Genomic DNA, 72,089 nt, shown 5'->3' on the forward strand with positions numbered 1-72,089 from the left:
ATAGTCATTCTTTCAAAATGTGCTCATGAGACCGAGTTAAAGTGTTTCTGATTAGGAGTGGATATAACTAATGAATTTCATCAAGCTGGTTCCCGCTGTTGAAATATGTTTTTTAGGACAAGATTCTGCACAAAATATATCAAATTCAGTATAATCCAGCGACAAGTTCAAAAGATATAGCCATTCGATCAATAAGTGCTTATCTCACAGAGTTGAAGCGTTTTTGATTCGGAGTGGAAATAACTAATGAATTTCATCAAGCTGGTTTCTGCTCTTGAAATTTGTTGTTTAGGACATGATTCTGGACTGGATATGTCAAATTCAGTGTAATCCCTTCACATGTTCAAAAGATATAGCCATTCGTTCAAAAAGTACTTATCTCACCGAGTTGAAGCATTTTTGATTAGGAGTGGAAATAACTTTTGAATTTAATCACGCTGGTTTCTGCTGTTGAAATATGTTGTTTAGGACATGATTCTGCACAATATATGTCAAATTCTTGTGAGCCCATTACAGGTTCAAAGGATATAGCCATCCGTTCAAAAAGGACTTATCTCACCGAGTTGAAGCGTTTTTGATTCGGAGTGGAAATAACCAATGAATTTCATCAAGCTGGTTTCTGCTGTTGAAATATGTTTTTTAGGATATGATTCTGCACAATATATGTCAAATTTAGTGTAATCACATCACAGGATCAAAAGATATAGTCATTCGTTCAAAATCTGCTTATGTTATCGGGTTGAAGCGTTTTTGATTAGGAGTGGAAATATCTGATGGATTTCATCAAGCTGGTTACTGCTGTTTAAATATGTTGTTTAGGACATGATTCTGCAAAACACATGTCAAATTCAGTGTAATCCAGCTACAAGTTCAAAAGATATAGCTATTCGATCAAAAAGTGCTTATCTCACCGAGTTGAAGCGTTTTTGATTCGGACTGGAAATAACTAATGAATTTCATCAAGCTGGTTTCTGCTGTTGAAATATGTGGTTTAGGACATGATTCTGCACAATATATATCAAATTCTTGTGAGCCCATTACAGGTTCAAAGGATATAGACATTCTTTCAAAATGTGCTCATGAGACCGAGTTAAAGTGTTTCTGATTAGGAGTGGATATAACTAATGAATTTCATCAAGCTGGTTCCCGCTGTTGAAATATGTTGTTTAGGACAAGATTCTGCACAATATATGTCAAATTCAGTGAATTCCCATCACATGTTCAAAAGATATAGCCATTCGTTCAAAAATTGCTTATCTCACCAAGTTGAAGAGGTTTTGATTAAGAGCGGAAATAACTATTGAATTTCATCAAGCTGGTTTCTGCTGTTGAAATATGTTGTTTAGGACATGATTCTGCACAATATATGTCAAATTCTTGTGAGCCCATTACAGGTTCAAAGGATATAGCCATTCGTTCAAAACATGCTTATGAGACCGATTTGAAGCGTTTTTGATTAGGAGTGGATATAACTAATGAATTTCATCAAGCTGGTTCCTGCTGTTGAAATATGTTGTTTAGGACATGATTTTGCACAAAATATGTCAAATTCAGTATAATCCAGCGACAAGTTCAAAAGATATTGCCATTCGATCAAAAAGTGCTTATCTCACCGAGTTGAGCGTTTTTGATTCGGAGTAGAAATAACTAATGAATTTCATCAAGCTGGTTTCTGCTGTTGAAATATGTTGTTTAGGATATGATTCTGCAGAAAAAATTTCAAATTCAGTGTAATCCAGCAACAAGATCAAACATATAGCCATTCTTGCAAATAATGCTTATCTCACCGAGTTGAAGCGTTTTTGTTTAGGAGTGGAAATAACTAATGAATTTCATCAAGCTGGTTTCTGCTGTTGAAATATGTTTTTTGGGATATGATTCTGCACAATATATGTCAAATTCAGTGTGATCCCATTAAAGGTTCAAAGGATATAGCCATTCTTTCAAAAAGGACTTATCTCACCGAGTTGAAGTGTTTTTGATTAGGAGTGGAAATAACTAATGGATATCATCAAGCTGGTTTCTGCTGTTGAAATATGTTGTTTATGACATAATTCTGCACAATATATGTCAAATTAAGTGTAATCCCTTCACAAGTTCAAAAGATATAGCCATTCGTTCAAAAAGTACTTATATCACCGAGTTGAAGCGTTTTTGATTAGGAGTGGAAATAACTTTTGAATTTCATCAAGCTGGTTTCTGCTGTTGAAATATGTTGTTTAGGACATGATTCTGCACAATATATGTCAAATTCAGTGTAATCCCTTCATAGGTTCAAAAGATATCGCCATTCGTTCATAAAGTACTTATCTCACCGAGTTGATGCGTTTTTGGATTCGGAGTGGAAATAATCAATGAATTTCATCAAGCTGGTTTCTGCTCTTGAAATATGTTTTTTAGGATATGATTCTGCACAATATATGTCAAATTTAGTGTAATCACATTACAGGTTCAAAAGACATAGCCATTCGTTCAAAAACTGCTTATCTTATCGGGTTGAAGCGTTTTTGATTGAAAGTGGAAATAACTAATGCATTTAATCAAGCTGGTTTCTGCTGTTGAAATATGTTGTTTAGGACATGATTCTGCAGAACACATGTCAAATTCAGTGTAATCCAGCGACAAGATCAAAAGATATAGCCATAAGGTCAAAAAGTGCTTATCTCACCGAGTTGAAGCGTTCATTATTTGCAGTGGAAATAACTAATGAATTTCATCAAGCTGGTTTCTGACTTTTAAATATGTTGTTTAGGACATGATTTTGCACAATATATGTCCCATTCAGTGAAATCCCATCAAAAGTTCAAAAGATATAGCCTTTCGTTCAAAAAGTGCTTATCTCACCAAATTCAAGCGTTTTTGATTCGGAGTGGAAATAACCAGTGAATGTCATCAAGCTGGTTTCCGCTGTTGAAATAAGTTGTTTAGGACATGATTCTGCACAATATATGTCAAATTCAGTGTAATCCCATCACCAGTTCAAAAGATATAGCCATTCGTTCAAAAAAGGCTTATCTAACCGAGTTGAAGCGTTTTTGATTAGGAGTGGAAATAACTAATGAATTTCATCAAGCTGGTTTCTGCTGTTGAAATATGTTGTTTCGGACATGATTTTGCACAATATTTATCAAATTTAGTGTAATCCAGACACAAGTTCAAAAGTTATAGCCATTCGATCAAAAAGTGCTTATCTCACCGAGTCTAATCGTTTTTGATTCGGAGTGGAAAAAACTAATGAATTTCATCAAGCTGGTTTCTGACTTTTAAATATGTTGTTTAGGACATGATTTTGCACAATATATGTCCCATTCAGTGAAATCCAATCAAAAGTTCAAAAGATATAGCCTTTCGTTCAAAAAGTGCTTATCTCACCAAATTCAAGCGTTTTTGATTCGGAGTGGAAAAAACCAGTGAATTTCATCAAGCTGGTTTCCGCTGTTGAAATAAGTAATTTAGGACATGATTCTGCACAATATATGTCAAATTCAGTGTAATCCCATCACAAGTTCAAAAGATATAGCCATGCATTCAAAAAGTGCTTATCTCACCGAGTTGAAGCGTTTTTGATTAAGAGAGGAAATAACTATTAAATTTCACCAAGCCTGTTTCTGCTGTTGATAGATGTTGTATAGGACATGATTCATCACAATAGATGTCAACTTCAGTGTAATCCAGCTATAAATTCAAAAGATATAGCCATAAGGTCAAAAAGTGCTTATCTCACTGAGTTGAAGCATTTTTGATTTTGAGTGGAAATGACTAATGAATTTCATCAAGGTGGTTTCTGCTGTTGAAATATGTTGTTTAGGACATGATTCTGCACAATTAATGTCAAATTCAGTGTAATCCAGCTACAAGTTCAAAAGATATAGCCAAAAGGTCAAAAACTGCTTATCTTACCGAGTTAAATCGTTTTTGAGTTGGAGTGGAAATAACTCATGAATTTCATCAAGCTGGTTTTTGATGGTGATATATGTTGTTTAGAACATAATTCTGCACAATATATGTCAAATTCAGTGTAATCACATCATAGGTTCAAAAGATATAGCCATTCGTTCAAAAAGTGATTACCTTATTGGGTTGAAGTGTTTTTGATTAAGAGTGGAAATAACTAATGAATTTCACCAATCTGGTTTCTGCTTTTCAAATATGTTGTTAAGTGCATGATTCTGCACAATATATATCAAATTCAGTGTAATCAAGCAACAAGTTCAAAAGATATAGCCATTTGTTCAAAAAGTGCTTATCTCACCGAATTGAAGCGTTTTTGATTAGGAGTGGAAATAACTAATGGATTTCATCAAGCTGGTTTTTGCCATTGAACTATGTTGTTTAGGACTTGATTCTGCACAATATATTTCAAATTCAGTGTAATCCCAACAGTGGTTCAAAAGATAGAGCCATTCGTTCAAAGAATGCTTATTGCACCGAGTTGAAGCGTTTTTGATTAGGAGAGGAAATAACTATTGAATTTCACCAACCCTGTTTCTGCTGTTGATAGATGTTGGATAGGACATGATTCTGTACAATATATGTCAAATTCAGTGTAATCCTGCGACAAGATCATAAAATATAGCCATTCGTGCAAAAACTGCTTATATCACCGATTTGAAGCGTTTTTGAGTTGGAGTGGAAATAACTAATGAATTTCAACATGCTGGTTTTTGCTGTTGATATATGTTGTATAGGACATGATTCTGCACAATATATGTCAAATTCAGTGTAATCCAACTATAAATTCAAAAGATATAGCCATAAGGTCAAAAAGTTCTTATCTCAATGAGTTGATGCGTTTTTGATTTTGAGTGGAAATGACTAATGAATTTCATCAAGCTGGTTTCTGCTGTTGAAATATGTTGTTTAGGACATGATTCTGCACAATTAATGTCAAATTCAGTGTAATCCAGCTACAAGTTCAAAAGATATAGCCAAAAGGTCAAAAACTGCTTATCTTACCGAGTTAAATCGTTTTTGAGTTGGAGTGGAAATAACTCATGAATTTCATCAAGCTGGTTTTTGATGGTGATATATGTTGTTTAGAACATAATTCTGCACAATATATGTCAAATTCAGTGTAATCACATCATAGGTTCAAAAGATACAGCCATTCGTTCAAAAAGTGATTACCTTATTGGGTTGAAGTGTTTTTGATTAAGAGTGGAAATAACTAATGAATTTCACCAATCTGGTTTCTGCTTTTCAAATATGTTGTTAAGTGCATGATTCTGCACAATATATATCAAATTCAGTGTAATCAAGCTACAAGTTCAAAAGATACAGCCATTTGTTCAAAAAGTGCTTATCTCACCGAATTGAAGCATTTTTGATTAAGAGAGGAAATAACTATTGAAATTCACAAAGCCTATTTCTGCTGTTGATAGATGTTGTATAGAACATGATTCTGTCTAATATATGTCAAATTCACTGTAATCCAGCGACAAGATCAAAAGATATAGCCATTTGTTCAAAAAGTGCTTATCTCACCGAATTGAAGCGTTTTTGATTAGGAGTGGAAATAACTAATGGATTTCATCAAGCTGGTTTTTGCCATTGAACTATGTTGTTTAGGACTTGATTCTGCACAATATATTTCAAATTCAGTGTAATCCCAACAGTGGTTCAAAAGATAGAGCCATTCGTTCAAAGAATGCTTATTGCACCGAGTTGAAGCGTTTTTGATTAGGAGAGGAAATAACTATTGAATTTCACCAACCCTGTTTCTGCTGTTGATAGATGTTGGATAGGACATGATTCTGTACAATATATGTCAAATTCAGTGTAATCCTGCGACAAGATCATAAAATATAGCCATTCGTGCAAAAACTGCTTATATCACCGAGTTGAAGCGTTTTTGAGTTGGAGTGGAAATAACTAATTAATTTCAACATGCTGGTTTTTGCTGTTGATATATGTTGTATAGGACATGATTCTGCACAATATATGTCAAATTCAGTGTAATCCAACTATAAGTTCAAAAGATATAGCCATAAGGTCAAAAAGTTCTTATCTCACTGAGTTGATGCGTTTTTGATTTTGAGTGGAAATGACTAATGAATTTCATCAAGCTGGTTTCTGCTGTTTAAATATGTTGTTTAGGACATGATTCTGCAAAATATATGTCAAATTCAGTGCAATCCCATCACATGTTCAAAAGATATAGCCATGCATTCAAAAAGTGCTTATCTCACCGAGTTGAAGCGTTTTTGATTAAGAGAGGAAATAACTATTGAAATTCACCAAGCCTATTTCTGCTGTTGATAGATGTTGTATAGGACATGATTCTGCACAATATATGTCAAATTCAGTGTATTCCAGCTACAAGTTCAAAAGATATAGCCATAAGGTCAAAAAGTGCTAATCTTACCGAGTTAAATCGTTTTTTAGTTGGAGTGGAAATAACTCATGAATTTCATCAAGCTGGTTTCTGATGGTGATATATGTTGTTTAGAACATGATTCTGCACAATATATGTCAAATTCAGTGTAATCACATCACAGGTTCAAAAGATATAGCCATTCGTTCAAAAAGTGCTTCCCTCACCGAGTTGAAGCGTTTTCGATTAGGAGTGGAAATAACGAATGTATTTCATCAAGCTGGTTACTGCCGTTAAAATATGTTTTATAGAACATGATTCTGCACAATTAATGTCAAATTCAGTGTAATCCAGCTACAAGTTCAAAAGATATAGCCAAAAGGTCAAAAACTGCTTATCTTATCGAGTTAAATCCATTTTGAGTTGGAGTGGAAATAACTCATGTATTTCATCATGCTGGTTTCTGCTGTTGAAATATGTTGTTTCGGAAATGACTCTGCACAATGTATGTGAAATTCAGTGTAATCCCATCAGTGGTTCAAAGGATATAGCCATTCGTTCAAAAAGTGCTTATCGCACCGGGTTGAAGCGTTTTTGATTAAGAGAGGAAATAACTATTGAATTTCACCAAGCCTGTTTCTGCTGTTGATAGATGTTGTATAGGACATGATTTCTTACAATATATGTCAAATTCAGTTAAACCCAGCTACAGGATCAAAATATATAGCCATTCGTTCAAAAAGTGCTTTTTTCACCGAGTTGAAGGATTTTTGATTAGGAGTGGAAATAACTAATGGATTTCATCAGTCTGGTTTTTTGCCGTTGAAATTTGTTGTTTAGGAAATGATTCTGCACAATATATGTCAAATTCAGTGTAATCCAGCTACAAGTTCATAAGATATAGCCTTAAGGTCAAAAAGTGCTTATCTTATCGAATTAAATCGTTGTTGAGTTGGAGTGGAAATAACTCATATATTTCATCAAGCTGGTTTCTGCTGTTGATATATGTTGTTTAGGACATGATTAAGCACGATATATGTCAAATTTAGTGTAATCACATCACAGGTTCAAAAGATATAGCCATTCGTTCAAAAAGTGCTTATCTTATCGGGTTGAAGCGTTTTAGATTAAGAGTGGAAATAACTAGTGAATTTCATTAACCTGGTTTCTGCTCTTGATATACGTTGTTTAGGACATGATTCTGCACAATATATGTCAAATTCAGTGTATCCAGCTACAAGTTCAAAAGATATAGCCATCAGGTCAAAAACTGCTTATCTTATCGAGTTAAATCGTTTTTGAGGTGGAGTGGAAATAACTAATGAATTTCATCATGCTGGTTTCTGCTGTTGATATATGTTGTTTAGGATATGATTCTGCACAATATATGTCAAATTTAGTGTAATCCAGCGAAGAGATCAAAAGATATAGCCATTTGTTCAAAAAGTGCTTCTCTCACCGAGTTGAAGCATTTTTGATTAGGAGTGGAAATAACTAATGGATTTCATCAAGCTGGTTTTTTCCGTTGAATTATGTTGTTCAGAACATGATTTTGCACAAAATATGTCAAATTCATTGTAATCCAGCGACAAGATCAAAAGATATAGCCATTTGTGCAAAAAGTACTTATCTCACTGAGTTGAAGCGTTTTTGATTAGGAGTAGAAATAACTTATGGATTTCATCAAGTTGGTTTCTACTCTTGAAATATGTTGTTTGGGACATGATTTTGCACAATATTTTTCAAATTTAGTGTAATCACATCATAGGTTCAAAAGATATAGCCATTCGTTCAAAAAGTGCTTATCTTATCGGGTTAAAGCATTTTTGAATAAGAGTGGAAAAATCTAATGAATTTCACTAACCTGGTTTCTGCTGTTGATATATGTTGTTTAGGACATGATTTTGCACAATATATGTCAAATTCAGTGTAATCCCATCACAGGTTCAAATGATATAGCCATTCGTTCAAAAAGTGCTTATCTCACCGAGGTTAAGCGTTTTTGATTAAGAGAGGATATAACTAATGAATTTCATCAAGCCTGTTTCTGCTGTTGATAGATGTTGTATAGGACATGATTCTGCACAATATATATCAAATTCAGTGTAATCCAGCGACTAGATCAAAAGATATAGCCATTCGTTCAAAAACTGCTTATCTCACAGAGTTGAAGCGTTTTTGAGTTGGACTGGAAATGACTGATGAATTTCATCAAGCTGCTCTTTGCTGTTGAAATTTGTTGTTTTGGACATGATTCTGCACAATATATGTCAAATTCAGTGTAATCCAGCGACAAGTTCAAAAGATATAGCCATAAGATCAAAAACTGCTTATCTTATCGAATTAAATCGTTTTTGAGTTGGAGTGGAAATAACTAATGGATTTCATCAAGCTGTTTTTTTCCGTTGAATTATGTTGTTTAGAACATGATTTTGCACAAAATATGTCAAATTCAGTGTAATCCAGCGACAAGATCAAAAGATATAGCCATTCGTGCAAAAAGTGCTTATCTCACCGAGTTGAAGCGTTTTTGATTAGGAGTGGAAATAACTCATGGATTTCATCAAGTTGGTTTCTACTCTTGAAATATGTTGTTTAGGACATGATTCTGCACAATATTTTTCAAATTTAGTGTAATCACATCATAGGTTCAAAAGATATAGCCATTCGTTCAAAAAGTGCTTATCTTATCGGGTTGAAGAGTTTTCGATTAAGAGTGGAAATAACTAATGAATTTCACCAAGTTGGTTTTTGCTGTTGATATATGTTGTTTAGGACATGATTCTGCACAATATATGTCAAATTCAGTGTAATCCAGCGACAAGTTCAAAAGATATAGCCATAATATCAAAAACTGCTTATCTTATCGAATTAAATCGTTTTTGAGTTGGAGTGGAAATAACTCATGAATTTCATCATGCTGGTTTCTGCTGTTGATATATGTTGTTTAGGACATGATTCTGCACAATATATGTCAAATTCAGTGTAATCAGGATACAAGTTCAAAAGATATAACCATAAGATCAAAAACTGCTTATCTTATCGAATTAAATCGTTTTTGAGTTGGAGTGGAAATAACTCATGAATTTCATCATGCTGGTTTCTGCTGTTGATATATGTTGTTTAGGACATGATTCTGCACAATATATGTCAAATTCAGTGTAATCCAGATACAAGTTCAAAAGATATAGCCATAAAGTCAAAAAGTGCTTATCTTACCCAGGTTAAATCTTTTTAGAGATAGAGTGGAAATAACTAATGAATTGCATCATACTGGTTTCTGCTGTTGATATATGTTGTTTAGGACATGATTCTGCAAAATATATGTCAAATTTAGTGTAATCACATGACCGGTTTAAAAGATATCGCCATTCGTTCAAAAAGTGCTTATCTTATCGGGTTAAAGCATTTTTGAATAAGAGTGGAAAAAACTAATGAATTTCACTAACCTGGTTTCTGCTGTTGATATATGTTGTTTAGGACATGATTTTGCACAATATATGTCAAATTCAGTGTAATCCCATCACAGGTTCAAATTATATAGCCATTCGTTCAAAAAGTGCTTATCTCACCGAGGTTAAGCGTTTTTGATTAAGAGAGGAAATAACTGATGGATTTCATCAAGCTGGATTTTGCCGTTGAATTATGTTGTTTAGAACATGATTTTGCACAATATATGTCAAATTCAGTGTAATCCAGCGACAAGATCAAAAGATATAGCCATTCGTGCAAACAGTGCTTATCTCACCGATGTTGAAGCGTTTTTGATTAGGAGTGGAAATAACTAATGGATTTCATCAAGTTGGTTTCTACTCTTGAAATATGTTGTTTAGGACATGATTCTGCACAATATTTTTCAAATTTAGTGTAATCAAATCATAGGTTCAGAAGATATTGCCATACGTTCAAAAAGTGCTTATCTTATCGGGTTGAAGCGTTTTCGATTAAGAATGGAAATAACTAATGAATTTCACCAAGTTGGTTTTTGCTGTTGATATATGTAGTTCAGGACATGATTCTGCACAATATATGTCAAATTCAGTGTAATCCAGCTACAAGTTCAAAAGATATAGCCATAAGATCAAAAACTGCTTATCTTATCGAATTAAATCGTTTTTGAGTTGGAGTGGAAATAACTCATGAATTTCATCCAGCTGGTTTCTGCTGTTGATATATGTTGTTTAGGACATGATTCTGCACAATATATGTCAAATTCAGTGTAATCCAGATACAAGTTCAAAAGATAGAGCCATAAGGTCAAAAAGTGCTTATCTTACCTAGGTTAAATCTTTTTAGAGTTAGAGTGGAAATAACTAATGAATTTTGTCATTCTGGTTTCTGCTGTTGATATATGTTGTATAGGACATGATTCTGCAAAATATATGTCAAATTTAGTGTAATCACATAACCGGTTTAAAAGATATAGCCATTTGTTCAAAAAGTGCTTATCTTATCGATTAAAGCATTTTTGAATAAGAGTGGAAAAAAACAATGAATTTCACGCAACCTGGTTTCTGCTGTTGATATATGTTGTTTAGGACATGCTTTTGCACAAATATATGTCAAATTCAGTGTAATCCAGCTACAAGTTCAAAAGATGTAGCCATTCGTTCAAAAAGTGCTTATTTTATCGAGTCAAATCGTTTTTGAGTTTGAGTGGAAATAAGTAATGAATATCTTCATGCTGGTTTCTGCTGTTGAAATATGTTTTTTAGGACATGATTCTGAACAATAATTTCAAATTCAGTGTAATCCAGCTACAAGTTCAAAAGATATAGCCATAAGGTTAAAAAGTGCTTATCTTACCGAGGTTTAATCTTTTTTGAGTTGCGGTGGAAATGACTAATGAATTTAGTCATGCTGGTTTCCTCTGTTGATATATGTTGTTCAGGACATGATTCTGCACAATATATGTCAAATTCAGTGTAATCCAGATACAAGTTCAAAAGATATAGCCATAAGGTCAAAAAGTGCTTATCTTACCTAGGTTAAATCTTTTTAGAGTTAGAGTGGAAATAAATAATGAATTTCGTCATTCTGGTTTCTGCTGTTGATATATGTTGTATAGGACATGATTCTGCAAAATATATGTCAAATTTAGTGTAATCACAACACCGGTTTAAAAGATATAGCCATTTGTTCAAAAAGTGCTTATCTTATCGGGTTAAAGCATTTTTGAATAAGAGTGGAAAAAACTAATGAATTTCACTAACCTGGTTTCTGCTGTTGATATATGTTGTTTAGGACATGATTTTGCATAAATATATGTCAAATTCAGTGTCATCCAGGTACAAGTTCAAAAGATATAGCCATTTGTTCAAAAAGTGCTTCTCTCACCTAGTTGAAGCGTTTTTGATTAGGAGTGGAAATACCTAATGGATTTCATCAAGCTGGTTTTTGCCGTTGAATTATGTTGTTTAGAACATGATTTTGCACAAAATATGTCAAATTCAGTGTAATCCAGCGACTAGATCAAAAGATATAGCCATTCGTTCAAAAACTGCCTATCTCACAGAGTTGAAGCGTTTTTGATTAGGAGTGGAAATAACTAATGAATTTCATCAAGTTTGTTTCTACTCTTGAAATATGTTGTTTAGGACATGATTCTGCACAATATATGTCAAATTTAATGTAATCACATCATAGGTTCAAAAGATATAGCCATTCGTTCAAATAGTGCTTATCTGATCGGGTTGAAGCGTTTTCGATTAAGAATGGAAATAGCTAATGAATTTCACCAAGTTGGTTTTTGCTGTTGATAGATGTTGTTCAGGACATGATTCTGCACAATACATGTCAAATTCAGTGTAATCCAGCTACAAGTTCAAAAGATATAGCCATAAGATCAAAAACTGCTTATCTTATCGAATTAAATCGTTTTTGAGTTGGAGTGGAAATAACTCATGAATTTCATCATGCTGGTTTCTGCTGTTGATATATGTTGTTTAGGACATGATTCTGCACAATATATGTCAAATTCAGTGTAATCCAGATACGAGTTCAAAAGATATAGCCAAAAGGTCAAAGAGTGCTTATCTTACCGAGGTTAAATCTTTTTTGAGTTGGAATGGAAATAACTAATGAATTTCATCATTCTGGTTTCTGCTGTTTATATATGTTTTTTAGGACAATATTTTGTACAATAAATGTCAAATTCAGTGTAATCCTGCTACAAGTTCAAAAAATATAGCCATTCGTTCAAAAAGTGCTTATCTTATCGAGTTAAATCGTTTTTGAGTTTGAGTGGAAATAACTAATGAATTTCATCATGCTGGTTTCTGCTGTTGAAATATGTTGTTTAGGACATGATTCTGCACAATATATGTCAAATTCAGTGTAATCCAGCTACAAGTTCAAAAGTTATAGCCATAAGGTTAAAAAGGGCTTATCTTACCGAGGTTAAATCTTTTTTGAGTAGGAGTGGAAATGACGAATGAATTTAGTCATGCTGGTTTTTGCTGTTGATATATGTTGTTCAGGACATGATTCTGCACAATATATGTCAAATTCAGTGTAATCCAGCTACAAGTTCAAAAGATATAGCCATAAGGTCAAAGAGTGCTTATCTTACCGAGGTTAAATCTTTTTTGAGTTGGAATGGAAATAACTAATGAATTTCATCATTCTGGTTTCTGCTGTTTATATATGTTGTTTAGGACATGATTAAGCACAATATATGTAAAATTCGTGTTAGCCCATTACAAGTTGAAAGGATATAGCCATTCGTTCAAAACGTTCTTATGAGACTGAGTTGAAGCGTTTTTGATTAGGAGTGCAAATAGCTAATGAATTTCATCAAGCTGATTCCTGCTGTTGAAATATGTTGTTTAGGACATGATTTTGCACAAAATATGTCAAATTCAGTATAATCCAGCAACAAGTTCAAAAGATATTGCCATTCGATCAAAAAGTGCTTATCTCACCGAGTTGAAGCATTTTTGATTCGGAGTGGAAATAACTTTTGAATTTCATCACGCTGGTTTTTGCTGTTGAAATATGTTGTTTAGGACATGATTCTGCACAATATATGTCAAATTCAGTGTAATCCCTTCATACGTTAAAAAGATATCGCCATTCGTTCAAAAAGTACTTATCTCACCGAGTTGAAGCTTTTTTGATTAGGAGTGGAAATAACTTTTGAATTTCATCACGCTGGTTTCTGCTGTTGAAATATGCTGTTTAGGACATGATTCTGCACAATATATGTCAAATTCAGTATAATCCCTTCATAGGTTCAAAAGATATCGCCATTCGTTCAAAAAGTACTTATATCACCGAGTTGAAGCGTTTTTGGATTCAGAGTGGAAATAATCAATGAATTTCATCAAGCTGGTTTCTGCTGTTGAAATATGTTTCTTAGGATATGATTCTGCACAATATATGTCAAATTCAGTATGATCACATCACAGGTTCAAAAGATATCGCCATTCGTTCAAAAACTGCTTATCTAATCGGGTTGAAGCGTTTTAATTAGGAGTGGAAATAACTAATGGATCTAATCATGCTGGTTTCTGCTATTGAAATATGTTGTTTAGGACATGATTCTGCACAACACATGTCAAATTCAGTGTAATCCAGCGACAAGATCAAAAGATATGGCCATTCGTGCAAAAAGTACTTATCTCACCGAGTTGAAGCAATTTTGATTAGGAGTGGCAATAACTAATGAATTTCATCAAGTAGATTTCTACTGTTGAAATATGTTGTTTAGGACATGATTCTGCACAATATATGTCAAATTCAGTGTAATCCCTTCACAAGTTCAAAAGATATAGCCATTCGTTCAAAAAGTGCTTATCTCACTAAGTTGAAGCGTTTTTGATTAGGAGTGGAAATAACCAATGAATTTCATCAAGCTGGTTTCTGCTGTTGAAATATGTTTTTTAGGATATGATTCTGCACAATATATGTCAATGTTAGTGTAATCACATCACAGGATCAAAAGATATAGCCATTCGTTCAAAATCTGCTTATCTTATCGGGTTGAAGCGTTTTTGATTAGGAGTGGAAATATCTGTTGGATTTCATCAAGCTGGTTACTGCTGTTGAAATATGTTGTTTAGGACATGATTCTGCAAAACACATGTCAAATTCAGTGTAATCCAGCTACAAGTTGAAAAGATATAGCTATTCGATCAAAAAGTGCTTATCTCACCGAGTTGAAGCGTTTTTGATTCGGAGTGGAAATAACTAATGAATTTCATCAAGATGGTTTCTGCTGTTGAAATATGTTGTTTAGGACATGATTCTGCACAATATATGTCAAATTCTTGTGAGCCCATTACAGGTTCAAAGGATATAGCCATTCGTTCAAAACATGCTTATGAGACCGATTTGAAGCGTTTTTGATTAGGAGTGGATATAACTAATGAATTTCATCAAGCTGGTTCCTACTGTTGAAATATGTTGTTTAGGACAAGATTTTGCACAAAATATGTCAAATTCAGTATAATCCAGCGACAAGTTCAAAAGATATTGCCATTCGATCAAAAAGTGCTTATCTCACCGAGTTGAGCGTTTTTGATTCGGAGTAGAAATAACTAATGAATTTCATCAAGCTGGTTTCTGCTGTTGAAATATGTTGTTTAGGACATGATTCTGCAGAAAATATTTCAAATTCAGTGTTATCCAGCAAAAAGATCAAAAGATATAGCCATTCTTGCAAATAATGCTTATCTCACCGAGTTGAAGCGTTTTTGTTTAGGAGTGGAAATAACTAATGAATTTCATCAAGCTGGTTTCTGCTGTCGAAATATGTTTTTTGGGATATGATTCTGCACAATATATGTCAAATTCAGTGTGATCCCATTAAAGGTTCAAAGGATATAGCCATTGTTTCAAAAAGGACTTATCTCACCGAGTTGAAGCGTTTTTGATTAGGAGTGGAAATAACTAATGGATATCATCAAGCTGGTTTCTGCTGTTGAAATATGTTGTTTATGACATAATTCTGCACAATATATGTCAAATTAAGTGTAATCCCTTCACAAGTTCAAAAGATATAGCCATTCGTTCAAAAAGTACTTATCTCACCGAGTTGAAGCATTTTTGATTAGGAGTGGAAATAACTTTTGAATTTCATCACGCTGGTTTCTGCTGTTGAAATATGTTGTTTAGGACATGAATCTGCACAATATATGTCAAATTCTTGTGAGCCCATTACAGGTTCAAAGGATATAGCCATCCGTTCAAAAAGGACTTATCTCACCGAGTTGAAGCGTTTTTGATTCGGAGTGGAAATAACCAATGAATTTCATCAAGCTGGTTTCTGCTGTTGAAATATGTTGTTTAGGATATGATTCTGCACAATACATGTCCAATTTAGTGTAATCACATCAAAGGTTCAAAAGATATAGCCATTCGTTCAAAAACTGCCTATCTTCTCGGGTTGAAGCGTTTTTGATTAGGAGTGGAAATAACTGATGGATTTCGTCAAGCTGGTTTCTGCTGTTGAAATATGTTTTTTTAGGACATGATTCTGCAAAACACATGCCAAATTAAGTTTAATCCAGCGATAAGATCGAAAGATATAGCCATTCGTGAAAAAAGTGCTTATCTCGCCGAGTTGAGACGTTTCTGATTAGGAGTGGAAATAACTAATGAATTTCATCAAGCTGGTTTCTGCTCTTGAAATTTGTTGTTTAGGACATGATTCTGGACAATATATTTCAAATTCAGTGTAATCCCATCACAGGTTCAAAAAATATAGCCATTCGTTCAAAAATTGCTTATCTCACCAAGTTGAAGAGTTTTTGATTAGTATTGGAAATAACTTTTGAATTTCATCACGCTGGTTTCTGCTCTTGAAATTTGTTGTTCAGGACATGATTCTGGACAATATATTTCAAATTCAGTGTAATCCCTTCACAAGTTCAAAAGATATAGCCATTTGTTCAAAAAGTGCTTATCTCACCGAGTTGAAGCGTTTTTGATTAGGAGTGGAAATAACTTTTGAATTTCATCAATCTGGTTTCTGCTGTTGAAATATTTTGTTTAGAACATGTTTCTGCACAATATATGTCAAATTCAGTGTAATCCCTTCATAGGTTCAAAAGATATCGCCAGTCGTTCCAAAAGAACTTATCTCCCCGAGTTGAGGCGTTTTTGATTCGGAGTGGAAATAACCAATGAATTTCATCAAGCTGGTTTCTGCTGTTGAAATATGTTTTTTAGGATATGATTCTGCACAATATATGTCAAATTTTGTGTAATCACATCACAGGATCAAAAGATATAGCCATTCGTTCAAAATCTGCTTATCTTATCGGGTTGAAGCGTTTTTGATTAGGAGTGGAAATATCTGATGGATTTCATCAAGCTGGTTACTGCTGTTGAAATATGTTGTTTAGGACATGATTCTGCAAAACACGTGTCAAATTCAGTGTAATCCAGCTAGAAGTTCAAAAGATATAGCTATTCGATCAAAAGGTGCTTATCTCACCGAGTTGAAGCGTTTTTGATTCGTAGTGGAAATAACTAATGAATTTCATCAAGCTGGTTGCTGCTGTTGAAATATGTTGTTTAGGACATGATTCTGCACAATATATGTCAAATTCTTGTGAGCCCATTACAGGTTCAAAGGATATAGTCATTCTTTCAAAATGTGCTCATGAGACCGAGTTAAAGTGTTTCTGATTAGGAGTGGATATAACTAATGAATTTCATCAAGCTGGTTCCCGCTGTTGAAATATGTTTTTTAGGACAAGATTCTGCACAAAATATATCAAATTCAGTATAATCCAGCGACAAGTTCAAAAGATATAGCCATTCGATCAATAAGTGCTTATCTCACAGAGTTGAAGCGTTTTTGATTCGGAGTGGAAATAACTAATGAATTTCATCAAGCTGGTTTCTGCTCTTGAAATTTGTTGTTTAGGACATGATTCTGGACTGGATATGTCAAATTCAGTGTAATCCCTTCACATGTTCAAAAGATATAGCCATTCGTTCAAAAAGTACTTATCTCACCGAGTTGAAGCATTTTTGATTAGGAGTGGAAATAACTTTTGAATTTAATCACGCTGGTTTCTGCTGTTGAAATATGTTGTTTAGGACATGATTCTGCACAATATATGTCAAATTCTTGTGAGCCCATTACAGGTTCAAAGGATATAGCCATCCGTTCAAAAAGGACTTATCTCACCGAGTTGAAGCGTTTTTGATTCGGAGTGGAAATAACCAATGAATTTCATCAAGCTGGTTTCTGCTGTTGAAATATGTTTTTTAGGATATGATTCTGCACAATATATGTCAAATTTAGTGTAATCACATCACAGGATCAAAAGATATAGTCATTCGTTCAAAATCTGCTTATCTTATCGGGTTGAAGCGTTTTTGATTAGGAGTGGAAATATCTGATGGATTTCATCAAGCTGGTTACTGCTGTTTAAATATGTTGTTTAGGACATGATTCTGCAAAACACATGTCAAATTCAGTGTAATCCAGCTACAAGTTCAAAAGATATAGCTATTCGATCAAAAAGTGCTTATCTCACCGAGTTGAAGCGTTTTTGATTCGGACTGGAAATAACTAATGAATTTCATCAAGCTGGTTTCTGCTGTTGAAATATGTGGTTTAGGACATGATTCTGCACAATATATATCAAATTCTTGTGAGCCCATTACAGGTTCAAAGGATATAGACATTCTTTCAAAATGTGCTCATGAGACCGAGTTAAAGTGTTTCTGATTAGGAGTGGATATAACTAATGAATTTCATCAAGCTGGTTCCCGCTGTTGAAATATGTTGTTTAGGACAAGATTCTGCACAATATATATCAAATTCAGTGAATTCCCATCACATGTTCAAAAGATATAGCCATTCGTTCAAAAATTGCTTATCTCACCAAGTTGAAGAGGTTTTGATTAAGAGCGGAAATAACTATTGAATTTCATCAAGCTGGTTTCTGCTGTTGAAATATGTTGTTTAGGACATGATTCTGCACAATATATGTCAAATTCTTGTGAGCCCATTACAGGTTCAAAGGATATAGCCATTCGTTCAAAACATGCTTATGAGACCGATTTGAAGCGTTTTTGATTAGGAGTGGATATAACTAATGAATTTCATCAAGCTGGTTCCTGCTGTTGAAATATGTTGTTTAGGACATGATTTTGCACAAAATATGTCAAATTCGGTATAATCCAGCGACAAGTTCAAAAGATATTGCCATTCGATCAAAAAGTGCTTATCTCACCGAGTTGAGCGTTTTTGATTCGGAGTAGAAATAACTAATGAATTTCATCAAGCTGGTTTCTGCTGTTGAAATATGTTGTTTAGGATATGATTCTGCAGAAAAAATTTCAAATTCAGTGTAATCCAGCAACAAGATCAAACATATAGCCATTCTTGCAAATAATGCTTATCTCACCGAGTTGAAGCGTTTTTGTTTAGGAGTGGAAATAACTAATGAATTTCATCAAGCTGGTTTCTGCTGTTGAAATATGTTTTTTGGGATATGATTCTGCACAATATATGTCAAATTCAGTGTGATCCCATTAAAGGTTCAAAGGATATAGCCATTCTTTCAAAAAGGACTTATCTCACCGAGTTGAAGTGTTTTTGATTAGGAGTGGAAATAACTAATGGATATCATCAAGCTGGTTTCTGCTGTTGAAATATGTTGTTTATGACATAATTCTGCACAATATATGTCAAATTAAGTGTAATCCCTTCACAAGTTCAAAAGATATAGCCATTCGTTCAAAAAGTACTTATATCACCGAGTTGAAGCGTTTTTGATTAGGAGTGGAAATAACTTTTGAATTTCATCAAGCTGGTTTCTGCTGTTGAAATATGTTGTTTAGGACATGATTCTGCACAATATATGTCAAATTCAGTGTAATCCCTTCATAGGTTCAAAAGATATCGCCATTCGTTCAAAAAGTACTTATCTCACCGAGTTGATGCGTTTTTGGATTCGGAGTGGAAATAATCAATGAATTTCATCAAGCTGGTTTCTGCTCTTGAAATATGTTTTTTAGGATATGATTCTGCACAATATATGTCAAATTTAGTGTAATCACATTACAGGTTCAAAAGACATAGCCATTCGTTCAAAAACTGCTTATCTTATCGGGTTGAAGCGTTTTTGATTGAAAGTGGAAATAACTAATGCATTTAATCAAGCTGGTTTCTGCTGTTGAAATATGTTGTTTAGGACATGATTCTGCAGAACACATGTCAAATTCAGTGTAATCCAGCGACAAGATCAAAAGATATAGCCATAAGGTCAAAAAGTGCTTATCTCACCGAGTTGAAGCGTTCATTATTTGCAGTGGAAATAACTAATGAATTTCATCAAGCTGGTTTCTGACTTTTAAATATGTTGTTTAGGACATGATTTTGCACAATATATGTCCCATTCAGTGAAATCCCATCAAAAGTTCAAAAGATATAGCCTTTCGTTCAAAAAGTGCTTATCTCACCAAATTCAAGCGTTTTTGATTCGGAGTGGAAATAACCAGTGAATGTCATCAAGCTGGTTTCCGCTGTTGAAATAAGTTGTTTAGGACATGATTCTGCACAATATATGTCAAATTCAGTGTAATCCCATCACCAGTTCAAAAGATATAGCCATTCGTTCAAAAAAGGCTTATCTAACCGAGTTGAAGCGTTTTTGATTAGGAGTGGAAATAACTAATGAATTTCATCAAGCTGGTTTCTGCTGTTGAAATATGTTGTTTCGGACATGATTTTGCACAATATTTATCAAATTTAGTGTAATCCAGACACAAGTTCAAAAGTTATAGCCATTCGATCAAAAAGTGCTTATCTCACCGAGTCTAATCGTTTTTGATTCGGAGTGGAAAAAACTAATGAATTTCATCAAGCTGGTTTCTGACTTTTAAATATGTTGTTTAGGACATGATTTTGCACAATATATGTCCCATTCAGTGAAATCCAATCAAAAGTTCAAAAGATATAGCCTTTCGTTCAAAAAGTGCTTATCTCACCAAATTCAAGCGTTTTTGATTCGGAGTGGAAAAAACCAGTGAATTTCATCAAGCTGGTTTCCGCTGTTGAAATAAGTAATTTAGGACATGATTCTGCACAATATATGTCAAATTCAGTGTAATCCCATCACAAGTTCAAAAGATATAGCCATGCATTCAAAAAGTGCTTATCTCACCGAGTTGAAGCGTTTTTGATTAAGAGAGGAAATAACTATTAAATTTCACCAAGCCTGTTTCTGCTGTTGATAGATGTTGTATAGGACATGATTCATCACAATAGATGTCAACTTCAGTGTAATCCAGCTATAAATTCAAAAGATATAGCCATAAGGTCAAAAAGTGCTTATCTCACTGAGTTGAAGCATTTTTGATTTTGAGTGGAAATGACTAATGAATTTCATCAAGGTGGTTTCTGCTGTTGAAATATGTTGTTTAGGACATGATTCTGCACAATTAATGTCAAATTCAGTGTAATCCAGCTACAAGTTCAAAAGATATAGCCAAAAGGTCAAAAACTGCTTATCTTACCGAGTTAAATCGTTTTTGAGTTGGAGTGGAAATAACTCATGAATTTCATCAAGCTGGTTTTTGATGGTGATATATGTTGTTTAGAACATAATTCTGCACAATATATGTCAAATTCAGTGTAATCACATCATAGGTTCAAAAGATATAGCCATTCGTTCAAAAAGTGATTACCTTATTGGGTTGAAGTGTTTTTGATTAAGAGTGGAAATAACTAATGAATTTCACCAATCTGGTTTCTGCTTTTCAAATATGTTGTTAAGTGCATGATTCTGCACAATATATATCAAATTCAGTGTAATCAAGCAACAAGTTCAAAAGATATAGCCATTTGTTCAAAAAGTGCTTATCTCACCGAATTGAAGCGTTTTTGATTAGGAGTGGAAATAACTAATGGATTTCATCAAGCTGGTTTTTGCCATTGAACTATGTTGTTTAGGACTTGATTCTGCACAATATATTTCAAATTCAGTGTAATCCCAACAGTGGTTCAAAAGATAGAGCCATTCGTTCAAAGAATGCTTATTGCACCGAGTTGAAGCGTTTTTGATTAGGAGAGGAAATAACTATTGAATTTCACCAACCCTGTTTCTGCTGTTGATAGATGTTGGATAGGACATGATTCTGTACAATATATGTCAAATTCAGTGTAATCCTGCGACAAGATCATAAAATATAGCCATTCGTGCAAAAACTGCTTATATCACCGATTTGAAGCGTTTTTGAGTTGGAGTGGAAATAACTAATGAATTTCAACATGCTGGTTTTTGCTGTTGATATATGTTGTATAGGACATGATTCTGCACAATATATGTCAAATTCAGTGTAATCCAACTATAAATTCAAAAGATATAGCCATAAGGTCAAAAAGTTCTTATCTCAATGAGTTGATGCGTTTTTGATTTTGAGTGGAAATGACTAATGAATTTCATCAAGCTGGTTTCTGCTGTTGAAATATGTTGTTTAGGACATGATTCTGCACAATTAATGTCAAATTCAGTGTAATCCAGCTACAAGTTCAAAAGATATAGCCAAAAGGTCAAAAACTGCTTATCTTACCGAGTTAAATCGTTTTTGAGTTGGAGTGGAAATAACTCATGAATTTCATCAAGCTGGTTTTTGATGGTGATATATGTTGTTTAGAACATAATTCTGCACAATATATGTCAAATTCAGTGTAATCACATCATAGGTTCAAAAGATACAGCCATTCGTTCAAAAAGTGATTACCTTATTGGGTTGAAGTGTTTTTGATTAAGAGTGGAAATAACTAATGAATTTCACCAATCTGGTTTCTGCTTTTCAAATATGTTGTTAAGTGCATGATTCTGCACAATATATATCAAATTCAGTGTAATCAAGCTACAAGTTCAAAAGATATAGCCATTTGTTCAAAAAGTGCTTATCTCACCGAATTGAAGCATTTTTGATTAAGAGAGGAAATAACTATTGAAATTCACCAAGCCTATTTCTGCTGTTGATAGATGTTGTATAGAACATGATTCTGTCTAATATATGTCAAATTCACTGTAATCCAGCGACAAGATCAAAAGATATAGCCATTTGTTCAAAAAGTGCTTATCTCACCGAATTGAAGCGTTTTTGATTAGGAGTGGAAATAACTAATGGATTTCATCAAGCTGGTTTTTGCCATTGAACTATGTTGTTTAGGACTTGATTCTGCACAATATATTTCAAATTCAGTGTAATCCCAACAGTGGTTCAAAAGATAGAGCCATTCGTTCAAAGAATGCTTATTGCACCGAGTTGAAGCGTTTTTGATTAGGAGAGGAAATAACTATTGAATTTCACCAACCCTGTTTCTGCTGTTGATAGATGTTGGATAGGACATGATTCTGTACAATATATGTCAAATTCAGTGTAATCCTGCGACAAGATCATAAAATATAGCCATTCGTGCAAAAACTGCTTATATCACCGAGTTGAAGCGTTTTTGAGTTGGAGTGGAAATAACTAATTAATTTCAACATGCTGGTTTTTGCTGTTGATATATGTTGTATTGGACATGATTCTGCACAATATATGTCAAATTCAGTGTAATCCAACTATAAGTTCAAAAGATATAGCCATAAGGTCAAAAAGTTCTTATCTCACTGAGTTGATGCGTTTTTGATTTTGAGTGGAAATGACTAATGAATTTCATCAAGCTGGTTTCTGCTGTTTAAATATGTTGTTTAGGACATGATTCTGCAAAATATATGTCAAATTCAGTGCAATCCCATCACATGTTCAAAAGATATAGCCATGCATTCAAAAAGTGCTTATCTCACCGAGTTGAAGCGTTTTTGATTAAGAGAGGAAATAACTATTGAAATTCACCAAGCCTATTTCTGCTGTTGATAGATGTTGTATAGGACATGATTCTGCACAATATATGTCAAATTCAGTGTATTCCAGCTACAAGTTCAAAAGATATAGCCATAAGGTCAAAAAGTGCTAATCTTACCGAGTTAAATCGTTTTTTAGTTGGAGTGGAAATAACTCATGAATTTCATCAAGCTGGTTTCTGATGGTGATATATGTTGTTTAGAACATGATTCTGCACAATATATGTCAAATTCAGTGTAATCACATCACAGGTTCAAAAGATATAGCCATTCGTTCAAAAAGTGCTTCCCTCACCGAGTTGAAGCGTTTTTGATTAGGAGTGGAAATAACGAATGTATTTCATCAAGCTGGTTACTGCCGTTAAAATATGTTTTATAGAACATGATTCTGCACAATTAATGTCAAATTCAGTGTAATCCAGCTACAAGTTCAAAAGATATAGCCAAAAGGTCAAAAACTGCTTATCTTATCGAGTTAAATCCATTTTGAGTTGGAGTGGAAATAACTCATGTATTTCATCATGCTGGTTTCTGCTGTTGAAATATGTTGTTTCGGAAATGACTCTGCACAATGTATGTGAAATTCAGTGTAATCCCATCAGTGGTTCAAAGGATATAGCCATTCGTTCAAAAAGTGCTTATCGCACCGGGTTGAAGCGTTTTTGATTAAGAGAGGAAATAACTATTGAATTTCACCAAGCCTGTTTCTGCTGTTGATAGATGTTGTATAGGACATGATTTCTTACAATATATGTCAAATTCAGTTAAACCCAGCTACAGGATCAAAATATATAGCCATTCGTTCAAAAAGTGCTTTTTTCACCGAGTTGAAGGATTTTTGATTAGGAGTGGAAATAACTAATGGATTTCATCAGTCTGGTTTTTTGCCGTTGAAATTTGTTGTTTAGGAAATGATTCTGCACAATATATGTCAAATTCAGTGTAATCCAGCTACAAGTTCATAAGATATAGCCTTAAGGTCAAAAAGTGCTTATCTTATCGAATTAAATCGTTGTTGAGTTGGAGTGGAAATAACTCATATATTTCATCAAGCTGGTTTCTGCTGTTGATATATGTTGTTTAGGACATGATTAAGCACGATATATGTCAAATTTAGTGTAATCACATCACAGGTTCAAAAGATATAGCCATTCGTTCAAAAAGTGCTTATCTTATCGGGTTGAAGCGTTTTAGATTAAGAGTGGAAATAACTAGTGAATTTCATTAACCTGGTTTCTGCTCTTGATATACGTTGTTTAGGACATGATTCTGCACAATATATGTCAAATTCAGTGTATCCAGCTACAAGTTCAAAAGATATAGCCATCAGGTCAAAAACTGCTTATCTTATCGAGTTAAATCGTTTTTGAGGTGGAGTGGAAATAACTAATGAATTTCATCATGCTGGTTTCTGCTGTTGATATATGTTGTTTAGGATATGATTCTGCACAATATATGTCAAATTTAGTGTAATCCAGCGAAGAGATCAAAAGATATAGCCATTTGTTCAAAAAGTGCTTCTCTCACCGAGTTGAAGCATTTTTGATTAGGAGTGGAAATAACTAATGGATTTCATCAAGCTGGTTTTTTCCGTTGAATTATGTTGTTCAGAACATGATTTTGCACAAAATATGTCAAATTCATTGTAATCCAGCGACAAGATCAAAAGATATAGCCATTTGTGCAAAAAGTACTTATCTCACTGAGTTGAAGCGTTTTTGATTAGGAGTAGAAATAACTTATGGATTTCATCAAGTTGGTTTCTACTCTTGAAATATGTTGTTTGGGACATGATTTTGCACAATATTTTTCAAATTTAGTGTAATCACATCATAGGTTCAAAAGATATAGCCATTCGTTCAAAAAGTGCTTATCTTATCGGGTTAAAGCATTTTTGAATAAGAGTGGAAAAATCTAATGAATTTCACTAACCTGGTTTCTGCTGTTGATATATGTTGTTTAGGACATGATTTTGCACAATATATGTCAAATTCAGTGTAATCCCATCACAGGTTCAAATGATATAGCCATTCGTTCAAAAAGTGCTTATCTCACCGAGGTTAAGCGTTTTTGATTAAGAGAGGATATAACTAATGAATTTCATCAAGCCTGTTTCTGCTGTTGATAGATGTTGTATAGGACATGATTCTGCACAATATATATCAAATTCAGTGTAATCCAGCGACTAGATCAAAAGATATAGCCCTTCGTTCAAAAACTGCTTATCTCACAGAGTTGAAGCGTTTTTGAGTTGGACTGGAAATGACTGATGAATTTCATCAAGCTGCTCTTTGCTGTTGAAATTTGTTGTTTTGGACATGATTCTGCACAATATATGTCAAATTCAGTGTAATCCAGCGACAAGTTCAAAAGATATAGCCATAAGATCAAAAACTGCTTATCTTATCGAATTAAATCGTTTTTGAGTTGGAGTGGAAATAACTAATGGATTTCATCAAGCTGTTTTTTTCCGTTGAATTATGTTGTTTAGAACATGATTTTGCACAAAATATGTCAAATTCAGTGTAATCCAGCGACAAGATCAAAAGATATAGCCATTCGTGCAAAAAGTGCTTATCTCACCGAGTTGAAGCGTTTTTGATTAGGAGTGGAAATAACTTATGGATTTCATCAAGTTGGTTTCTACTCTTGAAATATGTTGTTTAGGACATGATTCTGCACAATATTTTTCAAATTTAGTGTAATCACATCATAGGTTCAAAAGATATAGCCATTCGTTCAAAAAGTGCTTATCTTATCGGGTTGAAGAGTTTTCGATTAAGAGTGGAAATAACTAATGAATTTCACCAAGTTGGTTTTTGCTGTTGATATATGTTGTTTAGGACATGATTCTGCACAATATATGTCAAATTCAGTGTAATCCAGCGACAAGTTCAAAAGATATAGCCATAATATCAAAAACTGCTTATCTTATCGAATTAAATCGTTTTTGAGTTGGAGTGGAAATAACTCATGAATTTCATCATGCTGGTTTCTGCTGTTGATATATGTTGTTTAGGACATGATTCTGCACAATATATGTCAAATTCAGTGTAATCAGGATACAAGTTCAAAAGATATAACCATAAGATCAAAAACTGCTTATCTTATCGAATTAAATCGTTTTTGAGTTGGAGTGGAAATAACTCATGAATTTCATCATGCTGGTTTCTGCTGTTGATATATGTTGTTTAGGACATGATTCTGCACAATATATGTCAAATTCAGTGTAATCCAAATACAAGTTCAAAAGATATAGCCATAAAGTCAAAAAGTGCTTATCTTACCCAGGTTAAATCTTTTTGGAGATAGAGTGGAAATAACTAATGAATTGCATCATACTGGTTTCTGCTGTTGATATATGTTGTTTAGGACATGATTCTGCAAAATATATGTCAAATTTAGTGTAATCACATGACCGGTTTAAAAGATATCACCATTCGTTCAAAAAGTGCTTATCTTATCGGGTTAAAGCATTTTTGAATAAGAGTGGAAAAAACTAATGAATTTCACTAACCTGGTTTCTGCTGTTGATATATGTTGTTTAGGACATGATTTTGCACAATATATGTCAAATTCAGTGTAATCCCATCACAGGTTCAAATTATATAGCCATTCGTTCAAAAAGTGCTTATCTCACCGAGGTTAAGCGTTTTTGATTAAGAGAGGAAATAACTGATGGATTTCATCAAGCTGGATTTTGCCGTTGAATTATGTTGTTTAGAACATGATTTTGCACAATATATGTCAAATTCAGTGTAATCCAGCGACAAGATCAAAAGATATAGCCATTCGTGCAAACAGTGCTTATCTCACCGATGTTGAAGCGTTTTTGATTAGGAGTGGAAATAACTAATGGATTTCATCAAGTTGGTTTCTACTCTTGAAATATGTTGTTTAGGACATGATTCTGCACAATATTTTTCAAATTTAGTGTAATCAAATCATAGGTTCAGAAGATATTGCCATACGTTCAAAAAGTGCTTATCTTATCGGGTTGAAGCGTTTTCGATTAAGAATGGAAATAACTAATGAATTTCACCAAGTTGGTTTTTGCTGTTGATATATGTTGTTCAGGACATGATTCTGCACAATATATGTCAAATTCAGTGTAATCCAGCTACAAGTTCAAAAGATATAGCCATAAGATCAAAAACTGCTTATCTTATCGAATTAAATCGTTTTTGAGTTGGAGTGGAAATAACTCATGAATTTCATCCAGCTGGTTTCTGCTGTTGATATATGTTGTTTAGGACATGATTCTGCACAATATATGTCAAATTCAGTGTAATCCAGATACAAGTTCAAAAGATAGAGCCATAAGGTCAAAAAGTGCTTATCTTACCTAGGTTAAATCTTTTTAGAGTTAGAGTGGAAATAACTAATGAATTTTGTCATTCTGGTTTCTGCTGTTGATATATGTTGTATAGGACATGATTCTGCAAAATATATGTCAAATTTAGTGTAATCACATAACCGGTTTAAAAGATATAGCCATTTGTTCAAAAAGTGCTTATCTTATCGATTAAAGCATTTTTGAATAAGAGTGGAAAAAAACAATGAATTTCACGCAACCTGGTTTCTGCTGTTGATATATGTTGTTTAGGACATGCTTTTGCACAAATATATGTCAAATTCAGTGTAATCCAGCTACAAGTTCAAAAGATGTAGCCATTCGTTCAAAAAGTGCTTATTTTATCGAGTCAAATCGTTTTTGAGTTTGAGTGGAAATAAGTAATGAATATCTTCATGCTGGTTTCTGCTGTTGAAATATGTTTTTTAGGACATGATTCTGAACAATAATTTCAAATTCAGTGTAATCCAGCTACAAGTTCAAAAGATATAGCCATAAGGTTAAAAAGTGCTTATCTTACCGAGGTTTAATCTTTTTTGAGTTGCGGTGGAAATGACTAATGAATTTAGTCATGCTGGTTTCCTCTGTTGATATATGTTGTTCAGGACATGATTCTGCACAATATATGTCAAATTCAGTGTAATCCAGATACAAGTTCAAAAGATATAGCCATAAGGTCAAAAAGTGCTTATCTTACCTAGGTTAAATCTTTTTAGAGTTAGAGTGGAAATAACTAATGAATTTCACTAACCTGGTTTCTGCTGTTGATATATGTTGTTTAGGACATGATTTTGCATAAATATATGTCAAATTCAGTGTCATCCAGGTACAAGTTCAAAAGATATAGCCATTTGTTCAAAAAGTGCTTCTCTCACCTAGTTGAAGCGTTTTTGATTAGGAGTGGAAATACCTAATGGATTTCATCAAGCTGGTTTTTGCCGTTGAATTATGTTGTTTAGAACATGATTTTGCACAAAATATGTCAAATTCAGTGTAATCCAGCGACTAGATCAAAAGATATAGCCATTCGTTCAAAAACTGCTTATCTCACAGAGTTGAAGCGTTTTTGATTAGGAGTGGAAATAACTAATGAATTTCATCAAGTTTGTTTCTACTCTTGAAATATGTTGTTTAGGACATGATTCTGCACAATATATGTCAAATTTAATGTAATCACATCATAGGTTCAAAAGATATAGCCATTCGTTCAAATAGTGCGTATCTGATCGGGTTGAAGCGTTTTCGATTAAGAATGGAAATAGCTAATGAATTTCACCAAGTTGGTTTTTGCTGTTGATAGATGTTGTTCAGGACATGATTCTGCACAATACATGTCAAATTCAGTGTAATCCAGCTACAAGTTCAAAAGATATAGCCATAAGATCAAAAACTGCTTATCTTATCGAATTAAATCGTTTTTGAGTTGGAGTGGAAATAACTCATGAATTTCATCATGCTGGTTTCTGCTGTTGATATATGTTGTTTAGGACATGATTCTGCACAATATATGTCAAATTCAGTGTAATCCAGATACGAGTTCAAAAGATATAGCCAAAAGGTCAAAGAGTGCTTATCTTACCGAGGTTAAATCTTTTTTGAGTTGGAATGGAAATAACTAATGAATTTCATCATTCTGGTTTCTGCTGTTTATATATGTTTTTTAGGACAAGATTTTGTACAATAAATGTCAAATTCAGTGTAATCCTGCTACAAGTTCAAAAAATATAGCCATTCGTTCAAAAAGTGCTTATCTTATCGAGTTAAATCGTTTTTGAGTTTGAGTGGAAATAACTAATGAATTTCATCATGCTGGTTTCTGCTGTTGAAATATGTTGTTTAGGACATGATTCTGCACAATATATGTCAAATTCAGTGTAATCCAGCTACAAGTTCAAAAGTTATAGCCATAAGGTTAAAAAGGGCTTATCTTACCGAGGTTAAATCTTTTTTGAGTAGGAGTGGAAATGACGAATGAATTTAGTCATGCTGGTTTTTGCTGTTGATATATGTTGTTCAGGACATGATTCTGCACAATATATGTCAAATTCAGTGTAATCCAGCTACAAGTTCAAAAGATATAGCCATAAGGTCAAAGAGTGCTTATCTTACCGAGGTTAAATCTTTTTTGAGTTGGAATGGAAATAACTAATGAATTTCATCATTCTGGTTTCTGCTGTTTATATATGTTGTTTAGGACATGATTAAGCACAATATATGTAAAATTCGTGTTAGCCCATTACAAGTTGAAAGGATATAGCCATTCGTTCAAAACGTTCTTATGAGACTGAGTTGAAGCGTTTTTGATTAGGAGTGCAAATAGCTAATGAATTTCATCAAGCTGATTCCTGCTGTTGAAATATGTTGTTTAGGACATGATTCTGCACAAAATATGTCAAATTCAGTATAATCCAGCAACAAGTTCAAAAGATATTGCCATTCGATCAAAAAGTGCTTATCTCACCGAGTTGAAGCATTTTTGATTCGGAGTGGAAATAACTTTTGAATTTCATCACGCTGGTTTTTGCTGTTGAAATATGTTGTTTAGGACATGATTCTGCACAATATATGTCAAATTCAGTGTAATCCCTTCATACGTTAAAAAGATATCGCCATTCGTTCAAAAAGTACTTATCTCACCGAGTTGAAGCTTTTTTGATTAGGAGTGGAAATAACTTTTGAATTTCATCACGCTGGTTTCTGCTGTTGAAATATGCTGTTTAGGACATGATTCTGCACAATATATGTCAAATTCAGTATAATCCCTTCATAGGTTCAAAAGATATCGCCATTCGTTCAAAAAGTACTTATATCACCGAGTTGAAGCGTTTTTGGATTCAGAGTGGAAATAATCAATGAATTTCATCAAGCTGGTTTCTGCTGTTGAAATATGTTTTTTAGGATATGATTCTGCACAATATATGTCAAATTCAGTATGATCACATCACAGGTTCAAAAGATATCGCCATTCGTTCAAAAACTGCTTATCTAATCGGGTTGAAGCGTTTTAATTAGGAGTGGAAATAACTAATGGATCTAATCAAGCTGGTTTCTGCTATTGAAATATGTTGTTTAGGACATGATTCTGCACAACACATGTCAAATTCAGTGTAATCCAGCGACAAGATCAAAAGATATGGCCATTCGTGCAAAAAGTACTTATCTCACCGAGTTGAAGCAATTTTGATTAGGAGTGGCAATAACTAATGAATTTCATCAAGTAGATTTCTACTGTTGAAATATGTTGTTTAGGACATGATTCTGCACAATATATGTCAAATTCAGTGTAATCCCTTCACAAGTTCAAAAGATATAGCCATTCGTTCAAAAAGTGCTTATCTCACTAAGTTGAAGCGTTTTTGATTAGGAGTGGAAATAACCAATGAATTTCATCAAGCTGGTTTCTGCTGTTGAAATATGTTTTTTAGGATATGATTCTGCACAATATATGTCAATGTTAGTGTAATCACATCACAGGATCAAAAGATATAGCCATTCGTTCAAAATCTGCTTATCTTATCGGGTTGAAGCGTTTTTGATTAGGAGTGGAAATATCTGTTGGATTTCATCAAGCTGGTTACTGCTGTTGAAATATGTTGTTTAGGACATGATTCTGCAAAACACATGTCAAATTCAGTGTAATCCAGCTACAAGTTGAAAAGATATAGCTATTCGATCAAAAAGTGCTTATCTCACCGAGTTGAAGCGTTTTTGATTCGGAGTGGAAATAACTAATGAATTTCATCAAGATGGTTTCTGCTGTTGAAATATGTTGTTTAGGACATGATTCTGCACAATATATGTCAAATTCTTGTGAGCCCATTACAGGTTCAAAGGATATAGCCATTCGTTCAAAACATGCTTATGAGACCGATTTGAAGCGTTTTTGATTAGGAGTGGATATAACTAATGAATTTCATCAAGCTGGTTCCTACTGTTGAAATATGTTGTTTAGGACAAGATTTTGCACAAAATATGTCAAATTCAGTATAATCCAGCGACAAGTTCAAAAGATATTGCCATTCGATCAAAAAGTGCTTATCTCACCGAGTTGAGCGTTTTTGATTCGGAGTAGAAATAACTAATGAATTTCATCAAGCTGGTTTCTGCTGTTGAAATATGTTGTTTAGGACATGATTCTGCAGAAAATATTTCAAATTCAGTGTTATCCAGCAAAAAGATCAAAAGATATAGCCATTCTTGCAAATAATGCTTATCTCACCGAGTTGAAGCGTTTTTGTTTAGGAGTGGAAATAACTAATGAATTTCATCAAGCTGGTTTCTGCTGTCGAAATATGTTTTTTGGGATATGATTCTGCACAATATATGTCAAATTCAGTGTGATCCCATTAAAGGTTCAAAGGATATAGCCATTGTTTCAAAAAGGACTTATCTCACCGAGTTGAAGCGTTTTTGATTAGGAGTGGAAATAACTAATGGATATCATCAAGCTGGTTTCTGCTGTTGAAATATGTTGTTTATGACATAATTCTGCACAATATATGTCAAATTAAGTGTAATCCCTTCACAAGTTCAAAAGATATAGCCATTCGTTCAAAAAGTACTTATCTCACCGAGTTGAAGCATTTTTGATTAGGAGTGGAAATAACTTTTGAATTTCATCACGCTGGTTTCTGCTGTTGAAATATGTTGTTTAGGACATGAATCTGCACAATATATGTCAAATTCTTGTGAGCCCATTACAGGTTCAAAGGATATAGCCATCCGTTCAAAAAGGACTTATCTCACCGAGTTGAAGCGTTTTTGATTCGGAGTGGAAATAACCAATGAATTTCATCAAGCTGGTTTCTGCTGTTGAAATATGTTGTTTAGGATATGATTCTGCACAATACATGTCCAATTTAGTGTAATCACATCAAAGGTTCAAAAGATATAGCCATTCGTTCAAAAACTGCCTATCTTCTCGGGTTGAAGCGTTTTTGATTAGGAGTGGAAATAACTGATGGATTTCGTCAAGCTGGTTTCTGCTGTTGAAATATGTTTTTTTAGGACATGATTCTGCAAAACACATGCCAAATTAAGTTTAATCCAGCGATAAGATCGAAAGATATAGCCATTCGTGAAAAAAGTGCTTATCTCGCCGAGTTGAGACGTTTCTGATTAGGAGTGGAAATAACTAATGAATTTCATCAAGCTGGTTTCTGCTCTTGAAATTTGTTGTTTAGGACATGATTCTGGACAATATATTTCAAATTCAGTGTAATCCCATCACAGGTTCAAAAAATATAGCCATTCGTTCAAAAATTGCTTATCTCACCAAGTTGAAGAGTTTTTGATTAGTATTGGAAATAACTTTTGAATTTCATCACGCTGGTTTCTGCTCTTGAAATTTGTTGTTCAGGACATGATTCTGGACAATATATTTCAAATTCAGTGTAATCCCTTCACAAGTTCAAAAGATATAGCCATTTGTTCAAAAAGTGCTTATCTCACCGAGTTGAAGCGTTTTTGATTAGGAGTGGAAATAACTTTTGAATTTCATCAATCTGGTTTCTGCTGTTGAAATATTTTGTTTAGAACATGTTTCTGCACAATATATGTCAAATTCAGTGTAATCCCTTCATAGGTTCAAAAGATATCGCCAGTCGTTCCAAAAGAACTTATCTCCCCGAGTTGAGGCGTTTTTGATTCGGAGTGGAAATAACCAATGAATTTCATCAAGCTGGTTTCTGCTGTTGAAATATGTTTTTTAGGATATGATTCTGCACAATATATGTCAAATTTTGTGTAATCACATCACAGGATCAAAAGATATAGCCATTCGTTCAAAATCTGCTTATCTTATCGGGTTGAAGCGTTTTTGATTAGGAGTGGAAATATCTGATGGATTTCATCAAGCTGGTTACTGCTGTTGAAATATGTTGTTTAGGACATGATTCTGCAAAACACGTGTCAAATTCAGTGTAATCCAGCTAGAAGTTCAAAAGATATAGCTATTCGATCAAAAGGTGCTTATCTCACCGAGTTGAAGCGTTTTTGATTCGTAGTGGAAATAACTAATGAATTTCATCAAGCTGGTTGCTGCTGTTGAAATATGTTGTTTAGGACATGATTCTGCACAATATATGTCAAATTCTTGTGAGCCCATTACAGGTTCAAAGGATATAGTCATTCTTTCAAAATGTGCTCATGAGACCGAGTTAAAGTGTTTCTGATTAGGAGTGGATATAACTAATGAATTTCATCAAGCTGGTTCCCGCTGTTGAAATATGTTTTTTAGGACAAGATTCTGCACAAAATATATCAAATTCAGTATAATCCAGCGACAAGTTCAAAAGATATAGCCATTCGATCAATAAGTGCTTATCTCACAGAGTTGAAGCGTTTTTGATTCGGAGTGGAAATAACTAATGAATTTCATCAAGCTGGTTTCTGCTCTTGAAATTTGTTGTTTAGGACATGATTCTGGACTGGATATGTCAAATTCAGTGTAATCCCTTCACATGTTCAAAAGATATAGCCATTCGTTCAAAAAGTACTTATCTCACCGAGTTGAAGCATTTTTGATTAGGAGTGGAAATAACTTTTGAATTTAATCACGCTGGTTTCTGCTGTTGAAATATGTTGTTTAGGACATGATTCTGCACAATATATGTCAAATTCTTGTGAGCCCATTACAGGTTCAAAGGATATAGCCATCCGTTCAAAAAGGACTTATCTCACCGAGTTGAAGCGTTTTTGATTCGGAGTGGAAATAACCAATGAATTTCATCAAGCTGGTTTCTGCTGTTGAAATATGTTTTTTAGGATATGATTCTGCACAATATATGTCAAATTTAGTGTAATCACATCACAGGATCAAAAGATATAGTCATTCGTTCAAAATCTGCTTATCTTATCGGGTTGAAGCGTTTTTGATTAGGAGTGGAAATATCTGATGGATTTCATCAAGCTGGTTACTGCTGTTTAAATATGTTGTTTAGGACATGATTCTGCAAAACACATGTCAAATTCAGTGTAATCCAGCTACAAGTTCAAAAGATATAGCTATTCGATCAAAAAGTGCTTATCTCACCGAGTTGAAGCGTTTTTGATTCGGACTGGAAATAACTAATGAATTTCATCAAGCTGGTTTCTGCTGTTGAAATATGTGGTTTAGGACATGATTCTGCACAATATATATCAAATTCTTGTGAGCCCATTACAGGTTCAAAGGATATAGACATTCTTTCAAAATGTGCTCATGAGACCGAGTTAAAGTGTTTCTGATTAGGAGTGGATATAACTAATGAATTTCATCAAGCTGGTTCCCGCTGTTGAAATATGTTGTTTAGGACAAGATTCTGCACAATATATGTCAAATTCAGTGAATTCCCATCACATGTTCAAAAGATATAGCCATTCGTTCAAAAATTGCTTATCTCACCAAGTTGAAGAGGTTTTGATTAAGAGCGGAAATAACTATTGAATTTCATCAAGCTGGTTTCTGCTGTTGAAATATGTTGTTTAGGACATGATTCTGCACAATATATGTCAAATTCTTGTGAGCCCATTACAGGTTCAAAGGATATAGCCATTCGTTCAAAACATGCTTATGAGACCGATTTGAAGCGTTTTTGATTAGGAGTGGATATAACTAATGAATTTCATCAAGCTGGTTCCTGCTGTTGAAATATGTTGTTTAGGACATGATTTTGCACAAAATATGTCAAATTCAGTATAATCCAGCGACAAGTTCAAAAGATATTGCCATTCGATCAAAAAGTGCTTATCTCACCGAGTTGAGCGTTTTTGATTCGGAGTAGAAATAACTAATGAATTTCATCAAGCTGGTTTCTGCTGTTGAAATATGTTGTTTAGGATATGATTCTGCAGAAAAAATTTCAAATTCAGTGTAATCCAGCAACAAGATCAAACATATAGCCATTCTTGCAAATAATGCTTATCTCACCGAGTTGAAGCGTTTTTGTTTAGGAGTGGAAATAACTAATGAATTTCATCAAGCTGGTTTCTGCTGTTGAAATATGTTTTTTGGGATATGATTCTGCACAATATATGTCAAATTCAGTGTGATCCCATTAAAGGTTCAAAGGATATAGCCATTCTTTCAAAAAGGACTTATCTCACCGAGTTGAAGTGTTTTTGATTAGGAGTGGAAATAACTAATGGATATCATCAAGCTGGTTTCTGCTGTTGAAATATGTTGTTTATGACATAATTCTGCACAATATATGTCAAATTAAGTGTAATCCCTTCACAAGTTCAAAAGATATAGCCATTCGTTCAAAAAGTACTTATATCACCGAGTTGAAGCGTTTTTGATTAGGAGTGGAAATAACTTTTGAATTTCATCAAGCTGGTTTCTGCTGTTGAAATATGTTGTTTAGGACATGATTCTGCACAATATATGTCAAATTCAGTGTAATCCCTTCATAGGTTCAAAAGATATCGCCATTCGTTCAAAAAGTACTTATCTCACCGAGTTGATGCGTTTTTGGATTCGGAGTGGAAATAATCAATGAATTTCATCAAGCTGGTTTCTGCTCTTGAAATATGTTTTTTAGGACATGATTCTGCAGAACACATGTCAAATTCAGTGTAATCCAGCGACAAGATCAAAAGATATAGCCATTCGTGCAAAAAGTGCTTATCTCACCGAGTTGAAGCGTTCATTATTTGCAGTGGAAATAACTAATGAATTTCATCAAGCTGGTTTCTGACTTTTAAATATGTTGTTTAGGACATGATTTTGCACAATATATGTCCCATTCAGTGAAATCCCATCAAAAGTTCAAAAGATATAGCCTTTCGTTCAAAAAGTGCTTATCACACCAAATTCAAGCGTTTTTGATTCGGAGTGGAAATAACCAGTGAATGTCATCAAGCTGGTTTCCGCTGTTGAAATAAGTTGTTTAGGACATGATTCTGCACAATATATGTCAAATTCAGTGTAATCCCATCACCAGTTCAAAAGATATCGCCATTCGTTCAAAAAAGGCTTATCTAACCGAGTTGAAGCGTTTTTGATTAGGAGTGGAAATAACTAATGAATTTCATCAAGCTGGTTTCTGCTGTTGAAATATGTTGTTTCGGACATGATTTTGCACAATATTTATCAAATTTAGTGTAATCCAGACACAAGTTCAAAAGATATAGCCATTCGATCAAAAAGTGCTTATCTCACCGAGTTGAAGCGTTTATTATTCGCAGTGGAAATAACTAATGAAAAAATCAAGATGCTTTCTGTTGTCTATATATGTTGTTCAGGACATGATTCTGCACAATATATGTCAACTTCAGTATAATCCCATCACAGGTTCAAAAGATATAGCCATTCCTTCAAAAAGTACTTAACTGACCGAGTTGAGACGTTTCTGATGAGGAGTGGAAATAACTAATGAATTTCATCAAGCTGGTTTCTGCTATTGAAATATGTTGTTTAGGACATGATTCTGCACAATAAATGTCATTTTCAGTGCACTCCAGCTACAAGTTCAAAAGATATAGCTATTCGATCCAAAAGAGCTTATCTCACCGAGTTGAAGCGTTTTTGATTCGGAGTGGAAATAACTAATGAATTTCATCAAACTGGTTTCTGCTGTTGAAATATGTTTTTCAGGATATGATTCTGCACAATATATGTCAAATATACTGTAATCATATCACAGGATCAAAAGATAAAGCCATTCGTTCAAAAACTGCTTATCTTATCGGGTTGAAGCGTTTTTGATTAGGAGTGGAAATAACTAATGGATTTAATCCAGCTGGTTTCTGCTGTTGAAATATGTTGTTTAGGACAAGATTCTGCACTACACATGTCAAATTCAGTGTAATCCAGCGACAAGATCAAAAGATATAGCCATTCGTGCAAAAAGTGCTTATCTCACCGAGTTGAAGCGTTTTTGATTAGGAGTGGAAATAACTAATGAATTTGATCAAGCTGGTTTCTGCTGTTGAAATATGTTGTTTAGGATATGATTCTGCACAATATATGTCAAAGTCAGTGTGATCCCATTACAGGTTAAAAGGATATAGCCATTCATTCAAAAAGGACTTATCTCACCTAGTTGAAGCGTTTTTGATTAGGAGTAGAAATAACTTTTGAATTTCATCAAGCTGGTTTCTGCTGTTGAAATATGTTGTTTTTGACATGATTCTGCACAATATATGTCAAATTCAGTGAAATCCCATTACAGGTTCAAAGGATATAGCCATTCGTCCAAAAAGTACTTACGTCACCAAGTTTAAGAGTTTTTGATTAGTATTGGAAATAACCAATGAATTTTGTCAAGGTGGTTTCTGCTGTTGAAATATGTTGTTAGGTCAAGATTCTGCACAAAATATGTCATATTCAGAGATATCCCATCAAAAGTCCAAAAGATATAGCCATTCGTTCAAAAAGTGCTAAACTCACCGAGTTGAGACGTTTCTGATTAGGAGTGGAAATAACTAATGAATTTCATCAAGCTGGTTTCTGCTGTTGAAATATGTTGTTTAGGACATGATTCTGCACAATATATTTCAAATTCTTGTGAGCCCATTACAGGTTGAAAGGATATAGCCATTCGTTCAAAACGTTCTTATGAGACCGAGTTGAAGCGTTTTTGATTAGGAGTGCAAATAGCTAATGAATTCCATCAAACTGGTTCCTGCTGTTGAAATATGTTGTTTAGGACAAGATTCTGCACAAAATATGTAAAAATTCACTATAATCAAGCGACAAGTTCAAAAGATATAGCCATTCGATCAAAAAGTGCTTATCTCACCGAGTTGAAGCATTTTTGATTCGGAGTAGAAATAACTAATGAATTTCATCAAGCTGGTTTCTGCTGTTGAAATATGTTGTTTAGGACATGATTCTGCAGAAAATATTTAAAATTCAGTGTAATCCAGCGACAATATCAAAAGATATAGCCATTCGTGCAAATAATGCTTATCTCACCGAGTTGAAGCGTTTTTGTTTATGAGTGGAAATAATTATTGAATTTCATCAAGCTGGTTTCTGCTGTTGAAATATGTTTTTTTGGATATGATTTTGCACAATATATGTCAAATTCAGTGTGATCCCATTACAGGTTCAAAGGATATAGCCATTCTTTCAAGAAGTACTTATCTCACCGAGTTGAAGCGTTTTTGATTAGGAGTGGAAATAACTTTTGAATTTCATCACGCTGGTTTTTGCTGTTGAAATATGTTGTTTAGGACATGATTCTGCACAATATATGTCAAATTCAGTGTAATCCCTTTTGTAGGTTAAAAAGATATCGCCATTCGTTCAAAAAGTACTTATCTCACCGAGTTGAAGCGTTTTTGATTCGGACTGGAAATAACTAATGAATTTCATCAAGCTGGTTTCTGCTCTTGAAATTTGTTTTTTAGGACATGATTCTGGACAATATATGTCAAATTCAGTGTAATCCCTTCACAAGTTCAAAAGATATAGCCATCTATTCAAAAAGGACTTATCTCACCGAGTTGAAGCGTTTTTGATTAGGAGTGGAAATAACTAATGAATTTCATCAAGCTGGTATCTGCTCTTGAAATATGTTGTTTAGGACATGATTCTGGACAATATATGTCAAATTCAGTGTAATCCCTTCACAAGTTCAAAAGATATAGCCATTCGTTCAAAAAGTACTTATCTCACCGAGTTGAAGCGTTTTTTATTAGGAGTGGAAATAACTTTTGAATTTCATCAAGCTGGTTTCTGCTGTTGAAATATGTTGTTTAGGACATGATTCTACACAATATATGTCAAATTCAGTGAAATCCCATTACAGGTTCAAAGGATATAGCCATTCGTCCAAAAAGTACTTATGTCACCAAGTAAAAGAGTTTTTGATTAGTATTGGAAATAACCAATTAATTTCGTCAAGGTGGTTTCTGCTGTTGAAATATGTTGTTAGGTCAAGATTCTGCACAATATATGTCATATTCAGAGATATCCCATCAAAAGTCCAAAAGATATAGCCATCGTTCAAAAAGTGCTTAACTCACCGAGTTGAGACGTTTCTGATTAGGAGTGGAAATAACTAATGAATTTCATCACGCTGGTTTCTGCTGTTGAAATATGTTGTTTAGGACATGATTTTGCACAATATATGTCAACTTCAGTGTAATCCCTTTATAGGTTAAAAAGATATCGCCAATCGTTCAAAAAGTACTTATCTCACCGAGTTGAAGCGTTTTTGATTAGGAGTGGAAAAAACTTTTGAATTTCATCACGCTGGTTTCTGCTGTTGAAAAATGTTGTTTAGGACATGATTCAGCACAATATATGTCAAATTCAGTATAATCCCTTCATAGGTTCAAAATATATCGCCATTCGTTCAAAAAGTACTTATCTCACCGAGTTGAAGCGTTTTTGGATTCGGAGTGGAAATAATCAATGAATTTCATCAAGCTGGTTTCTGCTGTTGAAATATGTTTTTTAGGATATGATTCTGCACAATATATGTCAAATTCAGTGTAATCACATCACAGGTTCAAAAGATATAGCCATTCGTTCAAAAATTGCTTATCTCACCAAGTTGAAGAGTTTTTGAATAGTATTGGAAATAACTTTTGAATTTCATCACGCTGGTTTCTGCTCTTGAAATTTGTTGTTCAGGACATGATTCTGGACAATATATTTCAAATTCAGTGTAATCCCTTCACAAGTTCAAAAGATATAGCCATTTGTTCAAAAAGTGCTTATCTCACCGAGTTGAAGCGTTTTTGATTAGGAGTGGAAATAACTTTTGAATTTCATCAATCTGGTTTCTGCTGTTGAAATATTTTGTTTAGAACATGTTTCTGCACAATATATGTCAAATTCAGTGTAATCCCTTCATAGGTTCAAAAGATATCGCCAGTCGTTCCAAAAGAACTTATCTCCCCGAGTTGAGGCGTTTTTGATTCGGAGTGGAAATAACCAATGAATTTCATCAAGCTGGTTTCTGCTGTTGAAATATGTTTTTTAGGATATGATTCTGCACAATATATGTCAAATTTTGTGTAATCACATCACAGGATCAAAAGATATAGCCATTCGTTCAAAATCTGCTTATCTTATCGGGTTGAAGCGTTTTTGATTAGGAGTGGAAATATCTGATGGATTTCATCAAGCTGGTTACTGCTGTTGAAATATGTTGTTTAGGACATGATTCTGCAAAACACGTGTCAAATTCAGTGTAATCCAGCTAGAAGTTCAAAAGATATAGCTATTCGATCAAAAGGTGCTTATCTCACCGAGTTGAAGCGTTTTTGATTCGTAGTGGAAATAACTAATGAATTTCATCAAGCTGGTTGCTGCTGTTGAAATATGTTGTTTAGGACATGATTCTGCACAATATATGTCAAATTCTTGTGAGCCCATTACAGGTTCAAAGGATATAGTCATTCTTTCAAAATGTGCTCATGAGACCGAGTTAAAGTGTTTCTGATTAGGAGTGGATATAACTAATGAATTTCATCAAGCTGGTTCCCGCTGTTGAAATATGTTTTTTAGGACAAGATTCTGCACAAAATATATCAAATTCAGTATAATCCAGCGACAAGTTCAAAAGATATAGCCATTCGATCAATAAGTGCTTATCTCACAGAGTTGAAGCGTTTTTGATTCGGAGTGGAAATAACTAATGAATTTCATCAAGCTGGTTTCTGCTCTTGAAATTTGTTGTTTAGGACATGATTCTGGACTGGATATGTCAAATTCAGTGTAATCCCTTCACATGTTCAAAAGATATAGCCATTCGTTCAAAAAGTACTTATCTCACCGAGTTGAAGCATTTTTGATTAGGAGTGGAAATAACTTTTGAATTTAATCACGCTGGTTTCTGCTGTTGAAATATGTTGTTTAGGACATGATTCTGCACAATATATGTCAAATTCTTGTGAGCCCATTACAGGTTCAAAGGATATAGCCATCCGTTCAAAAAGGACTTATCTCACCGAGTTGAAGCGTTTTTGATTCGGAGTGGAAATAACCAATGAATTTCATCAAGCTGGTTTCTGCTGTTGAAATATGTTTTTTAGGATATGATTCTGCACAATATATGTCAAATTTAGTGTAATCACATCACAGGATCAAAAGATATAGTCATTCGTTCAAAATCTGCTTATCTTATCGGGTTGAAGCGTTTTTGATTAGGAGTGGAAATATCTGATGGATTTCATCAAGCTGGTTACTGCTGTTTAAATATGTTGTTTAGGACATGATTCTGCAAAACACATGTCAAATTCAGTGTAATCCAGCTACAAGTTCAAAAGATATAGCTATTCGATCAAAAAGTGCTTATCTCACCGAGTTGAAGCGTTTTTGATTCGGACTGGAAATAACTAATGAATTTCATCAAGCTGGTTTCTGCTGTTGAAATATGTGGTTTAGGACATGATTCTGCACAATATATATCAAATTCTTGTGAGCCCATTACAGGTTCAAAGGATATAGACATTCTTTCAAAATGTGCTCATGAGACCGAGTTAAAGTGTTTCTGATTAGGAGTGGATATAACTAATGAATTTCATCAAGCTGGTTCCCGCTGTTGAAATATGTTGTTTAGGACAAGATTCTGCACAATATATATCAAATTCAGTGAATTCCCATCACATGTTCAAAAGATATAGCCATTCGTTCAAAAATTGCTTATCTCACCAAGTTGAAGAGGTTTTGATTAAGAGCGGAAATAACTATTGAATTTCATCAAGCTGGTTTCTGCTGTTGAAATATGTTGTTTAGGACATGATTCTGCACAATATATGTCAAATTCTTGTGAGCCCATTACAGGTTCAAAGGATATAGCCATTCGTTCAAAACATGCTTATGAGACCGATTTGAAGCGTTTTTGATTAGGAGTGGATATAACTAATGAATTTCATCAAGCTGGTTCCTGCTGTTGAAATATGTTGTTTAGGACATGATTTTGCACAAAATATGTCAAATTCGGTATAATCCAGCGACAAGTTCAAAAGATATTGCCATTCGATCAAAAAGTGCTTATCTCACCGAGTTGAGCGTTTTTGATTCGGAGTAGAAATAACTAATGAATTTCATCAAGCTGGTTTCTGCTGTTGAAATATGTTGTTTAGGATATGATTCTGCAGAAAAAATTTCAAATTCAGTGTAATCCAGCAACAAGATCAAACATATAGCCATTCTTGCAAATAATGCTTATCTCACCGAGTTGAAGCGTTTTTGTTTAGGAGTGGAAATAACTAATGAATTTCATCAAGCTGGTTTCTGCTGTTGAAATATGTTTTTTGGGATATGATTCTGCACAATATATGTCAAATTCAGTGTGATCCCATTAAAGGTTCAAAGGATATAGCCATTCTTTCAAAAAGGACTTATCTCACCGAGTTGAAGTGTTTTTGATTAGGAGTGGAAATAACTAATGGATATCATCAAGCTGGTTTCTGCTGTTGAAATATGTTGTTTATGACATAATTCTGCACAATATATGTCAAATTAAGTGTAATCCCTTCACAAGTTCAAAAGATATAGCCATTCGTTCAAAAAGTACTTATATCACCGAGTTGAAGCGTTTTTGATTAGGAGTGGAAATAACTTTTGAATTTCATCAAGCTGGTTTCTGCTGTTGAAATATGTTGTTTAGGACATGATTCTGCACAATATATGTCAAATTCAGTGTAATCCCTTCATAGGTTCAAAAGATATCGCCATTCGTTCAAAAAGTACTTATCTCACCGAGTTGATGCGTTTTTGGATTCGGAGTGGAAATAATCAATGAATTTCATCAAGCTGGTTTCTGCTCTTGAAATATGTTTTTTAGGACATGATTCTGCAGAACACATGTCAAATTCAGTGTAATCCAGCGACAAGATCAAAAGATATAGCCATTCGTGCAAAAAGTGCTTATCTCACCGAGTTGAAGCGTTCATTATTTGCAGTGGAAATAACTAATGAATTTCATCAAGCTGGTTTCTGACTTTTAAATATGTTGTTTAGGACATGATTTTGCACAATATATGTCCCATTCAGTGAAATCCCATCAAAAGTTCAAAAGATATAGCCTTTCGTTCAAAAAGTGCTTATCACACCAAATTCAAGCGTTTTTGATTCGGAGTGGAAATAACCAGTGAATGTCATCAAGCTGGTTTCCGCTGTTGAAATAAGTTGTTTAGGACATGATTCTGCACAATATATGTCAAATTCAGTGTAATCCCATCACCAGTTCAAAAGATATCGCCATTCGTTCAAAAAAGGCTTATCTAACCGAGTTGAAGCGTTTTTGATTAGGAGTGGAAATAACTAATGAATTTCATCAAGCTGGTTTCTGCTGTTGAAATATGTTGTTTCGGACATGATTTTGCACAATATTTATCAAATTTAGTGTAATCCAGACACAAGTTCAAAAGATATAGCCATTCGATCAAAAAGTGCTTATCTCACCGAGTTGAAGCGTTTATTATTCGCAGTGGAAATAACTAATGAAAAAATCAAGATGCTTTCTGTTGTCTATATATGTTGTTCAGGACATGATTCTGCACAATATATGTCAACTTCAGTATAATCCCATCACAGGTTCAAAAGATATAGCCATTCCTTCAAAAAGTACTTAACTGACCGAGTTGAGACGTTTCTGATGAGGAGTGGAAATAACTAATGAATTTCATCAAGCTGGTTTCTGCTATTGAAATATGTTGTTTAGGACATGATTCTGCACAATAAATGTCATTTTCAGTGCACTCCAGCTACAAGTTCAAAAGATATAGCTATTCGATCCAAAAGAGCTTATCTCACCGAGTTGAAGCGTTTTTGATTCGGAGTGGAAATAACTAATGAATTTCATCAAACTGGTTTCTGCTGTTGAAATATGTTTTTCAGGATATGATTCTGCACAATATATGTCAAATATACTGTAATCATATCACAGGATCAAAAGATAAAGCCATTCGTTCAAAAACTGCTTATCTTATCGGGTTGAAGCGTTTTTGATTAGGAGTGGAAATAACTAATGGATTTAATCCAGCTGGTTTCTGCTGTTGAAATATGTTGTTTAGGACAAGATTCTGCACTACACATGTCAAATTCAGTGTAATCCAGCGACAAGATCAAAAGATATAGCCATTCGTGCAAAAAGTGCTTATCTCACCGAGTTGAAGCGTTTTTGATTAGGAGTGGAAATAACTAATGAATTTGATCAAGCTGGTTTCTGCTGTTGAAATATGTTGTTTAGGATATGATTCTGCACAATATATGTCAAAGTCAGTGTGATCCCATTACAGGTTAAAAGGATATAGCCATTCATTCAAAAAGGACTTATCTCACCTAGTTGAAGCGTTTTTGATTAGGAGTGGAAATAACTAATGAATTTCATCAAGCTGGTATCTGCTCTTGAAATATGTTGTTTAGGACATGATTCTGGACAATATATGTCAAATTCAGTGTAATCCCTTCACAAGTTCAAAAGATATAGCCATTCGTTCAAAAAGTACTTATCTCACCGAGTTGAAGCGTTTTTTATTAGGAGTGGAAATAACTTTTGAATTTCATCAAGCTGGTTTCTGCTGTTGAAATATGTTGTTTAGGACATGATTCTACACAATATATGTCAAATTCAGTGAAATCCCATTACAGGTTCAAAGGATATAGCCATTCGTCCAAAAAGTACTTATGTCACCAAGTAAAAGAGTTTTTGATTAGTATTGGAAATAACCAATTAATTTCGTCAAGGTGGTTTCTGCTGTTGAAATATGTTGTTAGGTCAAGATTCTGCACAATATATGTCATATTCAGAGATATCCCATCAAAAGTCCAAAAGATATAGCCATCGTTCAAAAAGTGCTTAACTCACCGAGTTGAGACGTTTCTGATTAGGAGTGGAAATAACTAATGAATTTCATCACGCTGGTTTCTGCTGTTGAAATATGTTGTTTAGGACATGATTTTGCACAATATATGTCAACTTCAGTGTAATCCCTTTATAGGTTAAAAAGATATCGCCAATCGTTCAAAAAGTACTTATCTCACCGAGTTGAAGCGTTTTTGATTAGGAGTGGAAAAAACTTTTGAATTTCATCACGCTGGTTTCTGCTGTTGAAAAATGTTGTTTAGGACATGATTCAGCACAATATATGTCAAATTCAGTATAATCCCTTCATAGGTTCAAAATATATCGCCATTCGTTCAAAAAGTACTTATCTCACCGAGTTGAAGCGTTTTTGGATTCGGAGTGGAAATAATCAATGAATTTCATCAAGCTGGTTTCTGCTGTTGAAATATGTTTTTTAGGATATGATTCTGCACAATATATGTCAAATTCAGTGTAATCACATCACAGGTTCAAAAGATATAGCCATTCGTTCAAAAACTGCTTATCTTATCGGGTTGAAGCGTTTTTGATTAGGAATGGAAATAACTTATGGATTTAATCAAGCTGGTTTCTGCTGTTGAAATATGTTGTTTGGGATATGATTCTGCACAATATATGTCAAAGTCAGTGTGATCCCTTCACATGTTCAAAAGATATAGCCATTCGTTCAAAAAGTACTTATCTTACCGATTTGAAGCGTTTTTGATTAGGAGTGGAAATAACTAATGAATTTCATCAAGCTGGTTACTGCTGTTGAAATATGTTGTTTAGGATATGATTATGCACAATATATGTCAAAGTCAGTGTGTTCCCATTACAGGTTCATAGGATATAGCTATTCGTTCAAAAAGTACTTATCTCACCGAGTTGAAACGTTTTTGATTCGGAGTGGAAATAACTAATGAATTTCATCAAGCTGGTTTCTGCTGTTGAAATATGTTGTTTAGGACATGATTCTGCACAATATATGTCAAATTCAGTATAATCCCATCACAGGTTCAAAAGATATCGCCATTCGTTCAAAAAGTGCTTAACTCACCGAGTTGAGACGTTTCTGATTAGGAGTGGAAATAACTAATGAATTTCATCAAGCTGGTTTCTGCTGTTGAAATATGTTGTTTAGGACTTGATTCTGCACAATATATTTCAAATTCAGTGTAATCCCAACAGTGGTTCAAAAGATAGAGCCATTCGTTCAAAGAATGCTTATCGCACCGAGTTGAAGCGTTTTTGATTAGGAGAGGAAATAACTATTGAATTTCACCAACCCTGTTTCTGCTGTTGATAGATGTTGGATAGGACATGATTCTGTACAATATATGTCAAATTCAGTGTAATCCTGCGACAAGATCAAAAAATATAGCCATTCGTGCAAAAACTGCTTATATCACCGAGTTGAAGCGTTTTTGAGTTGGAGTGGAAATAACTAATGAATATCAACATGCTGGTTTTTGCTGTTGATATATGTTGTATAGGACATGATTCTGCACAATATATGTCAAATTCAGTGTAATCCAACTATAAGTTCAAAAGATATAGCCATAAGGTCAAAAAGTTCTTATCTCACTGAGTTGATGCGTTTTTGATTTTGAGTGGAAATGACTAATGAATTTCATCAAGCTGGTTTCTGCTATTTAAATATGTTGTTTAGGACATGATTCTGCAAAATATATTTCAAATTCAGTGCAATCCCATCACATGTTCAAAAGATATAGCCATGCATTCAAAAAGTGCTTATCTCACCGAGTTGAAGCGTTTTTGATTAAGAGAGGAAATAACTATTGAAATTCACCAAGCCTATTTCTGCTGTTGATAGATGTTGTTTAGGACATTATTCTGCACAATATATGTCAAAGTCAGTGTAATCCAGCTATAAGTTCAAAAGATGAAGCCAAAAGGTCAAAAAGTTCTTATCTCACTGAGTTGAAGCGTTTTTGATTTTGAGTGGAAATGACTCATGAATTTCATCAAGCTGGTTTCTGCTGTTGAAATGTGTTGTTTAGGACATGATTCTGCACAATTAATGTCAAATTCAGTGTATTCCAGCTACAAGTTCAAAAGATATAGCCATAGGGTCAAAAAGTGCTAATCTTACCGAGTTAAATCGTTTTTTAGTTGGAGTGGAAATAACTCATGAATTTCATCAAGCTGGTTTCGGATGGTGATATATGTTGTTTAGAACATGATTCTGCACAATATATGTCAAATTCAATGTAATCACGTCACAGGTTCAAAAGATATAGCCATTCGTTCAAAAAGTGCTTCCCTCACCGAGTTGAAGCGTTTTTGATTAGGAGTGGAAATAACGAATTGATTTCATCAAGCTGGTTACTGCCGTTGAAATATGTTTCATAGAACATGATTCTGCACAATTAATGTCAAATTCAGTGTAATCCAGCTACAAGCTCAAAAGATATAGCCAAAAGGTCAAAAACTGCTTATCTTATCGAGTTAAATCGTTTTTGAGTTGGAGTGGAAATAACTCATGTATTTCATCATGCTGGTTTCTGCTGTTGAAATATGTTGTTTCGGAAATGACTCTGCACAATGTATGTGAAATTCATTGTAATCCCATCAGTTGTTCAAAGGATATAGCCATTCGTTCAAAAAGTGCTTATCGCACCGGGTTGAAGCGTTTTTGATTAAGAGAGGAAATAACTATTGAATTTCACCAAGCCTGTTTCTGCTGTTGATAGATGTTGTATAGGACATGATTCTGCAAAATATATGTCAAATTTAGTGTAATCCAGCTACAACTTCAAAAGATATAGCTATAAGGTTAAAAAGTGCTTATCTTCCCGAGGTTAAATCTTTTTTGAGTTGGAGTGGAAATAACTAATGAATTTCATCATGCTGGTTTCTGCTGTTCACATATGTTGTTTAGGATATGATTCTGCACAATATATGTCAAATTCAGTGTAATCCAGCGACAAGATCAAAAGATATAGCCATTTGTTCAAAAAGTGCTTCTCTCACCGAGTTGAAGCATTTTTGATTAGGACTGGAAATAACTAATGGATTTCATCAAGCTGGTTTTTTCCGTTGAATTACGTTGTTTAGAACATGATTTTGCACAAAATATGTCAAATTCAGTGTAATCCAGCGACAAGATCAAAAGATATAGCCATTCGTGCAAACAGTGCTTATCTCACTGATGTTGAAGCGTTTTTGATTAGGAGTGGAAATAACTAATGGATTTCATCAAGTTGGTTTCTACTCTTGAAATATGTTGTTTAGGACATGATTCTGCACAATATTTTTCAAATTTAGTGTAATCAAATCATAGGTTCATAAGATATAGCCATTCGTTCAAAAAGTGCTTATCTTATCGGGTTGAAGCGTTTTCGATTAAGAATGGAAATAACTAATGAATTTCACCAAGTTGGTTTTTGCTGTTGATATATGTTGTTCAGGACATGATTCTGCACAATATATGTCAAATTCAGTGTAATCCAGCTACAAGTTCAAAAGATATAGCCATAAGATAAAAAACTGCTTATCTTATCGAATTAAATCGTTTTTGAGTTGGAGTGGAAATAACTCATGAATTTCATCCAGCTGGTTTCTGCTGTTGATATATGTTGTTTAGGACATGATTCTGCACAATATATATCAAATTCAGTGTAATCCAGATACAAGTTCAAAAGATAGAGCCATAAGGTCAAAAAGTACTTATCTTCCCTAGGTTAAATCTTTTTAGAGTTAGAGTGGAAATAACTAATGAATTTTGTCATTCTGGTTTCTGCTGTTGATATATGTTGTATAGGACATGATTCTGCAAAATATATGTCAAATTTAGTGTAATCACATAACCGGTTTAAAAGATATAGCCATTTGTTCAAAAAGTGCTTATCTTATCGATTAAAGCATTTTTGAATAAGAGTGGAAAAAACGAATGAATTTCACTAACCTGGTTTCTGCTGTTGATATATGTTGTTTACGACATGCTTTTGCACAAATATATGTCAAATTCAGTGTAATCCAGCTACAAGTTCAAAAGATATAGCCATTCGTTCAAAAAGTGCTTATTTTATCGAGTCAAATCGTTTTTGAGTTTGAGTGGAAATAAGTAATGAATATCTTCATGCTGGTTTCTACTGTTGAAATATGTTTTTTAGGACATGATTCTGAACAATAATTTCAAATTCAGTGTAATCCAGCTACAAGTTCAAAAGATATAGCCATAAGGTTAAAAAGTGCTTATCTTACCGAGGTTTAATCTTTTTTGAGTTGCGGTGGAAATGACTAATGAATTTAGTCATGCTGGTTTCCTCTGTTGATATATGTTGTTCAGGACATGATTCTGCACAATATATGTCAAATTCAGTGTAATCCAGATACAAGTTCAAAAGATATAGCCATAAGGTCAAAAAGTGCTTATCTTACCTAGGTTAAATCTTTTTAGAGTTAGAGTGGAAATAACTAATGAATTTCGTCATTCTGGTTTTTGCTGTTGATATATGTTGTATAGGACATGATTCTGCAAAATATATGTCAAATTTAGTGTAATCACAACACCGGTTTAAAAGATATAGCCATTTGTTCAAAAAGTTCTTATCTTATCGGGTTAAAGCATTTTTGAATAAGAGTGGAAAAAACTAATGAATTTCACTAACCTGGTTTCTGCTGTTGATATATGTTGTTTAGGACATGATTTTGCATAAATATATGTCAAATTCTGTGTCATCCAGCTACAAGTTCAAAAGATATAGCCATTTGTTCAAAAAGTGCTTCTCTCACCTAGTTGAAGCGTTTTTGATTAGGAGTGGAAATACCTAACGGATTTCATCAAGCTGGTTTTTGCCGTTGAATTATGTTGTTTAGAACATGATTTTGCACAAAATATGTCAAATTCAGTGTAATCCAGCTACAAGATCAAAAGATATAGCCATTCGTGCAAAAAGTGCTTATCTCACCGAGTTGAAGCGTTTTTGATTAGGAGTGGAAATAACTAATGAATTTCATCAAGTTTGTTTCTACTCTTAAAATCAGTTGTTTAGGACATGATTCTGCACAATATATGTCAAATTTAATGTGATCACATCATAGGTTCAAAAGATATAGCCATTCGTTCAAAAAGTGCTTATCTGATCGGGTTGAAGCGTTTTCGATTAAGAATGGAAATAACTAATGAATTTCACCAAGTTGGTTTTTGCTGTTGATATATGTTGTTTAGGACATGATTCTGCACAATATATGTCAAATTCAGTGTAATCCAGATACGAGTTCAAAAGATATAGCCAAAAGGTCAAAGAGTGCTTATCTTACCGAGGTTAAATCTTTTTTGAGTTGGAATGGAAATAACTAATGAATTTCATCATTCTGGTTTCTGCTGTTTATATATGTTTTTTAGGACAAGATTTTGTACAATAAATGTCAAATTCAGTGTAATCCTGCTACAAGTTCAAAAAATATAGCCATTCGTTCAAAAAGTGCTTATCTTATCGAGTTAAATCGTTTTTGAGTTTGAGTGGAAATAACTAATGAATTTCATCATGCTGGTTTCTGCTGTTGAAATATGTTGTTTAGGACATGATTCTGCACAATATATGTCAAATTCAGTGTAATCCAGCTACAAGTTCAAAAGTTATAGCCATAAGGTTAAAAAGGGCTTATCTTACCGAGGTTAAATCTTTTTTGATTAGGAGTGGAAATGACGAATGAATTTAGTCATGCTGGTTTCTGCTGTTGATATATGTTGTTCAGGACATGATTCTGCACAATATATGTCAAATTCAGTGTAATCCAGCGACAAGATCAAAAAATATAGCCATTCATGCAAAAAGTGCTTATCTCACAGAGTTGAAGCGTTTTTTATTAGGTGTGGAAATAACTAAAGAATTTCATCAAGTTGGTTTCTATTGTTGAAATATGCTGTTTAGGACATGATTTTGTACAATATATGTCAAATTCAGTGTAATCCCATCACAGGTTCAAAAGATATAGCCATTCATTCAAAAAGTGCTGATCTCACCGAGTTAACGCGTTTTTGATGAAGAGAGGAAATAACTATTGAATTTCACCAAGCCTGTTTCTTGTGTTGATAGATGTTGTGTAGGACATGATTCTGCACAATATATGTCAAATTCAGTGTAATCCAGCGACAAGATCAAAAGATATAGCCATTCGTTCAAAAACTGCTTATCTCTCCGAGTTGAAGCGTTTTTGAGTTGGAGTGGAAATTACTAATGAATTACAATATGCTGGTTTTTGCTGTTGATATATGTTTTTTAGGACATGATTCTGCACAATATATGTCAAATTCAGTGTAATCCAGCAACAAGTTAAAAGATATAGCCTTAAGGTCAAAAAGTGTTTATCTCACCGATGTTGAAGCGTTTTTGATTAGGAGTGGAAATAACTAATGGATTTCATCAAGTTGGTTTCTACTCTTGAAATATGTTGTTTAGGACATGATTCTGCACAATATTTTTCAAATTTAGTGTAATCACATCATAGGTTCAAAAGATATAGCCATAAGGTCAAAAAGTGCTTATCTTATCGAGTTGAAGCGTTTTCGATTAAGAATGGAAATAACTAATGAATTTCACCGAGTTGGTTTTTGCTGTTGATATATGTTGTTCAGGACATGATTCTGCACAATATATGTCAAATTCAGTGTAATCCAGCTACAAGTTCAAAAGATATAGCCATAAGATAAAAAACTCCTTATCTTATCGAATTAAATTATTTTTGAGTTGGAGTGGAAATAACTCATGAATTTCATCCAGCTGGTTTCTGCTGTTGATATATGTTGTTTAGGACATGATTCTGCACAATATATGTCAAATTCAGTGTAATCCAGATACAAGTTCAAAAGATAGAGCCATGAGGTCAAAAAGTGCTTATCTTACCTAGGTTAAATCTTTTTAGAGTTAGAGTGGAAATAACTAATGAATTTTGTCATTCTGGTTTCTGCTGTTGATATATGTTGTATAGGACATGATTCTGCAAAATATATGTCAAATTTAGTGTAATCACATAACCGGTTTAAAAGATATAGCCATTTGTTCAAAAAGTGCTTATCTTATCGATTAAAGCATTTTTGAATAAGAGTGGAAAAAAACAATGAATTTCACTAACCTGGTTTCTGCTGTTGACACATGTTGTTTAGGACATGCTTTTGCACAAATATATGTCAAATTCAGTGTAATCCAGCTACAAGTTCAAAAGATATAGCCATTCGTTCAAAAAGTGCTTATCTTATCGAGTCAAATCGTTTTTGAGTTTGAGTGGAAATAAGTAATGAATTTCTTCATGCTGGTTTCTTCTGTTGAAATATGTTGTTTAGGACATGATTCTGAACAATAATTTCAAATTCAGTGTAATCCAGCTACAAGTTCAAAAGATATAGCCATAAGGTTAAAAAGTGCTTATCTTACCGAGGTTTAATCTTTTTTGAGTTGCGGTGGAAATGACTAATGAATTTAGTCATGCTGGTTTCCTCTGTTGATATATGTTGTTCAGGACATGATTCTGCACAATATATGTCAGGTTGATATATGTTGTTCAGGACATGATTCTGCACAATATATGTCAAATTCAGTGTAATCCAGATACAAGTTCAAAAGATATAGCCATAAGGTCAAAAAGTGCTTATCTTACCTAGGTTAAATCTTTTTAGAGTTAGAGTGGAAATAACTAATGAATTTCGTCATTCTGGTTTCTGCTGTTGATATATGTTGTATAGGACATGATTCTGCAAAATATATGTCAAATTTAGTGTAATCACAACACCGGTTTAAAACATATAGCCATTTGTTCAAAAAGTGCTTATCTTATCGGGTTAAAGCATTTTTGAATAAGAGTGGAAAAAACTAATGAATTTCACTAACCTGGTTTCTGCTGTTGAAATATGTTGTTTAGGACATGATTTTGCATAAATATATGTCAAATTCAGTGTAATCCAGCTACAAGTTCAAAAGATATAGCCATTTGTTCAAAAAGTGCTTATCTTATCGAGTCAACGCGTTTTTGATGAAGAGAGGAAATAACTATTGAATTTCACAAAGCTTGTTTCTGGTGTTGATAGATGTTGTGTAGGACATGATTCTGCACAATATATGTCAAATTCAGTGTAATCGAGCTACAAGTTCAAAAGATATAGCCATAAGGTCAAAGAGTGCTTATCTTACCGAGGTTAAATCTTTTTTGAGTTGGAATGGAAATAACTAATGAATTTCATCATTCTGGTTTCTGCTGTTTATATATGTTGTTTAGGACATGATTAAGCACAATATATGTAAAATTTAGTGTAATCACATCACCGGTTTAAAAGATATAGCTATTCGTTCAAAAAGTGCGTATCTGATCGGGTTGAAGCGTTTTCGATTAAGAATGGAAATAACTAATGAATTTCACCAAGTTGTTTTTTGCTGTTGATATATGTTGTTCAGGACATGATTCTGCACAATATATGTCAAATTCAGTGTAATCCAGCTACAAGTTCAAAAGATATAGCCATAAGATCAAAAACTGCTTATCTTATCGAATTAAATCGTTTTTGAGTTGGAGTGGAAGTAACTCATGAATTTCATCATGCTGGTTTCTGCTGTTGATATATGTTGTTGAGAACATGATTCTGCACAATATATGTCAAATTCAGTGTAATCCAGCTACAAGTTCAAAAGTTATAGCCATAAGGTTAAAAAGGGCTTATCTTACCGAGGTTAAATCTTTTTTGAGTTGGAGTGGAAATGACGAATGAATTTAGTCATGCTGGTTTCTGCTGTTGAAATATGTTGTTCAGGACATGATTCTGCACAATATATGTCAAATTCAGTGTAATCCAGCGACAAGATCAAAAAATATAGCCATTCATACAAAAAGTGCTTATCTCACAGAGTTGAAGCGTTTTTTATTAGGTGTGGAAATAACTAAAGAATTTCATCAAGTTGGTTTCTACTGTTGAAATATGCTGTTTAGGACATGATTTTGTACAATATATGTCAAATTCAGTGTAATCCCTTCACAGGTTCAAAAGATATAGCCATTCATTCAAAAAGTGCTTATCTCACCGAGTTAACGCGTTTTTGATGAAGAGAGGAAATAACTATTGAATTTCACCAAGCCTGTTTCTTGTGTTGATAGATGTTGTGTAGGACATGATTCTGCACAATATATGTCAAATTCAGTGTAATCCAGCGACAAGATCAAAAGATATAGCCATTCGTTCAAAAACTGCTTATCTCACCGAGTTGAAGCGTTTTTGAGTTGGAGTGGAAATTACTAATGAATTACAATATGCTGGTTTTTGCTGTTGATATATGTTTTTTAGGACATGATTCTGCACAATATATGTCAAATTCAGTGTAATCCAGCAACAAGTTAAAAGATATAGCCTTAAGGTCAAAAAGTGTTTATCTCACCGATGTTGAAGCGTTTTTGATTAGGAGTGGAAATAACTTATGGATTTCATCAAGTTGGTTTCTACTCTTGAAATATGTTGTTTAGGACATGATTCTGCACAATATTTTTCAAATTTAGTGTAATCACATCATAGGTTCAAAAGATATAGCCATTCGTTCAAAAAGTGCTTATCTTATCGGGTTGAAGCGTTTTCGATTAAGAATGGAAATAACTAATGAATTTCACCAAGTTGGTTTTTGCTGTTGATATATGTTGTTCAGGACATGATTCTGCACAATATATGTCAAATTCAGTGTAATCCAGCTACAAGTTCAAAAGATATAGCCATAAGATAAAAAACTCCTTATCTTATCGAATTAAATTATTTTTGAGTTGGAGTGGAAATAACTCATGAATTTCATCCAGCTGGTTTCTGCTGTTGATATATGTTGTTTAGGACATGATTCTGCACAATATATGTCAAATTCAGTGTAATCCAGATAAAAGTTCAAAAGATAGAGCCATGAAGTCAAAAAGTGCTTATCTTACCTAGGTTAAATCTTTTTAGAGTTAGAGTGGAAATAACTAATGAATTTTGTCATTCTGGTTTCTGCTGTTGATATATGTTGTATAGGACATGATTCTGCAAAATATATGTCAAATTTAGTGTAATCACATAACCGGTTTAAAAGATATAGCCATTTGTTCAAAAAGTGCTTATCTTATCGATTAAAGCATTTTTGAATAAGAGTGGAAAAAAACAATGAATTTCACTAACCTGGTTTCTGCTGTTGACATATGTTGTTTAGGACATGCTTTTGCACAAATATATGTCAAATTCAGTGTAATCCAGCTACAAGTTCAAAAGATATAGCCATTCGTTCAAAAAGTGCTTATCTTATCGAATCAAATCGTTTTTGAGTTTGAGTGGAAATAAGTAATGAATTTCTTCATGCTGGTTTCTTCTGTTGAAATATGTTGTTTAGGACATGATTCTGAACAATAATTTCAAATTCAGTGTAATCCAGCTACAAGTTCAAAAGATATAGCCATAAGGTTAAAAAGTGCTTATCTTACCGAGGTTTAATCTTTTTTGAGTTGCGGTGGAAATGACTAATGAATTTAGTCATGCTGGTTTCCTCTGTTGATATATGTTGTTCAGGACATGATTCTGCACAATATATGTCAAATTCAGTGTAATCCAGATACAAGTTCAAAAGATATAGCCATAAGGTCAAAAAGTGCTTATCTTACCTAGGTTAAATCTTTTTAGAGTTAGAGTGGAAATAACTAATGAATTTCGTCATTCTGGTTTCTGCTGTTGATATATGTTGTATAGGACATGATTCTGCAAAATATATGTCAAATTTAGTGTAATCACAACACCGGTTTAAAACATATAGCCATTTGTTCAAAAAGTGCTTATCTTATCGGGTTAAAGCATTTTTGAATAAGAGTGGAAAAAACTAATGAATTTCACTAACCTGGTTTCTGCTGTTGAAATATGTTGTTTAGGACATGATTTTGCATAAATATATGTCAAATTCAGTGTAATCCAGCTACAAGTTCAAAAGATATAGCCATTTGTTCAAAAAGTGCTTATCTTATCGAGTCAACGCGTTTTTGATGAAGAGAGGAAATAACTATTGAATTTCACAAAGCTTGTTTCTGGTGTTGATAGATGTTGTGTAGGACATGATTCTGCACAATATATGTCAAATTCAGTGTAATCGAGCTACAAGTTCAAAAGATATAGCCATAAGGTCAAAGAGTGCTTATCTTACCGAGGTTAAATCTTTTTTGAGTTGGAATGGAAATAACTAATGAATTTCATCATTCTGGTTTCTGCTGTTTATATATGTTGTTTAGGACATGATTAAGCACAATATATGTAAAATTTAGTGTAATCACATCACCGGTTTAAAAGATATAGCCATTCGTTCAAAAAGTGCGTATCTGATCGGGTTGAAGCGTTTTCGATTAAGAATGGAAATAACTAATGAATTTCACCAAGTTGTTTTTTGCTGTTGATATATCTTGTTCAGGACATGATTCTGCACAATATATGTCAAATTCAGTGTAATCCAGCTACAAGTTCAAAAGATATAGCCATAAGATCAAAAACTGCTTATCTTATCGAATTAAATCGTTTTTGAGTTGGAGTGGAAGTAACTCATGAATTTCATCATGCTGGTTTCTGCTGTTGATATATGTTGTTGAGAACATGATTCTGCACAATATATGTCAAATTCAGTGTAATCCAGCTACAAGTTCAAAAGTTATAGCCATAAGGTTAAAAAGGGCTTATCTTACCGAGGTTAAATCTTTTTTGAGTTGGAGTGGAAATGACGAATGAATTTAGTCATGCTGGTTTCTGCTGTTGAAATATGTTGTTCAGGACATGATTCTGCACAATATATGTCAAATTCAGTGTAATCCAGCGACAAGATCAAAAAATATAGCCATTCATGCAAAAAGTGCTTATCTCACAGAGTTGATGCGTTTTTGATTAGGTGTGGAAATAACTAAAGAATTTCATCAAGTTGGTTTCTACTCTTGAAATATGCTGTTTAGGACATGATTTTGTACAATATATGTCAAATTCAGTGTAATCCCATCACAGGTTCAAAAGATATAGCCATTCATTCAAAAAGTGCTTATCTCACCGAGTTAACGCGTTTTTGATGAAGAGAGTAATAACTATTGAATTTCACCAAGCCTGTTTCTTGTGTTGATAGATGTTGTGTAGGACATGATTCTGCACAATATATGACAAATTCAGTGTAATCCAGCGACAAGATCAAAAGATATAGCCATTCGTTCAAAAACTGCTTATCTCACCGAGTTGAAGCGTTTTTGAGTTGGAGTGGAAATTACTAATGAATTACAATATGCTGGTTTTTGCTGTTGATATATGTTTTTTAGGACATGATTCTGCACAATATATGTCAAATTCAGTGTAATCCAGCAACAAGTTAAAAGATATAGCCTTAAGGTCAAAAAGTGCTTATCTTACCGAGGTTAAATCTTTTTTGAGTTGCGGTGGAAATGACTAATGAATTTAGTCATGCTGGTTTCTGCTGTTGATATATGTTGTTCAGGACATGATTCTGCACAATATATGTCAAATTCAGTGTAATCCAGCGACAAGATCAAAAGATATAGCCATTCACGCAAAAAGTGCTTATCTCACGGAGTTGAAGCGTTTTTGATTAGGAGTTGAAATAACTAATGAATTTCATCAAATTTGTTTCTACTCTTGAAATATGCTGTTTAGGACATGATTTTGTACAATATATGTCAAATTCAGTGTAATCCCATCACATGTTCAAAAGATATAGCCATTCATTCAAAAAGTGCTTATCTCACAAAGTTAACGCGTTTTTGATGAAGAGAGGAAATAACTATTGAATTTCACCAAGCCTGTTTCTGGTGTTGATAGATGTTGTGTAGGACATGATTCTGCACAATATATGTCAAATTCAGTGTAATCCAGCGACAAGATCAAAAGATATAGCCATTCGTTCAAAAACTGCTTATCTCACCGAGTTGAAGCGTTTTTGAGTTGGAGTGGAAATTACTAATGAATTACAATATGCTGGTTTTTGCTGTTGATATATGTTTTTTAGGACATGATTCTGCACAATATATGTCAAATTCAGTGTAATCCATCTATAAATTCAAAAGATATAGCCATAAGATCAAAAAGTGCTTATCTCACTGAGTTGAAGCGTTTTTGATTAAGAGAGGAAATAACTAATGAATTTCATCAAGCTGGTTTCTGCTGTTGAAATATGTTGTTTAGGACATGATTCTACACAAAATATGTCAAATTCAGTGTAATCCAGTTTCAAGATCAAAAGATATAGCCTTAAGGTCAAAAAGTGCTTATCTTACCGAGGTGAAATCGTTTTTGAGTTGGAGTGGAAATAACTAATGAGTTTCATCAAGCTGGTTTCTGCTGTTGAGATATGTTGTTTAGGACAATATTCTGCACAATATATGTCAAATTCAGTGTAATCCAGCTACAAGTTCAAAAGATATAGCCATGAGTTCAAAGAGTGCTTATGTTAACCGAAGTGAAATCGTTTTTGAGTTGGAATGGAAATAACTAATGAATTTCATCATTCTGGTTTCTGCTGTTTATATATGATGTTTAGGACATGATTAAGCAAAATATATGTAAAATTTAGTGTAATCACATCACGGGTTCATAAGATATAGCCATTCGTTCAAAAAGTGCTTCTCTCACCGAGTGTAAGCGTTTTTGATTAGGAGTGGAAATAACTAATGAATTTCATCAAGCTGGTTTCTTCTGTTGAAATATGTTGTTTAGGACATGAGTCTGCAAAATATATGTCAAATTCAGTGTAATCCCATCACAGGTTCAAAAGATATAGCCATTCGTTCAAAAAGTGCTTATCTCACCGAGGTTAAGCGTTTTTGATTAAGAGAGGAAATAACTGATGAATTTCATCAAGCCTGTTTCTGCTGTTGATAGATGTTGTATAGGACATGATTCTGCACAATATATGTCAAATTCAGTGTAATCCAGCGACTAGATCAAAAGATATAGCCATTTGTTCAAAAAGTGCTTATTTAATCGGGTTGAAGCGTTTTTGATTAAGAGTGGAAATAACTAATGAATTTCACTTACCTGGTTTCTGCTGTTGATAGATGTTGTTTAGGACATGATTATGCACAAAGTAAGTCAAATTCAGTGTAATCCAGCGACAAGATAAAAAGACATAGTCATTCGTGCAAAAAGTGCTTATCTCACCGAGTTGAAGCGTTTTTGATTAGGAGTGGAAATAACTAATGAATTTCATCAAGTTGGTTTTGGCTGTTGATATATGTTGTTTAGGACATGATTCTGCACAATGTATTTCAAATTCAGTGTAATCCAGCTACAAGTTCCAAAGATATAGCCAAAAGGTCAAAAACTGCTTATCTTATCGAGTTAAATCCTTTTTGAGTTGGAGAGGAAATAACTCATTAAATTCAACATGCTGGTTTTTGCTGTTGATATATGTTGTTTCGGACATGATTCTGCACAATATATGTCAAATTCAGTGTAATCCAGCTATAAGTTCAAAAGATATAGCCATAAGGTCAAAAAGTGCTTATCTCACTGAGTTGAAGCATTTTTGATTTTGAGTGGTAATCACTAATGAATTTCATCAAGGTGGTTTCTGCTGTTCAAATATGTTGTTTAGGACATGATTCTGCACAATTTATGTCAAATTCAGTGTATCCAGCTACAAGTTCATAAGATATAGCAATAAGGTCAAAAACTGCTTATCTTATCGAGTTAAATCGTTTTTGAGGTGGAGTGGAAATAACTAATGAATTTCATCATGCTGATTTCTACTGTTGAAATATGTTGTTTAGGACATGATTCTGCACAATATATGTCAAATTCAGTATAATCCAGCTACAAGTTCAAAAGATATAGCCATAAGGTTAAAATGTGCTTATCTTACCGAGGTTTAATCTTTTTTGAGTTGGAGTGGAAATAACTAATGAATGTCATCATGCTGGTTTCTGCTGTTGATATATGTTGTTTAGGACATGATTCTGCACAATATATGTCAAATTCAGTGTCATCCAGGTACAAGTTCAAAAGATATAGCCATTTGTTCAAAAAGTGCTTCTCTCACCTAGTTGAAGCGTTTTTGATTAGGAGTGGAAATACCTAAAGGATTTCATCAAGCTGGTTTTTGCCGTTGAATTATGTTGTTTAGAACGTGATTTTGCACAAAATATGTCAAATTCAGTGTAATCCAGCTACAGGATCAAAAGATATAGCCATTCGTGCAAACAGTGCTTATCTCACCGAGTTGAAGCGTTTTTGATTAGGAGTGGAAATAACTAATGAATTTCATCAAGTTGGTTTCTACTCTTGAATATGTTGTTTAGGACATGATTCTGCACAATATATGTCAAATTTAATGTAATAACATCATAGGTTCAAAAGATATAGCCATTCGTTCAAAAAGTGCTTATCTCACCGAGTTAACGCGTTTTTGATGAAGAGAGGAAATAACTATTGAATTTCACCAAGCCTGTTTCTGGTGTTGATAGATGTTGTGTAGGACATGATTCTGCACAATATATGTCAAATTCAGTGTAATCCAGCGACTAGATCAAAAGATATAGCCATTCGTTCAAAAACTGCTTATCTCACAGAGTTGAACCGTTTTTGAGTTGGAGTTGAAATGACTAATGAATTGCATCTAGCTGCTTTTTGCTGTTGAAATTTGTTGTTTAGGAAATGATTCTGCACAATATATGTCAAATTCAGTGTAATCCAGCTACAAGTTCATAAGATATAGCCTTAAGGTCAAAAAAAAAAGCCTCGGCTCTCTCTGGAACATCCTGACATCCCTCGGAGTCCCGGCCAAAATAACCACACTGTTTAGGCAGCTCTACCAAGGAGCCGAAAGCTGTGTGCGTGTGAATGGCCGGAACTCTGAGTGGTTCCCCATCAACAGCGGGGTGAGGCAGGGCTGCGTCGCTGCGCCAGAACTTTTTAATTGTGCCATCGACCATCTGATGACAAAAGTCTCTGAGCGGATCCCTGGGGTCCCCATAGGCAGCTACACCCTCAGGGATCTCGAGTACGCAGACGACACCACGCTGTTCAGCGAGACCGCTGACCAGCTTCGCGAAGCCCTCCATGTTTTTGATGAGGAGTCCAGGAAACTCGGCCTGAAGATAAGCTGGCCAAAAACCAAGCTTATGCATATAGGAGAGGGACCTGATCCACCACCACTCCTCTTCGACGGCACCCCTGTCCACTTTGTCGCCTCCTTCAAGTACCTCGGCTCAACCCTATCAAACACCGGAGATCTCAAAGTTGAGATTGACCGGCGCCGTGCCCTTGCGGCGTCAGTCATGCAGTCCCTGTGGAGACCATTGTGGCGACACCGGCACATATCCCGGGTGACAAAGCTCCGGGTCTACAATGCCTCAGTCATCTCTGTCCTCCTCTATGGCTCCGAAACCTGGCCGCTGAACAACACGCTGGCAGCCAGGCTTGATGGATTTGACTCCAGGGCCCTGAGGACATTAGAAGGCATCAGCTGGACCCAGCATGTCACAAACAAGACCCTAAGGGATCGAACCCAGCAGCCCCCAGCATCTCGCCTCGCAGCAATGCGGCGAGTTCGTTGGTATGGCCACATCATCCGCTTGCCTGCCGAACACCCCACAAGCTCCATCTTGGCCTTTAATCCCCAGCTAGCCGGATGGAGAAGACCCAGAGGTGCCCCCCGCACCCGCTGGCTTGATGTTGTGGCCCAAGACCTCAGGGCCTGCGGTGTGAGCCTGGCACAGGCACGGCAACTTGCCAACGACAGACCCCAATGGAGAAACCTGGTAGCCACGGTTGGCTCTACGCATTTCCTGCAAGAGGACTAACTAACTAACTAAGGTCAAAAAGTGCTTATCTTACCGAGTTAAATCGTTGTTTAGTTGGAGTGGATATAACTCATGAATTTCATCCAGCTGGTTACTGCTGTTGATATATGTTGTTTAGGACATGATTAAGCACAATATATTTCAGATTTAGTGTAATCACATCACAGGTTCAAAAGATATAGCCATTCGTACAAAAAGTGCTTATCTTATCGGGTTTAAGCGTTTTCGATTAAGAGTGGAAATAACTAATGAATTTCACCAAGTTGGTTTTTGCTGTTGATATATGTTGTTAAGGACATGATTCTGCACAATATATGTCAAATTCAGTGTAATCCAGCTACAAGTTCAAAAGATATAGCCATTCGATCAAAAACTGCTTATCTTATCGAATTAAACCGTTTTTGAGTTGGAGTGGAAATAACTCATGAATTTCATCATGCTGGTTTCTGCTGTTGATATATGTTGTTTAGGACATGATTCTGCACAATATATGTCAAATTCAGTGTAATCCAGATACAAGTTCAAAAGATATAGCCATAAGGTCAAAAAGTGCTTATCTTACCCAGGTTAAATCTTTTTAGAGATAGAGTGGAAATAACTAATGAATTTCATCATTCTGGTTTCTGCTGTTGATATATGTTGTTTAGGACATGATTCTGCAAAATATATGTCAAATTTAATGTAATCACATGACCGGTTTAAAAGATATCGCCATTCGTTCAAAAAGTGCTTATCTTATCGAGTTAAATCGTTTTTGAGTTTGAGTGGAAATAACTAATGAATTTCATCATGCTGGTTTCTGCTGTTGAAATATGTTGTTTAGGACATGATTCTGCACAATATATGTCAAATTCAGTGTAGTCCAGCTACAAGTTCAAAAGATATAGGCATAAGGTTAAAAAGTGCTTATCTTACCGAGGTTAAATCTTTTTTGAGTTGGAGTGGAAATGACTAATGAATTTAGTCATGTTGGTTCCTGCTGTTGATATGTGTTGTTCAGGACATGATTCTGCACAATATATGTCAAATTCAGTGTAATCCAGCGAAAAGATCAAAAGATATAGCCATTCATGCAAAAAGTGCTTATCTTACCGACTTGAAGCGTAATTGATTCGGAGTGGAAATAACTAATGAATTTAATCAAGCTGGTTTCTGCTGTTGAAATATGTTGTTTAGGACATGATTCTACACAAAGTATGTCAAATTCAGTGTAATCCAGCGTCAATATCAAAAGATATAGCCTTACGGTCAAAAAAAGCTTTTCTTACCGAATTGAAGCGTTTTTGACTAGGAGTGGAAATAACTAATGAATTTCACCAAACTGGTTTCTGTTGTTGAAATTTGTTGTTAAGGACATGATTTTGCACAAAATAAGTCAAATTCAGTGTAATCCAGCGACAAGATCAAAAGACATAGCCATTCGTGAAAAAAGTGCTTATCTCACCGAGTTGAAGCGTTTTTGATTTTGAGTGGAAATGACTAATGAATTTCATCAAGCTGGTTTCTGCTGTTGAAATATGTTGTTTAGGACATGATTCTGCACAATATATGCCAAATTCAGTGTAATCCAGCTACAAGTTCAAAAGATATAGCCATAAGGTCAAAAACTGCTTATCTTATCGAGTTAAATCGCTTTTGAGTTGGACTGGAAATAACTCATGAATTTCATCAAGCTGGTTTCTGCTGGATATATGTTGTTTAGAACATGATTCTGCACAATATATGTCAAATTCAGTGTAATCCCATCACAGGTTCAAAAGATAAAGCCATTCGTTCAAAAAGTGTTTTTATTATCGGGTTGAAGCGTTTTTGATTAAGAGTGGAAATAACTCATGAATTTCACCAAGCTGGTTTCTGCTGTTCAAATATGTTGTTCAGTACATGATTCTGCACAATATATGTCAAATTCATAGTAATCCAGCTACATTTGCAAAACATATAGCCATTCGTTCAAAAAGTGCTTCTCTCACCGAGTTGAAGCGTTTTTGATTAGGAGTAGAAATAACTAATGGATTTCATCAAGCTGGTTTTTGCCATTGAAATATGTTGTTTAGGACTTGATTCTGCACAATATATGTCAAATTCAGTGTAATCCCAACAGCGTTTCAAAAGATAGAGCCATTCGTTCAAAGAATGCTTATCGCACCGAGTTGAAGCGTTTTTGATTAGGAGAGGAAATAACAATTGAATTTCACCAAGCCTGTTTCTGCTGTTGATAGATGTTGGATAGGACATGATTCTGTACAATATATGTCAAATTCAGTGTAATCCTGCGACAAGATCAAAAAATATAGCCATTCGTGCAAAAAGTGCTTATCTCACCGAGTTGAAGCGTTTTTGAGTTGTAGTGGAAATAACTAATGAATTTCAACATGCTGGTTTTATGCTTTTGATATATGTTGTTTATGACATGATTCTGCACAATATATGTCAAATTCAGTGTAATCCAGCGACAAGATCAAAAGATATAGCCATGCGTTCAAAAGTGCTTATGTCACCGAGTTGAAGCGTTTTTGATTAAGAGAGGAAATAACTATTGAATATCATCAAGCTGGTTTCTGCTTTTGAAATATGTTGTTAAGGACATGATTCTGCACAATATATGTCAAATTCAGTGTAATCCAGCTACAAGTTCAAAAGATATAGCCTTAAGGTCAAAAAGTGCTTATCTTATCGAGTTAATCGTTTTTGAGTTGGATTGGAAATAACTCATTAATTTCATCAAGCTGGTTTCTGCTGGATATATGTTGTTTAGAACATGATTCTGCACAATATATGTCAAATTCAGTGTAATCCTGCAACAAGTTCAAAAGATTAGCCATAAGGTTAAAAAGTGCTTATCATCCCGAGGTTAAATCTTTTTTGAGTTGGAGTGGAAATAACTAATGAATTCCATCATGCTGGTTTCTGCTGTTGATCTATTTTGTTTAGGACATGATTCTGCACAATATATGTCAAATTCAGTGTCATCCAGGTACAAGTTCAAAAGATATAGCCATTTGTTCAAAAAGTACTTCTCTCACCGAGTTGAAGCGTTTTTGATTAGGAGTGGAAATACATAATGGATTTCATCAAGCTGGTTTTTGCCGTTGAATTATGTTGTTTAGAACATGATTTTGCACAAAATATGTCAAATTCAGTGTAATCCAGCGACAAGATCAAAAGATATAGCCATTCGTTCAAAAAGTGCTTTTCTTATCGGGTTGAAGCGTTTTCGATTAAGAGTGGAAATAACTATTGAATTTCACCAAGTTGGTTTTTGCTGTTGATATATGTTGTTTAGGACATGATTCTGCACAATATATGTCAACTTCAGTGTAATCCAGATACATGTTCAAAAGATATAGCCATAAGGTCAAAAAGTGCTTATCTTACCCAGGTTAAATCTTTTTAGAGTTAGAGTGGAAATAACTAATGAATTTCATCATTCTGGTTTCTGCTGTTGATATGTGTTGTTTAGGACATGATTCAGCAAAATATATTTCAAATTTAGTGTAATCACATCACCGGTTCAAAAGATATAGCCATTCGTTCAAAAAGTGCTTATCTTATCGAGTTAAATTTTTTTTGTGTTTGAGTGGAAATAACTAATGAATTTCATCATGCTGGCTTCCGCTGTTGAAATATGATGTTTAGGACATGATTCTGCACAATATATGTCAAATTCAGTGTAATCCAGCTACAAGTTCAAAAGATATAGCCATAAGGTTAAAAAGTGCTTATCTTACCGAGGTTAAATCTTTTTTGAGTTGGAGTGGAAATGATGAATGAATTTAGTCATGCTGGTTTCTGCTGTTGATATATGTTGTTCAGGACATGATTCTGCACAATATATATAAAATTCAGTGTAATCCAGTTTCAAGATCAAAAGATATAGCCATTCATGCAAAAAGTGCTTATCTCACGGAGTTGAAGCGTTTTTGATTAGGATTGGAAATAACTAATGTATTTCATCAAGTTGGTTTCTACTGTTGAAATATGCTGTTTAGGACATGATTCTGCACAATATATGTCAAATACATTGTAATCCCATCACAGGTTCAAAAGATATAGCCAATCGTTCAAAAAGTGCTTATCTCACCGAGTTAACACGTTTTTGATTAAGAAAGGAAATAACTATTGAATTTCACCAAGCCTGTTTCTGGTGTTGATAGATGTTGTGTAGGACATGATTCTGCACAATATATGTCAAATTCAGTGTAATCCAGCGACAAGATCAAAAGATATAGCCATTCGTTCAAAAAGTGCTTATCACACTGAGTTGAAGCGTTTTTGAGTTGGAGTGGAAATTACTAATGATTTGCAATATGCTGGTTTTTGCTGTTGATATGTGTTGTTTAGGACATGATTCTGCACAATATATGTCAAAAGCAGTGTAATCCAGCTTTAAATTCAAAAGATATAGCCATAAGATCAAAAAGTGCTTATCTCACTGAGTTGAAGCGTTTTTGATTAGGAGTGGAAATAACTAATGAATTTCAAACAGCTTTCTGCTGTTGAAATATGTTTTTTAGGACATGATTTTGCACAAAATAAGTCAAATTCAGTGTAATCCAGCGACAAGATTAAAAGACATAGCCATTCGTGCAAAAAGTGCTTATCTCACCGAGTTGAAGCGTTTATGATTAGGAGTGGAAATAACTAATGAATTTCATCATGCTGGTTTCTGCTGTTGAGATATGTTGTTTAGGACTTGATTCTGCAATATATATGTCAAATTCAGTGTAATCCCATCACCGGTTCAAAACATGTAGCCATTAGTTCAAAAAATGCTTATCACACCTAGTTGTAGCGCTTTTGATTAAGAGAGGAAATAACTAATGAAATTCACCAAGCCTGTTTCTGCTGGTGATAGATGTTGTATAGAACATGATTCTGTCCAATATATGTCACATTCAGTGTAATCCAGCGACAAGATCAAAATATATAGCCATTCGTGCAAAAACTGCTAATCTCACCGAGTTGAAGCGTTTTTGATTTTGAGTGGAAATGACTAATGAATTTCAATATGCTGGTTTTTGCTGTTGATATATGTTGTTTAGGACAAGATTCTGCACAATATATGTCAAATTCAGTGTAATCCAGCTACAAGTTCAAAAGATATAGCCATAAGGTCAAAAAGTGCTTATCTACACCGAGTTAAATCGTTTTTGAGTTGGAGTGGAAATAACTCATGAATTTCATCAAGCTGGTTTCTGATGGTGATATATGTTGTTTAGAACATGATTCTGCACAATATGTGTCAAATTCAGTGTAATCCCATCACAGGTTCAAAAGATGTAGCCATTCGTTCAAAAAGTGATTACCTAATTGGGTTGAAGCGTTTTTGATTAAGAGTGGAAATAACTAATGAATTTCAACGAGCTGGTTTCTGCTGTTCAAATACGTTGTTCAGTACATGATTCTGTACAATATATGTCAAATTCAGTGTAATCCAGCTACAAGTTCAAAAGATATAGCCATTCGTTCGAAAAGTGCTTCCCTCACCGTGTTGAAGAGTTTTTGATTAGGAGTGGAAAAAACTAATGGATTTCATCAAGCTGGTTACTGCTGGATATATGTTGTTTAGATCATGATTCTGCACAATATATGTCAAATTCAGTGTAATCCAGCTACAAGTTCAAAAGATATAGCCATAAGGTTAAAAAGTGCTTATCTTCCCGAGGTTAAATCTTTTTTGAGTTGGAGTGGAAATAACTAATGAATTTCATCATGCTGGTTTCTGCTGTTGATATATGTTGTTTAGGACATGATTCTGCACAATATATGTCAAATTCAGTGTCATCCAGGTACAAGTTCAAAAGATATAGCCATTTGTTCAAAAAGTGCTTCTCTCACCTAGTTGAAGCGTTTTTGATTAGGAGTGGAAATACATAATGGATTTCATCAAGCTGTTTTTTGCCGTTGAAATATGTTTTATAGAACATGATTTTGCACAATATATGTCAAATTCAGTTTAATCCAGCTACAAGTTCAAAAGATATAGCCATTTGTTCAAAAAGTGCTTATCTCATCAAATTGAAGTATTTTGATTTTGAGTGGAAATAACTAATGAATTTCACCAAACTGGTTTCTGCTGTTGAAATATGTTGTTTAGTACATGATTTTGCACAAAATATGTCAAATTCAGGGTAATCCAGCGACAAGATCAAAAGACACAGCCATTCGTTAAAAAAGTGCTTATCTCACCGAGTTGAAGCGTTTTTGATTGGGAGTGGAAATAACCAATGAATTTCACCAAGCCTTTTTCTGCTGTTGATAGATGTTGTATAGGACATGATTTTGTACAATATATTTCAAATTCAGTGTAATCCAGCGACATGATCAAAAAATATAGCCATTCGTGCAAAAACTGCTTATATTACCGAGTGGAAGCGTTTTTGAGTTGTAGTGGAAATAACTAATGAATATCAACATGCTGGTTTTTGCTGTTGATATATGTTGTTTAGGACATGATTCTGCACAATATATGTCAAATTCAGTGTAATCCAGCTACAAATTCAAAAGATATAGCCATTCGTTAAAAAGTGCTTATCTTACCGAGGTTAAATCTTTTTTGAGTTGGAGTGGAAATAACTAAAGAATGTCATCATGCTGGTTTCTGCTGTTGATATATGTTGTATAGGACATGATTCTGCACAATATAAATCAAATTCAGTGTAATCCAGCGACAAGATCAAAAGATATAGCCATTCGTTCAAAAACTGCTTATCTCACCGAGTTGAAGCGTTTTTGAGTTGGAGTGGAAATTACTAATGAATTACAATATGCTGGTTTTTTGCTGTTGATATGTGTTGTTTATTACATGATTCTGCACTATATATGTCAAATTCAATGTAATCCAGCTATAAATTCAAAAGATATAGCCATAAGATCAAAAAGTGCTTATGTCACTGAGTTGAAGCGTTTTTGAGTTGGAGTGGAAATAACTAATGGCTTTATCAAGCTGGTTTTTGCCGGTGGAATATGTTATTTAGAACATGATTCTGCACAATTAATATCAAATTCAGTGTAATCCAGCTACAAGTTCAAAAGATATAGCCATCCGTTCAAAAAGTGCTTTTCTCACCGAGTTGAAGCGTTTTTGATTAGGAGTGGATATATCTAATGGATTTCATCAAGCTGGTTTTTACCGTTGAAATGTGTTGTTTAGAACAAGAGTTTTACAATTTATGTCAAATTCAGTGTAATCCAGGTACATTTTGAAAAGATATAGCCGTTCGTTTAAAAAGTGCTTATCTCACCGAGTTGAAACGTTTTTGAGTAGGAGTGGAAATAACTAATGAATTTCATTAATCTGGTTTCTGCTGTTGAAATATGTTGTTTAGGACATGATTCTGTACAAAATATGTCAAATTCAGTGTAATTCAGCGACAAGATCAAAAGATATAGCCATTTGTTCAAAAAGTTTTTATCTTATCGGGTTGAAGCGTTTTTGATTAGGAGTGGAAATATCTAATGAATTTCATCAAGTTGGTTTCTACTGTTAAATATGTTGTTTAGGACATGATTCTGCACAATATATGTCAAATTCAGCGTAATCCCATCACATGTTCAAAAGATATAGCCATTCGTTCAACAACGCCTTATCTAACCGAGTTGAAGCGATTTTGATTAGGAGTGGAAAAAACTAATGGATTTCATCAAGCTGGTTTCTGCTGTTGAAATATGTTGTATAGGACATGATTCTGCACAATATATGTCAAATTCAGTGTAATCCAGCGACAAGATCAAAAGATATAACCATTCGTTCAAAAACTGCTTATCTCACCGAGTTGAAGCGTTTTTGAGTTGCAGTGGAAATGACTAATGAATTTCAATATGCGGGTTTTGCTGTTGATATATGTTGTTTAGGACATGATTTTGCACAATATATGTCAAATTTAGTTTAATCACATCACCGGTTTAAAAGATATAGCCATTCGTTCAAAAAGTGCTTATCTTATCGCGTTGAAGCGTTTTTGATGAAGAGCGGAAATAACTAATGAATTTCACCAATTTGGTTTTTGCTGTTGATATATGTTGATAAGGACATGATTCTGCACAATATATGTCAAATTCATGTTAATCCAGCCACAAGTTCAAAAGATGTATCCATAAGGTCAAAAACTGATTTTCTCACCGAATTGAAGCGTTTTTGATCAGGAGTGGAAATAACTAATGGATTTCATCATTCTGGTTTCTGCTGTTGAAATATGTTGTCTAGGACATGATTCTGCACTATATATGTCACTTTCAGTGTAATCCCATCACAGGTTAAAAAGATATAGCCATTCGTTCAAAAAGTCTTCATCTCACCGAGTTGAAGCGTTTTTGATTAGGAGTGAAAATAACTAATGAATTTCATCAAGCTGGTTTCTGCTTTTGAAATATGTTGTTTATGACATGATTCTGCAATATATATATCAAATTCAGTGTAACCCAGCAACAGGATCAAAATATATAGCCATTCGTTCAAAAGGTGCTTTTCTCACCGAATTGAAGCGTTTTTGATCAGGAGTGGAAATAACTAATGGATTTCATCAAGCTGGTTTCTGCCGTTGAAATATGTTGTTTGGAACATGATTTTGCACAATATATGTCAATTTCAGTGGAATCCAGCTACAAGTTCAAAAGATATAGCCATTCGTTGAAAAATTGCTTATCTTACTGAGTTGAAGCGTTTTTGATTTGGAGTGGAAATAACTAATGAATTTCATCAAGCTGGTTTCTGCTGTTGAAATATGTTGTTTAGGACAAGATTCTGCACAAAATATTTCAAATTCAGTGTAATCCCATCACAGGTTCAAAAGATATAGCCATTCGTTCAAAAACTGCGTATATCACCGAGTTGAAGCGTTTTTGATTAGGAGAGGAAATAACTATTGAATTTCACTAAGCCTATTTCTGCTGTTGATAGATGTTGTATAGGACATGATTCTGCACAATATATGTCAAATTCAGTGTAATTCAGACACAAGATCAAAAGATATAGCCATTCGTTCAAAAACTGCTTATCTCACCGAGTTGAAGCGTTTTTGAGTTGGAATGGAAATGACTAATGAATTTCATCAAATGAATTTCATCTAGCTTTTTTCTGCTGTTGAAATATTGTTTAGGACATGATTCTACACAAAATATGTAAAATTCAGTGTAATCCCATCACAGGTTCAAAAGATATAGCCATTCGATCAAAAAGTCTTCATCTCACTGAGTTGAAGCGTTTTTGATTAGGAGTGAAAATAACTAATGAATTTCATCAAGCTGGTTTCTGCTTTTGAAATATGTTGTTTATGACATGATTCTGCAATATATATATCAAATTCAGTGTAACCCAGCAACAGGATCAAAATATATAGCCATTCGTTCAAAAAGTGCTTTTCTCACCGAATTGAAGCGTTTTTGATCAGGAGTGGAAATAACTAATGGATTTCATCAAGCTGGTTTCTGCCGTTGAAATATGTTGTTTGGAACATGATTTTGCACAATATATGTCAATTTCAGTGGAATCCAGCTACAAGTTCAAAAGATATAGCCATTCGTTGAAAAATTGCTTATCTTACTGAGTTGAAGCGTTTTTGATTTGGAGTGGAAATAACTAATGAATTTCATCAAGCTGGTTTCTGCTGTTGAAATATGTTGTTTAGGACAAGATTCTGCACAAAATATTTCAAATTCAGTGTAATCCCATCACAGGTTCAAAAGATATAGCCATTCGTTCAAAAACTGCGTATATCACCGAGTTGAAGCGTTTTTGATTAGGAGAGGAAATAACTATTGAATTTCACTAAGCCTATTTCTGCTGTTGATAGATGTTGTATAGGACATGATTCTGCACAATATATGTCAAATTCAGTGTAATTCAGAGACACGATCAAAAGATATAGCCATTCGTTCAAAAACTGCTTATCTCACCGAGTTGAAGCGTTTTTGAGTTGGAATGGAAATGACTAATGAATTTCATCAAATGAATTTCATCTAGCTTTTTTCTGCTGTTGAAATATTGTTTAGGACATGATTCTACACAAAATATGTAAAATTCAGTGTAATCCCATCACAGGTTCAAAAGA

Source organism: Fistularia commersonii, unplaced genomic scaffold (genome assembly GCF_037954325.1).
Source record: "Fistularia commersonii isolate RoL2024-O1a breed Wild unplaced genomic scaffold, RoL_Fcom_v1.0 HiC_scaffold_38, whole genome shotgun sequence".
In the NCBI taxonomy this organism is placed as follows: domain Eukaryota; kingdom Metazoa; phylum Chordata; class Actinopteri; order Syngnathiformes; family Fistulariidae; genus Fistularia; species Fistularia commersonii.